The sequence below is a fragment of the Oryzias latipes genome, chromosome 1 (assembly GCF_002234675.1).
Source record: "Oryzias latipes chromosome 1, ASM223467v1".
Lineage (NCBI taxonomy): Eukaryota > Metazoa > Chordata > Actinopteri > Beloniformes > Adrianichthyidae > Oryzias > Oryzias latipes.
In genome coordinates this window covers 16,398,701-16,459,810 of record NC_019859.2, presented here as the reverse complement: position 1 = coordinate 16,459,810, position 61,110 = coordinate 16,398,701, and the positions used below count along the sequence as shown (strand labels likewise).

At 40.7% G+C, this 61,110-nt stretch overlaps 3 protein-coding genes and 1 long non-coding RNA gene across 10 annotated transcripts; all 4 read right to left on the bottom strand.

Moving 5' to 3' along the window:
- Positions 1-3,011: 3,011 nt before the first annotated feature.
- Positions 3,012-14,717, bottom strand: LOC105357774 (trichohyalin-like). The gene is made up of 18 exons (XM_023953510.1): positions 14,628-14,717; positions 14,268-14,443; positions 12,867-12,966; positions 12,507-12,682; positions 11,106-11,205; positions 10,792-10,982; positions 10,109-10,212; positions 9,753-10,017; positions 8,620-8,679; positions 8,349-8,452; positions 7,903-8,257; positions 6,770-6,829; positions 6,499-6,602; positions 6,143-6,407; positions 5,010-5,069; positions 4,739-4,842; positions 4,428-4,647; positions 3,012-3,983 (listed from the first exon to the last, which is right to left on the bottom strand). Exons 1-18 carry the CDS (start codon positions 14,715-14,717, stop codon positions 3,971-3,973), a joined length of 2,547 nt encoding a protein of 848 aa, XP_023809278.1. The 3' UTR covers positions 3,012-3,970.
- Positions 14,718-15,278: 561 nt separating this feature from the next.
- Positions 15,279-23,334, bottom strand: LOC110013705 (trichohyalin-like). Its single transcript, XM_023953487.1, has 15 exons — positions 23,159-23,334; positions 22,787-23,066; positions 21,653-21,712; positions 21,382-21,485; positions 21,026-21,290; positions 19,893-19,952; positions 19,622-19,725; positions 19,191-19,530; positions 18,508-18,611; positions 18,152-18,416; positions 17,469-17,572; positions 17,113-17,377; positions 15,979-16,038; positions 15,708-15,811; positions 15,279-15,616 (listed from the first exon to the last, which is right to left on the bottom strand). The coding sequence occupies exons 1-15, from the start codon at positions 23,250-23,252 to the stop codon at positions 15,279-15,281; spliced, it is 2,547 nt and encodes an 848-aa protein (XP_023809255.1). The 5' UTR covers positions 23,253-23,334.
- Positions 23,321-31,507, bottom strand: LOC111948490 (inner centromere protein-like). 7 transcript variants are annotated; one of them, XM_023961914.1, is made up of 12 exons: positions 30,475-31,507; positions 30,204-30,307; positions 29,848-30,112; positions 28,443-28,773; positions 28,071-28,350; positions 26,937-26,996; positions 26,666-26,769; positions 26,295-26,574; positions 25,161-25,220; positions 24,890-24,993; positions 24,564-24,798; positions 23,321-23,489 (listed from the first exon to the last, which is right to left on the bottom strand). In XM_023961914.1, the coding sequence occupies exons 4-12, from the start codon at positions 28,534-28,536 to the stop codon at positions 23,387-23,389; spliced, it is 1,320 nt and encodes a 439-aa protein (XP_023817682.1). In that variant the 5' UTR covers positions 28,537-28,773; positions 29,848-30,112; positions 30,204-30,307; positions 30,475-31,507; the 3' UTR covers positions 23,321-23,386. The 7 variants fall into 7 exon arrangements, with proteins under 7 accessions (XP_023817682.1, XP_023817643.1, XP_023817757.1 ...); XM_023961875.1 differs by having other exon boundaries at positions 30,208-30,307; XM_023962084.1 differs by having other exon boundaries at positions 23,405-23,489; positions 24,894-24,993; positions 30,208-30,307.
- Positions 31,508-44,575: 13,068 nt separating this feature from the next.
- LOC111948954 lies at positions 44,576-54,643 on the bottom strand. Its single transcript, XR_002874939.1, has 3 exons — positions 54,583-54,643; positions 54,384-54,427; positions 44,576-44,619 (listed from the first exon to the last, which is right to left on the bottom strand). It is a non-coding gene; the product is annotated as an uncharacterized LOC111948954 (long non-coding RNA).
- Positions 54,644-61,110: the final 6,467 nt, after the last annotated feature.

The window sequence follows — 61,110 nt, the reverse complement described above, 5'->3', positions numbered from 1 at the left end:
GAAAAGCGGATAAATAGCAGTTGAAGAATTTATTAGTACCATGTACAGCATTTGTTTATTTCCAAGAATTACAAAACCAAGTAGGATAACTGCAAGTTGTGCAACATTAATTGATAATATATTCTCCAATGACATTGAAAATAAAACAGTTAATGGGTTGCTAATTAATGAAATCAGTGACCATCTTCCAGTTTTCACAGTATATGATAGTAGTTATGTCAACCACAGGTTGCATTTCTCAGTGGGATACAGACGAATTAAAACAGAAACCTCCATCAATGCACTTAAAGCTGAGTTAGTTGAGCAAAATTGGGATGTGATTTATCAAAACGAAACTGTTGATGAGGCTTATGAGTATTTTATGCGGATATTTGGTTTGATGTATGATAAACATTGTCCAGTTAAAAAGTTCAAGGAAAATATTAAGTATTTCCATTGTCCATGGATTACAAAAGGATTGCAGAATGCATGTAAGAAAAAGAATACTCTTTATAAAAACTACTTAAAAAAGAGAACAAAAGAGGCAGAAATTAAATATAAAAAATACAAAAATAAGTTAACGCAGATCATAAGAACATGCAAGAAGGAATATTATGGAAAGCTTTTAAAGGAAAACAAAAGTAATGTAAAAAAACATGGGCCATACTTAATACTATTTTAAGAAGGGGTAACAAGGAAGACACCTATCCAAAGTACTTCATTAGTAAGGGTAAAGAAATAGGTCAAAGGGAAGAGATTGCTAAAAGATTTAATGATTTTTTTTGTAAACGTGGGACCTGAAATAGAAAAGCAAATCCCGGATCCAGGAACGTTTGGAAAGGATGTGCAAATGTTAATTGACAGAAATCCCAGTTCAATGGTTCTTAACCCAGTAACTGAAAATGAAATATTAAAGACAGTGAGAGGAATAAAGCTAAACTGGTTCTGGACCATAAATCACTCCACATGTTATACTGTACATTGAGGTTTGGGGATACAACTATAAAACAACGTTTCATTCACTTTCAATACTTCAAAAGAGAGCAATTCGAATTATACACAAAGTCAATCACCTTGAGCACACAAATAAATTATTCATAGAATCAAAATTACTCAAATTTTACGATCTAGTAGAGTATTGTACCGCTCAAATAATATTCAAGGCCGAAAACAATTTATTACAGACGAATGACCAAAGGTTATTTATTAAAAGAGAGGAAAAATACAATTTTAGGGAAAAAGATAAATTTGTCGTACATAAAGCACGTACAAATAAAAAGAGATTCTGTGATTCAATTTGTGCAGTGAAGTTGTGGAACAGAACCAGTAAATGCTTGAAACAATGTTCAAACATAAAAATTTTAAATATAGATACAGAAATAAGATCATGGATAAATATGTACAAATACAAAAAATACAGAATGTCAGCATTTATAAATCTGGATACTTTGACATTATTTTTTGTTATTCATTTGCATGTTGTTTACAAATGAAAATTACATGAATATATGTACATATTCACTTGGGTAGGGGACTGGACTTTGATGGTGGGAGTACTGGGTTTAGTTGGGAAAGTAAGGATTTAAGGTAAAGGGGGTGAGAGTTTATAGGATTTTTCTTCTTCTCACTCCCTTTTGGACTTGTGTTTATATGATTTTGTCTTGTTTTGTTTTACATAATTTACTTGTCTTTTTTTGTTCTTTTTTATAAAATTTGTCCCGTTTTTGTCTTATTTTGTTATTTTACACTAGTCCAAAATAAAAAAGACTACTACTTATATATATATATATATACATATATAAGCACATATATATATATATATATATATATATATATATATATATATATATATATATATATATATATATATATATATAATATATATATATATATATATATATATATATATATGCACAAACATATATTTATATATATATACATATATATTGCTAATCGGTTGAGGACTTTTACAGGGTTACAAATTCATAAGAGCTACAGTTCTTTCAAAGCATTTATTGTAGGTAACAGGGGAATCTTCATCCTCTGCTTTTATTTATTTATTTATTTTTTTGCAATGAGGCTGCCGTTGACAGTAACTCACAACAGTCAAATCTTTTTGATTTTCTCTTAAGTAGGACATTGGCAGCTGCCATACTCTCTAAGCTAAGCTCTGAATGCAAATCAATATCGTAAGTATTGTGAACATAAACCAAGAACCTTATGGTTGTTGGCAGAAGCAGCTGCAACCAACAGCATTCTTCTCCCTGAAATCACAAAAAAAAAATCACATCCTTAAATTATTTCAGCATTTAAATTTGTTATCACATAAATATTCCATTTTATTGTTCATCCATCCATCCATTTTCTATTCCGTTTTTCCTTTTCGGGGTCACGGGGCGCTGGAGCCTATCCCGGCCACTTGTGGGCAAAGGCAGGGGACACCCTGGACAGGTGGCCAGTCTGTCGCAGGGTAGAATGTCCACAATGACACACCCATTCACTCTCACACTCACAACACTCACACCTAATTAGTAACCTAATTAAACAATTTGTAAATGTAATTAATTAGTAAACTAATTAACAATTTGCTTCTAAGTCAAATTTTATTTATTCATTTTAGAATTACACATAAACCTTAATGACACTAAGAAGTCAGTATTCAACTTTAATGTGCATTATTCACAGAATATTGTTTTATAATAAAACAGCATTAAAAGAATAAAGAAAAATTTAGTCTAATCTAATTGTCTGGCAGTTTACACACATATATATATATATATATATATATATATATATATATATATATATATTATATATATATATATATATATATATATATATATATATATATATATATATATATATATATATATATATATGTTGGATAAACATACCATTTTTTAATTCAAAACCATTTTGTGGGTCTGGAATTTAAAAGTAAATCACAAAAATCACTAAATCATTAAATCATTAAAACTATATACATATATGTACATATGTGTATATCCATATATATACATATATACATACATATATATCAGCATTGTGTTCAAAACAGATATAGCTAAACAAGCACGTTACCTAAAGAAAAGCGGATAAATAACAGTTGAAGAATTTATTATTACCATGTTCAAGGAAAATATTAAGTATTTCCATTGTCCATGGATTACAAAAGGATAGCAGAATGCATGTAAGAAAAGAATACTCTTTATAAAAACTACTTAAAAAAGAGAACAAAAGAGACAGAAATTAAATACAAAAAATACAAAAATAAGTTAATGCAGATCATAAGAACATGCAAGAAGGAATATTATGGACAGCTTTTAGAGGAAAACAAAAGTAATGTAAAAAGAACATGGGCCATACCTAATACTATTCTAAGAAGGGGTAACAAGGAAGACTCCTATCCAAAGTACTTCATTAGTAAGGGTAAAGAAACTGGGAACACTCAATCCAGCTAACCAGCAATGGCCTCAGAGACTTCTGCCATAGTGATGGGTTTCCCTAGAACTTCAGCATCCTCGTCAGTGACACGTGGAAAGTTAAATGTATCGGGCGCAAGATCTGGGGATTGTGGACACTCAGATGCATAAAGAGGCCAGTAGAACTTTGCAAATACCGTTGCCAAGGGCCCAATACCCCCTACCAGGGATGTCCCTTACGGACAGTTGGTTGGTGATTTTGTGTTGTGTAAAAGATTTTTAAAATTTTCTTCAAAATTTACCTAATGGAGAAAAAAATATGAAATGCAAAATGAAAAAAAGAAAAAAACACATCAGCAACACTCTTTGTTCTCTTCTCTATTCATTGTACTATAGTATATAAACATATAGGCGGGCCTTTGCACAAGATAAAATTTTATTGAAGTCATATCAAACAAAAATGACTTAGAACATTTTTCTTTAACCACCCCCCCAAATCCGTCACAGGGGGCCATAAATCCTGATTAGGCGGGCCTTTGCTCTTGGCGATCTGACGAGCGCCAGAAGCCTCACCAGGAGAACCTGACAACAGAATACATTTGACTTCACTAGGAAAAACTGCAAACAATCTGTGTATAAAATTGTTTTAAGAAAATGACGTGAAATTTTAAACTTTGTGCCTATACTAAGCATTTACATAAGTCAGTGTGCTAGATGGAAAACAAACAGTTTAATGATGATTACTCTAAAAAGGCTAAATTGCAAGTGTCTTTTTTATTTGAAATCAATTTTAAAAGAGTGTTTGTAACTATAAATTGTACTTTGAAAAAATATATATTGTGGAGAAATGCGGTGTGTCGAATGTGGAAAGGATGCACTGATGAAAAGCATTTTAATTGAGAAACACTCAAAAAGTATTGAAACTTAATACAGTATACTGAGTATGTTATAACGAATGCATCGTTCTTAAAATGTACTTTGGTTAAAGAGAAACGTCATGTTTTGGAGCAAAGACTTATAACTCACTCTATTTGCCGCAGCCTGCCTCCGGACGTCCCTGGCTCGATTCGTGGCACTTTGCTATTGGAGTGGTGGTCTCTGCGCTGCTGGTCTTTGCGCCGCCGGTCTTTGAGCCGCTGGTCTTTGCGCCGCCAGTCCTTGAGCCACCGGTCCTTGAGCCACCGGCCTCTGCCCCACCGGCCCCTCCGCCACCGGCCTCTCTCACAATTTCTTTCACTTTGGTGTTCTGCATTGTTTTGTTAATTAAAAACAGACATTTTTTTTTCTAATTGTATTTGAATGTAACAAAAAGAAAACAGTAAATCTATATTTTGTACCTACTGCGTTTTCTTTGACTTGCTCAGCTTTCTTCAGCACCCCTTTCTTTGCTTCCTCGTATTGCCGCTGTTCAGCTAAAGACTTGTTGAGCATTGGCTGAAAACTATCAAACAAAAATGACTTAGAACATTTTTCTTTAACCACGCCCCCCAAATCCGTTCACAGGGGGCCATAAATCCGGATTAGGCGGGCCTTTGCTCTCGGCGATCTGACGAGCGCCAGAAGCCTCACCAGGAGTAAGTAAAATAAGTAAAAATGTTCATGACCAACCTTTTTCTTTCTTCCTCTCTTGGCTTTTGAAACATCTGTTGATTCTTTCTGAGATGATCCCTGAAAATGGAGATGATTAAATTGTCTTCTTACAGTCTGCTTTGCAGCTAACCCCGCTGCATTTATAACTGGCCACCTGGATCAGGTGAGCTCAGTCAGGCAGAAACTGGGAACACTCAATCCAGCTAACCAGCAATGGCCTCAGAGACTTCTGCCATAGTGATGGGTTTCCCTAGAACTTCAGCATCCTCGTCAGCGACACGTGGAAAGTTAATTGTATCGGGCGCAAGATCTGGGGATTGTGGACACTCAGATGCATAAAGAGGCCAGTAGAACTTTGCAAATACCGTTGCCAAGGGCCCAATACCCCCTACCAGGGATGTCCCTAACGGACAGTTGGTTGGTGATTTTGTGTTGTGTAAAAGATTTTTAAAATTTTCTTCAAAATTTACCTAATGGAGAAAAAAATATGAAATGCAAAATGAAAAAAAGAAAAAAACACATCAGCAACACTCTTTGTTCTCTTCTCTATTCATTGTACTATAGTATATAAACTAATTTAAAGATAACATTTTATTGAAGTCATATCAAACAAAAATGACTTAGAACATTTTTCTTTAACCACCCCCCAAATCCGTCACAGGGGGCCATAAATCCTGATTAGGCGGGCCTTTGCTCTTGGCGATCTGACGAGCGCCAGAAGCCTCACCAGGAGAACCTGACAACAGAATACATTTGACTTCACTAGGAAAAACTGCAAACAATCTGTGTATAAAATTGTTTTAAGAAAATGACGTGAAATTTTAAACTTTGTGCCTATACTAAGCATTTACAGTTTAATGATGATTACTCTAAAAAGGCTAAATTGCAAGTGTCTGTTTTTATTTGAAATCAATTTTAAAAGAGTGTTTGTAACTATAAATTGTACTTTGAAAAAATATATATTGTGGAGAAATGCGGTGTGTCGAATGTGGAAAGGATGCACTGATGAAAAGCATTTTAATTGAGAAACACTCAAAAAGTATTGAAACTTAATACAGTATACTGAGTATGTTATAACGAATGCATCGTTCTTAAAATGTACTTTGGTTAAAGAGAAACGTCATGTTTTGGAGCAAAGACTTATAACTCACTCTATTTGCCGCAGCCTGCCTCCGGTCGTCCCTGGCTCGATTCGTGGCACTTTGCGATTGGAGTGGTGGTCTCTGCGCTGCTGGTCTTTGCGCCGCTGGTCTTTGCGCCGCTGGTCTTTGCGCTGCCGGCCTTTGAGCCACCGGTCCTTGAGCCGCTGGTCTTTGCGCCGCCAGTCCTTGAGCCACCGGTCCTTGAGCCACCGGCCTCTGCCCCACCGGCCCCTCCGCCACCGGCCTCTCTCACAATTTCTTTCACTTTGGTGTTCTGCATTGTTTTGTTAATTAAAAACAGACATTTTTTTTTCTAATTGTATTTGAATGTAACAAAAAGAAAACAGTAAATCTATATTTTGTACCTACTGCGTTTTCTTTGACTTGCTCAGCTTTCTTCAGCACCCCTTTCTTTGCTTCCTCGTATTGCCGCTGTTCAGCTAAAGACTTGTTGAGCATTGGCTGAAAACTATCAAACAAAAATGACTTAGAACATTTTTCTTTAACCACGCCCCCCAAATCCGTTCACAGGGGGCCATAAATCCGGATTAGGCGGGCCTTTGCTCTCGGCGATCTGACGAGCGCCAGAAGCCTCACCAGGAGTAAGTAAAATAAGTAAAAATGTTCATGACCAACCTTTTTCTTTCTTCCTCTCTTGGCTTTTGAAACATCTGTTGATTCTTTCTGAGATGATCCCTGAAAATGGAGATGATTAAATTGTCTTCTTACAGTCTGCTTTGCAGCTAACCCCGCTGCATTTATAACTGGCCACCTGGATCAGGTGAGCTCAGTCAGGCAGAAACTGGGAACACTCAATCCAGCTAACCAGCAATGGCCTCAGAGACTTCTGCCATAGTGATGGGTTTCCCTAGAACTTCAGCATCCTCGTCAGCGACACGTGGAAAGTTAATTGTATCGGGCGCAAGATCTGGGGATTGTGGACACTCAGATGCATAAAGAGGCCAGTAGAACTTTGCAAATACCGTTGCCAAGGGCCCAATACCCCCTACCAGGGATGTCCCTAACGGACAGTTGGTTGGTGATTTTGTGTTGTGTAAAAGATTTTTAAAATTTTCTTCAAAATTTACCTAATGGAGAAAAAATATGAAATGCAAAATGAAAAAAAGAAAAAAACACATCAGCAACACTCTTTGTTCTCTTCTCTATTCATTGTACTATAGTATATAAACTAATTTAAAGATAACATTTTATTGAAGTCATATCAAACAAAAATGACTTAGAACATTTTTCTTTAACCACCCCCCCAAATCCGTCACAGGGGGCCATAAATCCTGATTAGGCGGGCCTTTGCTCTTGGCGATCTGACGAGCGCCAGAAGCCTCACCAGGAGAACCTGACAACAGAATACATTTGACTTCACTAGGAAAAACTGCAAACAATCTGTGTATAAAATTGTTTTAAGAAAATGACGTGAAATTTTAAACTTTGTGCCTATACTAAGCATTTACAGTTTAATGATGATTACTCTAAAAAGGCTAAATTGCAAGTGTCTGTTTTTATTTGAAATCAATTTTAAAAGAGTGTTTGTAACTATAAATTGTACTTTGAAAAAATATATATTGTGGAGAAATGCGGTGTGTCGAATGTGGAAAGGATGCACTGATGAAAAGCATTTTAATTGAGAAACACTCAAAAAGTATTGAAACTTAATACAGTATACTGAGTATGTTATAACGAATGCATCGTTCTTAAAATGTACTTTGGTTAAAGAGAAACGTCATGTTTTGGAGCAAAGACTTATAACTCACTCTATTTGCCGCAGCCTGCCTCCGGTCGTCCCTGGCTCGATTCGTGGCACTTTGCGATTGGAGTGGTGGTCTCTGCGTTGCTGGTCTTTGCGCCGCTGGTCTTTGCGCCGCTGGTCTTTGCGCCGCTGGTCTTTGCGCTGCCGCCCTTTGAGCCGCCGGTCTTTGCGCCGCTGGTCTTTGCGCCGCTGGTCTTTGCGCCGCTGGTCTTTGCGCTGCCGGCCTTTGAACCACCGGTCCTTGAGCCGCTGGTCTTTGCGCCGCCAGTCCTTGAGCCACCGGTCCTTGAGCCACCGGCCTCTGCCCCACCGGCCCCTCCGCCACCGGCCTCTCTCACAATTTCTTTCACTTTGGTGTTCTGCATTGTTTTGTTAATTAAAAACAGACATTTTTTTTTCTAATTGTATTTGAATGTAACAAAAAGAAAACAGTAAATCTATATTTTGTACCTACTGCGTTTTCTTTGACTTGCTCAGCTTTCTTCAGCACCCCTTTCTTTGCTTCCTCGTATTGCCGCTGTTCAGCTAAAGACTTGTATAGCATTGGCTGAAAACTATCAAACAAAAATGACTTAGAACATTTTTCTTTAACCACGCCCCCCAAATCCGTTCACAGGGGGCCATAAATCCGGATTAGGCGGGCCTTTGCTCTCGGCGATCTGACGAGCGCCAGAAGCCTCACCAGGAGTAAGTAAAATAAGTAAAAATGTTCATGACCAACCTTTTTCTTTCTTCCTCTCTTGGCTTTTGAAACATCTGTTGATTCTTTCTGAGATGATCCCTGAAAATGGAGATGATTAAATTGTCTTCTTACAGTCTGCTTTGCAGCTAACCCCGCTGCATTTATAACTGGCCACCTGGATCAGGTGAGCTCAGTCAGGCAGAAACTGGGAACACTCAATCCAGCTAACCAGCAATGGCCTCAGAGACTTCTGCCATAGTGATGGGTTTCCCTAGAACTTCAGCATCCTCGTCAGCGACACGTGGAAAATTTATTGTATCGGGCGCAAGATCTGGGGATTGTGGACACTCAGATGCATAAAGAGGCCAGTAGAACTTTGCAAATACCGTTGCCAAGGGCCCAATACCCCCTACCAGGGATGTCCCTAACGGACAGTTGGTTGGTGATTTTGTGTTGTGTAAAAGATTTTTAAAATTTTCTTCAAAATTTACCTAATGGAGAAAAAAATATGAAATGCAAAATGAAAAAAAGAAAAAAACACATCAGCAACACTCTTTGTTCTCTTCTCTATTCATTGTACTATAGTATATAAACTAATTTAAAGATAACATTTTATTGAAGTCATATCAAACAAAAATGACTTAGAACATTTTTCTTTAACCACCCCCCAAATCCGTCACAGGGGGCCATAAATCCTGATTAGGCGGGCCTTTGCTCTTGGCGATCTGACGAGCGCCAGAAGCCTCACCAGGAAAACCTGACAACAGAATACATTTGACTTCACTAGGAAAAACTGCAAACAATCTGTGTATAAAATTGTTTTAAGAAAATGACGTGAAATTTTAAACTTTGTGCCTATACTAAGCATTTACAGTTTAATGATGATTACTCTAAAATGGCTAAATTGCAAGTGTCTGTTTTTATTTGAAATCAATTTTAAAAGAGTGTTTGTAACTATAAATTGTACTTTGAAAAAATATATATTGTGGAGAAATGCGGTGTGTCGAATGTGGAAAGGATGCACTGATGAAAAGCATTTTAATTGAGAAACACTCAAAAAGTATTGAAACTTAATACAGTATACTGAGTATGTTATAACGAATGCATCGTTCTTAAAATGTACTTTGGTTAAAGAGAAACGTCATGTTTTGGAGCAAAGACTTATAACTCACTCTATTTGCCGCAGCCTGCCTCCGGTCGTCCCTGGCTCGATTCGTGGCACTTTGCGATTGGAGTGGTGGTCTCTGCGCTGCTGGTCTTTGCGCCGCTGGTCTTTGCGCCGCTGGTCTTTGTGCTGCCGGCCTTTGAGCCGCCGGTCTTTGAGCCGCTGGTCTTTGCGCCGCCAGTCCTTGAGCAACCGGTCCTTGAGCCACCGGCCTCTGCCCCACCGGCCCCTCCGCCACCGGCCTCTCTCACAATTTCTTTCACTTTGGTGTTCTGCATTGTTTTGTTAATTAAAAACAGACATTTTTTTTTCTAATTGTATTTGAATGTAACAAAAAGAAAACAGTAAATCTATATTTTGTACCTACTGCGTTTTCTTTGACTTGCTCAGCTTTCTTCAGCGCCCCTTTCTTTGCTTCCTCGTATTGCCGCTGTTCAGCTAAAGACTTGTTGAGCATTGGCTGAAAACTATCAAACAAAAATGACTTAGAAAATTTTTCTTTAACCACCCCCCCAAATCCGTCACAGGGGGCCATAAATCCTGATTAGGCGGGCCTTTGCTCTTGGCGATCTGACGAGCGCCAGAAGCCTCACCAGGAGAACCTGACAACAGAATACATTTGACTTCACTAGGAAAAACTGCAAACAATCTGTGTATAAAATTGTTTTAAGAAAATGACGTGAAATTTTAAACTTTGTGCCTATACTAAGCATTTACATAAGTCAGTGTGCTAGATGGAAAACAAACAGTTTAATGATGATTACTCTAAAAAGGCTAAATTGCAAGTGTCTTTTTTATTTGAAATCAATTTTAAAAGAGTGTTTGTAACTATAAATTGTACTTTGAAAAAATATATATTGTGGAGAAATGCGGTGTGTCGAATGTGGAAAGGATGCACTGATGAAAAGCATTTTAATTGAGAAACACTCAAAAAGTATTGAAACTTAATACAGTATACTGAGTATGTTATAACGAATGCATCGTTCTTAAAATGTACTTTGGTTAAAGAGAAACGTCATGTTTTGGAGCAAAGACTTATAACTCACTCTATTTGCCGCAGCCTGCCTCCGGACGTCCCTGGCTCGATTCGTGGCACTTTGCTATTGGAGTGGTGGTCTCTGCGCTGCTGGTCTTTGCGCCGCCGGTCTTTGAGCCGCTGGTCTTTGCGCCGCCAGTCCTTGAGCCACCGGTCCTTGAGCCACCGGCCTCTGCCCACCGGCCCCTCCGCCACCGGCCTCTCTCACAATTTCTTTCACTTTGGTGTTCTGCATTGTTTTGTTAATTAAAAACAGACATTTTTTTTTCTAATTGTATTTGAATGTAACAAAAAGAAAACAGTAAATCTATATTTTGTACCTACTGCGTTTTCTTTGACTTGCTCAGCTTTCTTCAGCACCCCTTTCTTTGCTTCCTCGTATTGCCGCTGTTCAGCTAAAGACTTGTTGAGCATTGGCTGAAAACTATCAAACAAAAATGACTTAGAACATTTTTCTTTAACCACGCCCCCCAAATCCGTTCACAGGGGGCCATAAATCCGGATTAGGCGGGCCTTTGCTCTCGGCGATCTGACGAGCGCCAGAAGCCTCACCAGGAGTAAGTAAAATAAGTAAAAATGTTCATGACCAACCTTTTTCTTTCTTCCTCTCTTGGCTTTTGAAACATCTGTTGATTCTTTCTGAGATGATCCCTGAAAATGGAGATGATTAAATTGTCTTCTTACAGTCTGCTTTGCAGCTAACCCCGCTGCATTTATAACTGGCCACCTGGATCAGGTGAGCTCAGTCAGGCAGAAACTGGGAACACTCAATCCAGCTAACCAGCAATGGCCTCAGAGACTTCTGCCATAGTGATGGGTTTCCCTAGAACTTCAGCATCCTCGTCAGCGACACGTGGAAAGTTAATTGTATCGGGCGCAAGATCTGGGGATTGTGGACACTCAGATGCATAAAGAGGCCAGTAGAACTTTGCAAATACCGTTGCCAAGGGCCCAATACCCCCTACCAGGGATGTCCCTAACGGACAGTTGGTTGGTGATTTTGTGTTGTGTAAAAGATTTTTAAAATTTTCTTCAAAATTTACCTAATGGAGAAAAAAATATGAAATGCAAAATGAAAAAAAGAAAAAAACACATCAGCAACACTCTTTGTTCTCTTCTCTATTCATTGTACTATAGTATATAAACTAATTTAAAGATAACATTTTATTGAAGTCATATCAAACAAAAATGACTTAGAACATTTTTCTTTAACCACCCCCCCAAATCCGTCACAGGGGGCCATAAATCCTGATTAGGCGGGCCTTTGCTCTTGGCGATCTGACGAGCGCCAGAAGCCTCACCAGGAGAACCTGACAACAGAATACATTTGACTTCACTAGGAAAAACTGCAAACAATCTGTGTATAAAATTGTTTTAAGAAAATGACGTGAAATTTTAAACTTTGTGCCTATACTAAGCATTTACAGTTTAATGATGATTACTCTAAAAAGGCTAAATTGCAAGTGTCTGTTTTTATTTGAAATCAATTTTAAAAGAGTGTTTGTAACTATAAATTGTACTTTGAAAAAATATATATTGTGGAGAAATGCGGTGTGTCGAATGTGGAAAGGATGCACTGATGAAAAGCATTTTAATTGAGAAACACTCAAAAAGTATTGAAACTTAATACAGTATACTGAGTATGTTATAACGAATGCATCGTTCTTAAAATGTACTTTGGTTAAAGAGAAACGTCATGTTTTGGAGCAAAGACTTATAACTCACTCTATTTGCCGCAGCCTGCCTCCGGTCGTCCCTGGCTCGATTCGTGGCACTTTGCGATTGGAGTGGTGGTCTCTGCGCTGCTGGTCTTTGCGCCGCTGGTCTTTGCGCCGCTGGTCTTTGCGCTGCCGGCCTTTGAGCCACCGGTCCTTGAGCCGCTGGTCTTTGCGCCGCCAGTCCTTGAGCCACCGGTCCTTGAGCCACCGGCCTCTGCCCCACCGGCCCCTCCGCCACCGGCCTCTCTCACAATTTCTTTCACTTTGGTGTTCTGCATTGTTTTGTTAATTAAAAACAGACATTTTTTTTTCTAATTGTATTTGAATGTAACAAAAAGAAAACAGTAAATCTATATTTTGTACCTACTGCGTTTTCTTTGACTTGCTCAGCTTTCTTCAGCACCCCTTTCTTTGCTTCCTCGTATTGCCGCTGTTCAGCTAAAGACTTGTTGAGCATTGGCTGAAAACTATCAAACAAAAATGACTTAGAACATTTTTCTTTAACCACGCCCCCCAAATCCGTTCACAGGGGGCCATAAATCCGGATTAGGCGGGCCTTTGCTCTCGGCGATCTGACGAGCGCCAGAAGCCTCACCAGGAGTAAGTAAAATAAGTAAAAATGTTCATGACCAACCTTTTTCTTTCTTCCTCTCTTGGCTTTTGAAACATCTGTTGATTCTTTCTGAGATGATCCCTGAAAATGGAGATGATTAAATTGTCTTCTTACAGTCTGCTTTGCAGCTAACCCCGCTGCATTTATAACTGGCCACCTGGATCAGGTGAGCTCAGTCAGGCAGAAACTGGGAACACTCAATCCAGCTAACCAGCAATGGCCTCAGAGACTTCTGCCATAGTGATGGGTTTCCCTAGAACTTCAGCATCCTCGTCAGCGACACGTGGAAAGTTAATTGTATCGGGCGCAAGATCTGGGGATTGTGGACACTCAGATGCATAAAGAGGCCAGTAGAACTTTGCAAATACCGTTGCCAAGGGCCCAATACCCCCTACCAGGGATGTCCCTAACGGACAGTTGGTTGGTGATTTTGTGTTGTGTAAAAGATTTTTAAAATTTTCTTCAAAATTTACCTAATGGAGAAAAAAATATGAAATGCAAAATGAAAAAAAGAAAAAAACACATCAGCAACACTCTTTGTTCTCTTCTCTATTCATTGTACTATAGTATATAAACTAATTTAAAGATAACATTTTATTGAAGTCATATCAAACAAAAATGACTTAGAACATTTTTCTTTAACCACCCCCCCAAATCCGTCACAGGGGGCCATAAATCCTGATTAGGCGGGCCTTTGCTCTTGGCGATCTGACGAGCGCCAGAAGCCTCACCAGGAGAACCTGACAACAGAATACATTTGACTTCACTAGGAAAAACTGCAAACAATCTGTGTATAAAATTGTTTTAAGAAAATGACGTGAAATTTTAAACTTTGTGCCTATACTAAGCATTTACAGTTTAATGATGATTACTCTAAAAAGGCTAAATTGCAAGTGTCTGTTTTTATTTGAAATCAATTTTAAAAGAGTGTTTGTAACTATAAATTGTACTTTGAAAAAATATATATTGTGGAGAAATGCGGTGTGTCGAATGTGGAAAGGATGCACTGATGAAAAGCATTTTAATTGAGAAACACTCAAAAAGTATTGAAACTTAATACAGTATACTGAGTATGTTATAACGAATGCATCGTTCTTAAAATGTACTTTGGTTAAAGAGAAACGTCATGTTTTGGAGCAAAGACTTATAACTCACTCTATTTGCCGCAGCCTGCCTCCGGTCGTCCCTGGCTCGATTCGTGGCACTTTGCGATTGGAGTGGTGGTCTCTGCGCTGCTGGTCTTTGCGCCGCTGGTCTTTGCGCCGCTGGTCTTTGTGCTGCCGGCCTTTGAGCCGCCGGTCTTTGAGCCGCTGGTCTTTGCGCCGCCAGTCCTTGAGCCACCGGTCCTTGAGCCACCGGCCTCTGCCCCACCGGCCCCTCCGCCACCGGCCTCTCTCACAATTTCTTTCACTTTGGTGTTCTGCATTGTTTTGTTAATTAAAAACAGACATTTTTTTTTCTAATTGTATTTGAATGTAACAAAAAGAAAACAGTAAATCTATATTTTGTACCTACTGCGTTTTCTTTGACTTGCTCAGCTTTCTTCAGCGCCCCTTTCTTTGCTTCCTCGTATTGCCGCTGTTCAGCTAAAGACTTGTTGAGCATTGGCTGAAAACTATCAAACAAAAATGACTTAGAAAATTTTTCTTTAACCACCCCCCCAAATCCGTCACAGGGGGCCATAAATCCTGATTAGGCGGGCCTTTGCTCTTGGCGATCTGACGAGCGCCAGAAGCCTCACCAGGAGAACCTGACAACAGAATACATTTGACTTCACTAGGAAAAACTGCAAACAATCTGTGTATGAAATTGTTTTAAGAAAATGACGTGAAATTTTAAACTTTGTGCCTATACTAAGCATTTACAGTTTAATGATGATTACTGTAAAAAGGCTAAATTGCAAGTGTCTGTTTTTATTTGAAATCAATTTTAAAAGAGTGTTTGTAACTATAAATTGTACTTTGAAAAAATATATATTGTGGAGAAATGCGGTGTGTCGAATGTGGAAAGGATGCACTGATGAAAAGCATTTTAATTGAGAAACACTCAAAAAGTATTGAAACTTAATACAGTATACTGAGTATGTTATAACGAATGCATCGTTCTTAAAATGTACTTTGGTTAAAGAGAAACGTCATGTTTTGGAGCAAAGACTTATAACTCACTCTATTTGCCGCAGCCTGCCTCCGGTCGTCCCTGGCTCGATTCGTGGCACTTTGCGATTGGAGTGGTGGTCTCTGCGTTGCTGGTCTTTGCGCCGCTGGTCTTTGCGCCGCTGGTCTTTGCGCTGCCGCCTTTGAGCCGCCGGTCTTTGCGCCGCTGGTCTTTGCGCCGCTGGTCTTTGCGCCGCTGGTCTTTGCGCTGCCGGCCTTTGAACCACCGGTCCTTGAGCCGCTGGTCTTTGCGCCGCCAGTCCTTGAGCCACCGGTCCTTGAGCCACCGGCCTCTGCCCCACCGGCCCCTCCGCCACCGGCCTCTCTCACAATTTCTTTCACTTTGGTGTTCTGCATTGTTTTGTTAATTAAAAACAGACATTTTTTTTTCTAATTGTATTTGAATGTAACAAAAAGAAAACAGTAAATCTATATTTTGTACCTACTGCGTTTTCTTTGACTTTCTCAGCTTTCTTCAGCACCCCTTTCTTTGCTTCCTCGTATTGCCGCTGTTCAGCTAAAGACTTGTTGAGCATTGGCTGAAAACTATCAAACAAAAATGACTTAGAACATTTTTCTTTAACCACGCCCCCCAAATCCGTTCACAGGGGGCCATAAATCCGGATTAGGCGGGCCTTTGCTCTCGGCGATCTGACGAGCGCCAGAAGCCTCACCAGGAGTAAGTAAAATAAGTAAAAATGTTCATGACCAACCTTTTTCTTTCTTCCTCTCTTGGCTTTTGAAACATCTGTTGATTCTTTCTGAGATGATCCCTGAAAATGGAGATGATTAAATTGTCTTCTTACAGTCTGCTTTGCAGCTAACCCCGCTGCATTTATAACTGGCCACCTGGATCAGGTGAGCTCAGTCAGGCAGAAACTGGGAACACTCAATCCAGCTAACCAGCAATGGCCTCAGAGACTTCTGCCATAGTGATGGGTTTCCCTAGAACTTCAGCATCCTCGTCAGCGACACGTGGAAAATTTATTGTATCGGGCGCAAGATCTGGGGATTGTGGACACTCAGATGCATAAAGAGGCCAGTAGAACTTTGCAAATACCGTTGCCAAGGGCCCAATACCCCCTACCAGGGATGTCCCTAACGGACAGTTGGTTGGTGATTTTGTGTTGTGTAAAAGATTTTTAAAATTTTCTTCAAAATTTACCTAATGGAGAAAAAAATATGAAATGCAAAATGAAAAAAAGAAAAAAACACATCAGCAACACTCTTTGTTCTCTTCTCTATTCATTGTACTATAGTATATAAACTAATTTAAAGATAACATTTTATTGAAGTCATATCAAACAAAAATGACTTAGAACATTTTTCTTTAACCACCCCCCCAAATCCGTCACAGGGGGCCATAAATCCTGATTAGGCGGGCCTTTGCTCTTGGCGATCTGACGAGCGCCAGAAGCCTCACCAGGAAAACCTGACAACAGAATACATTTGACTTCACTAGGAAAAACTGCAAACAATCTGTGTATAAAATTGTTTTAAGAAAATGACGTGAAATTTTAAACTTTGTGCCTATACTAAGCATTTACAGTTTAATGATGATTACTCTAAAAAGGCTAAATTGCAAGTGTCTGTTTTTATTTGAAATCAATTTTAAAAGAGTGTTTGTAACTATAAATTGTACTTTGAAAAAATATATATTGTGGAGAAATGCGGTGTGTCGAATGTGGAAAGGATGCACTGATGAAAAGCATTTTAATTGAGAAACACTCAAAAAGTATTGAAACTTAATACAGTATACTGAGTATGTTATAACGAATGCATCGTTCTTAAAATGTACTTTGGTTAAAGAGAAACGTCATGTTTTGGAGCAAAGACTTATAACTCACTCTATTTGCCGCAGCCTGCCTCCGGTCGTCCCTGGCTCGATTCGTGGCACTTTGCGATTGGAGTGGTGGTCTCTGCGCTGCTGGTCTTTGCGCCGCTGGTCTTTGCGCCGCTGGTCTTTGTGCTGCCGGCCTTTGAGCCGCCGGTCTTTGAGCCGCTGGTCTTTGCGCCGCCAGTCCTTGAGCAACCGGTCCTTGAGCCACCGGCCTCTGCCCCACCGGCCCCTCCGCCACCGGCCTCTCTCACAATTTCTTTCACTTTGGTGTTCTGCATTGTTTTGTTAATTAAAAACAGACATTTTTTTTTCTAATTGTATTTGAATGTAACAAAAAGAAAACAGTAAATCTATATTTTGTACCTACTGCGTTTTCTTTGACTTGCTCAGCTTTCTTCAGCGCCCCTTTCTTTGCTTCCTCGTATTGCCGCTGTTCAGCTAAAGACTTGTTGAGCATTGGCTGAAAACTATCAAACAAAAATGACTTAGAAAATTTTTCTTTAACCACCCCCCCAAATCCGTCACAGGGGGCCATAAATCCTGATTAGGCGGGCCTTTGCTCTTGGCGATCTGACGAGCGCCAGAAGCCTCACCAGGAGAACCTGACAACAGAATACATTTGACTTCACTAGGAAAAACTGCAAACAATCTGTGTATAAAATTGTTTTAAGAAAATGACGTGAAATTTTAAACTTTGTGCCTATACTAAGCATTTACATAAGTCAGTGTGCTAGATGGAAAACAAACAGTTTAATGATGATTACTCTAAAAAGGCTAAATTGCAAGTGTCTTTTTTATTTGAAATCAATTTTAAAAGAGTGTTTGTAACTATAAATTGTACTTTGAAAAAATATATATTGTGGAGAAATGCGGTGTGTCGAATGTGGAAAGGATGCACTGATGAAAAGCATTTTAATTGAGAAACACTCAAAAAGTATTGAAACTTAATACAGTATACTGAGTATGTTATAACGAATGCATCGTTCTTAAAATGTACTTTGGTTAAAGAGAAACGTCATGTTTTGGAGCAAAGACTTATAACTCACTCTATTTGCCGCAGCCTGCCTCCGGTCGTCCCTGGCTCGATTCGTGGCACTTTGCGATTGGAGTGGTGGTCTCTGCGCTGCTGGTCTTTGCGCCGCTGGTCTTTGCGCCGCTGGTCTTTGTGCTGCCGGCCTTTGAGCCGCCGGTCTTTGAGCCGCTGGTCTTTGCGCCGCCAGTCCTTGAGCAACCGGTCCTTGAGCCACCGGCCTCTGCCCCACCGGCCCCTCCGCCACCGGCCTCTCTCACAATTTCTTTCACTTTGGTGTTCTGCATTGTTTTGTTAATTAAAAACAGACATTTTTTTTTCTAATTGTATTTGAATGTAACAAAAAGAAAACAGTAAATCTATATTTTGTACCTACTGCGTTTTCTTTGACTTGCTCAGCTTTCTTCAGCGCCCCTTTCTTTGCTTCCTCGTATTGCCGCTGTTCAGCTAAAGACTTGTTGAGCATTGGCTGAAAACTATCAAACAAAAATGACTTAGAAAATTTTTCTTTAACCACCCCCCCAAATCCGTCACAGGGGGCCATAAATCCTGATTAGGCGGGCCTTTGCTCTTGGCGATCTGACGAGCGCCAGAAGCCTCACCAGGAGAACCTGACAACAGAATACATTTGACTTCACTAGGAAAAACTGCAAACAATCTGTGTATGAAATTGTTTTAAGAAAATGACGTGAAATTTTAAACTTTGTGCCTATACTAAGCATTTACATAAGTCAGTGTGCTAGATGGAAAACAAACAGTTTAATGATGATTACTCTAAAAAGGCTAAATTGCAAGTGTCTTTTTTATTTGAAATCAATTTTAAAAGAGTGTTTGTAACTATAAATTGTACTTTGAAAAAATATATATTGTGGAGAAATGCGGTGTGTCGAATGTGGAAAGGATGCACTGATGAAAAGCATTTTAATTGAGAAACACTCAAAAAGTATTGAAACTTAATACAGTATACTGAGTATGTTATAACGAATGCATCGTTCTTAAAATGTACTTTGGTTAAAGAGAAACGTCATGTTTTGGAGCAAAGACTTATAACTCACTCTATTTGCCGCAGCCTGCCTCCGGTCGTCCCTGGCTCGATTCGTGGCACTTTGCGATTGGAGTGGTGGTCTCTGCGTTGCTGGTCTTTGCGCCGCTGGTCTTTGCGCCGCTGGTCTTTGCGCTGCCGCCCTTTGAGCCGCCGGTCTTTGCGCCGCTGGTCTTTGCGCCGCTGGTCTTTGCGCCGCTGGTCTTTGCGCTGCCGGCCTTTGAACCACCGGTCCTTGAGCCGCTGGTCTTTGCGCCGCCAGTCCTTGAGCCACCGGTCCTTGAGCCACCGGCCTCTGCCCCACCGGCCCCTCCGCCACCGGCCTCTCTCACAATTTCTTTCACTTTGGTGTTCTGCATTGTTTTGTTAATTAAAAACAGACATTTTTTTTTCTAATTGTATTTGAATGTAACAAAAAGAAAACAGTAAATCTATATTTTGTACCTACTGCGTTTTCTTTGACTTGCTCAGCTTTCTTCAGCACCCCTTTCTTTGCTTCCTCGTATTGCCGCTGTTCAGCTAAAGACTTGTTGAGCATTGGCTGAAAACTATCAAACAAAAATGACTTAGAACATTTTTCTTTAACCACGCCCCCCAAATCCGTTCACAGGGGGCCATAAATCCGGATTAGGCGGGCCTTTGCTCTCGGCGATCTGACGAGCGCCAGAAGCCTCACCAGGAGTAAGTAAAATAAGTAAAAATGTTCATGACCAACCTTTTTCTTTCTTCCTCTCTTGGCTTTTGAAACATCTGTTGATTCTTTCTGAGATGATCCCTGAAAATGGAGATGATTAAATTGTCTTCTTACAGTCTGCTTTGCAGCTAACCCCGCTGCATTTATAACTGGCCACCTGGATCAGGTGAGCTCAGTCAGGCAGAAACTGGGAACACTCAATCCAGCTAACCAGCAATGGCCTCAGAGACTTCTGCCATAGTGATGGGTTTCCCTAGAACTTCAGCATCCTCGTCAGCGACACGTGGAAAGTTTATTGTATCGGGCGCAAGACCTGGGGATTGTGGACACTCAGATGCATAAAGAGGCCAGTAGAACTTTGCAAATACCGTTGCCAAGGGCCCAATACCCCCTACCAGGGATGTCCCTAACGGACAGTTGGTTGGTGATTTTGTGTTGTGTAAAAGATTTTTAAAATTTTCTTCAAAATTTACCTAATGGAGAAAAAAATATGAAATGCAAAATGAAAAAAAGAAAAAAACACATCAGCAACACTCTTTGTTCTCTTCTCTATTCATTGTACTATAGTATATAAACTAATTTAAAGATAACATTTTATTGAAGTCATATCAAACAAAAATGACTTAGAACATTTTTCTTTAACCACCCAACCAAATCCGTCACAGGGGGCCATAAATCCTGATTAGGCGGGCCTTTGCTCTTGGCGATCTGACGAGCGCCAGAAGCCTCACCAGGAAAACCTGACAACAGAATACATTTGACTTCACTAGGAAAAACTGCAAACAATCTGTGTATAAAATTGTTTTAAGAAAATGACGTGAAATTTTAAACTTTGTGCCTATACTAAGCATTTACAGTTTAATGATGATTACTCTAAAAAGGCTAAATTGCAAGTGTCTTTTTTATTTGAAATCAATTTTAAAAGAGTGTTTGTAACTATAAATTGTACTTTGAAAAAATATATATTGTGGAGAAATGCGGTGTGTCGAATGTGGAAAGGATGCACTGATGAAAAGCATTTTAATTGAGAAACACTCAAAAAGTATTGAAACTTAATACAGTATACTGAGTATGTTATAACGAATGCATCGTTCTTAAAATGTACTTTGGTTAAAGAGAAACGTCATGTTTTGGAGCAAAGACTTATAACTCACTCTATTTGCCGCAGCCTGCCTCCGGTCGTCCCTGGCTCGATTCGTGGCACTTTGCGATTGGAGTGGTGGTCTCTGCGTTGCTGGTCTTTGCGCCGCTGGTCTTTGCGCCGCTGGTCTTTGCGCTGCCGGCCTTTGAACCACCGGTCCTTGAGCCGCTGGTCTTTGCGCCGCCAGTCCTTGAGCCACCGGTCCTTGAGCCACCGGCCTCTGCCCCACCGGCCCCTCCGCCACCGGCCTCTCTCACAATTTCTTTCACTTTGGTGTTCTGCATTGTTTTGTTAATTAAAAACAGACATTTTTTTTTCTAATTGTATTTGAATGTAACAAAAAGAAAACAGTAAATCTATATTTTGTACCTACTGCGTTTTCTTTGACTTGCTCAGCTTTCTTCAGCGCCCCTTTCTTTGCTTCCTCGTATTGCCGCTGTTCAGCTAAAGACTTGTTGAGCATTGGCTGAAAACTATCAAACAAAAATGACTTAGAACATTTTTCTTTAACCACGCCCCCCAAATCCGTTCACAGGGGGCCATAAATCCGGATTAGGCGGGCCTTTGCTCTCGGCGATCTGACGAGCGCCAGAAGCCTCACCAGGAGTAAGTAAAATAAGTAAAAATGTTCATGACCAACCTTTTTCTTTCTTCCTCTCTTGGCTTTTGAAACATCTGTTGATTCTTTCTGAGATGATCCCTGAAAATGGAGATGATTAAATTGTCTTCTTACAGTCTGCTTTGCAGCTAACCCCGCTGCATTTATAACTGGCCACCTGGATCAGGTGAGCTCAGTCAGGCAGAAACTGGGAACACTCAATCCAGCTAACCAGCAATGGCCTCAGAGACTTCTGCCATAGTGATGGGTTTCCCTAGAACTTCAGCATCCTCGTCAGCGACACGTGGAAAGTTAATTGTATCGGGCGCAAGATCTGGGGATTGTGGACACTCAGATGCATAAAGAGGCCAGTAGAACTTTGCAAATACCGTTGCCAAGGGCCCAATACCCCCTACCAGGGATGTCCCTTACGGACAGTTGGTTGGTGATTTTGTGTTGTGTAAAAGATTTTTAAAATTTTCTTCAAAATTTACCTAATGGAGAAAAAAATATGAAATGCAAAATGAAAAAAAGAAAAAAACACATCAGCAACACTCTTTGTTCTCTTCTCTATTCATTGTACTATAGTATGTAAACTAATTTAAAGATAACATTTTATTGAAGTCATATCAAACAAAAATGACTTAGAACATTTTTCTTTAACCACCCCCCCAAATCTGTCACAGGGGGCCATAAATCCTGATTAGGCGGGCCTTTGCTCTTGGCGATCTGACGAGCACCAGAAGCCTCACCAGGAGAACCTGACAACAGAATACATTTGACTTCACTAGGAAAAACTGCAAACAATCTGTGTATAAAATTGTTTTAAGAAAATGACGTGAAATTTTAAACTTTGTGCCTATACTAAGCATTTACAGTTTAATGATGATTACTCTAAAAAGGCTAAATTGCAAGTGTCTGTTTTTATTTGAAATCAATTTTAAAAGAGTGTTTGTAACTATAAATTGTACTTTGAAAAAATATATATTGTGGAGAAATGCGGTGTGTCGAATGTGGAAAGGATGCACTGATGAAAAGCATTTTAATTGAGAAACACTCAAAAAGTATTGAAACTTAATACAGTATACTGAGTATGTTATAACGAATGCATCGTTCTTAAAATGTACTTTGGTTAAAGAGAAACGTCATGTTTTGGAGCAAAGACTTATAACTCACTCTATTTGCCGCAGCCTGCCTCCGGTCGTCCCTGGCTCGATTCGTGGCACTTTGCGATTGGAGTGGTGGTCTTTGCGCCGCTGGTCTTTGCGCTGCTGGTCTTTGCGCCGCTGGTCTTTGCGCCGCTGGTCTTTGCGCTGCCGGCCTTTGAGCCGCCGGTCTTTGAGCCGCTGGTCTTTGCGCCGCCAGTCCTTGAGCCACCGGTCCTTGAGCCACCGGCCTCTGCCCCACCGGCCCCTCCGCCACCGGCCTCTCTCACAATTTCTTTCACTTTGGTGTTCTGCATTGTTTTGTTAATTAAAAACAGACATTTTTTTGTTCTAATTGTATTTGAATGTAACAAAAAGAAAACAGTAAATCTATATTTTGTACCTACTGCGTTTTCTTTGACTTGCTCAGCTTTCTTCAGCGCCCCTTTCTTTGCTTCCTCGTATTGCCGCTGTTCAGCTAAAGACTTGTTGAGCATTGGCTAAAAACTATCAAACAAAAATGACTTAGAATATTTTTCTTTAACCACGCCCCCCAAATCCGTTCACAGGGGGCCATAAATCCGGATTTGGCGGGCCTTTGCTCTCGGCGATCTGACGAGCGCCAGAAGCCTCACCAGGAGTAAGTAAAATAAGTAAAAATGTTCATGACCAACCTTTTTCTTTCTTCCTCTCTTGGCTTTTGAAACATCTGTTGATTCTTTCTGAGATGATCCCTGAAAATGGAGATGATTAAATTGTCTTCTTACAGTCTGCTTTGCAGCTAACCCCGCTGCATTTATAACTGGCCACCTGGATCAGGTGAGCTCAGTCAGGCAGAAACTGGGAACACTCAATCCAGCTAACCAGCAATGGCCTCAGAGACTTCTGCCATAGTGATGGGTTTCCCTAGAACTTCAGCATCCTCGTCAGCGACACGTGGAAAGTTAATTGTATCGGGCGCAAGATCTGGGGATTGTGGACACTCAGATGCATAAAGAGGCCAGTAGAACTTTGCAAATACCGTTGCCAAGGGCCCAATACCCCCTACCAGGGATGTCCCTAACGGACAGTTGGTTGGTGATTTTGTGTTGTGTAAAAGATTTTTAAAATTTTCTTCAAAATTTACCTAATGGAGAAAAAAATATGAAATGCAAAAGGAAAAAAAGAAAAAAACACATCAGAAACACTCTTTGTTCTCTTCTCTATTCATTGTACTATAGTATATAAACTAATTTAAAGATAACATTTTATTGAAGTCATATCAAACAAAAATGACTTAGAACATTTTTCTTTAACCACCCCCCCAAATCCGTCACAGGGGGCCATAAATCCTGATTAGGCGGGCCTTTGCTCTTGGCGATCTGACGAGCACCAGAAGCCTCACCAGGAAAACCTGACAACAGAATACATTTGACTTCACTAGGAAAAACTGCAAACAATCTGTGTATAAAATTGTTTTAAGAAAATGACGTGAAATTTTAAACTTTGTGCCTATACTAAGCATTTACAGTTTATTGATGATTACTCTAAAAAGGCTAAATTGCAAGTGTCTGTTTTTATTTGAAATCAATTTTAAAAGAGTGTTTGTAACTATAAATTGTACTTTGAAAAAATATATATTGTGGAGAAATGCGGTGTGTCGAATGTGGAAAGGATGCACTGATGAAAAGCATTTTAATTGAGAAACACTCAAAAAGTATTGAAACTTAATACAGTATACTGAGTATGTTATAACGAATGCATCGTTCTTAAAATGTACTTTGGTTAAAGAGAAACGTCATGTTTTGGAGCAAAGACTTATAACTCACTCTATTTGCCGCAGCCTGCCTCCGGTCGTCCCTGGCTCGATTCGTGGCACTTTGCGATTGGAGTGGTGGTCTCTGCGCTGCTGGTCTTTGCGCCGCTGGTCTTTGCGCCGCTGGTCTTTGCGCTGCCGGCCTTTGAGCCGCCGGTCTTTGAGCCACCGGTCCTTGAGCCACCGGCCTCTGCCCCACCGGCCCCTCCGCCACCGGCCTCTCTCACAATTTCTTTCACTTTGGTGTTCTGCATTGTTTTGTTAATTAAAAACAGACATTTTTTTTTCTAATTGTATTTGAATGTAACAAAAAGAAAACAGTAAATCTATATTTTGTACCTACTGCGTTTTCTTTGACTTGCTCAGCTTTCTTCAGCGCCCCTTTCTTTGCTTCCTCGTATTGCCGCTGTTCAGCTAAAGACTTGTTGAGCATTGGCTGAAAACTATCAAACAAAAATGACTTAGAACATTTTTCTTTAACCACGCCCCCCAAATCCTTTCACAGGGGGCCATAAATCCGGATTAGGCGGGCCTTTGCTCTCGGCGATCTGACGAGCGCCAGAAGCCTCACCAGGAGTAAGTAAAATAAGTAAAAATGTTCATGACCAACCTTTTTCTTTCTTCCTCTCTTGGCTTTTGAAACATCTGTTGATTCTTTCTGAGATGATCCCTGAAAATGGAGATGATTAAATTGTCTTCTTACAGTCTGCTTTGCAGCTAACCCCGCTGCATTTATAACTGGCCACCTGGATCAGGTGAGCTCAGTCAGGCAGAAACTGGGAACACTCAATCCAGCTAACCAGCAATGGCCTCAGAGACTTCTGCCATAGTGATGGGTTTCCCTAGAACTTCAGCATCCTCGTCAGCGACACGTGGAAAGTTAATTGTATCGGGCGCAAGATCTGGGGATTGTGGACACTCAGATGCATAAAGAGGCCAGTAGAACTTTGCAAATACCGTTGCCAAGGGCCCAATACCCCCTACCAGGGATGTCCCTTACGGACAGTTGGTTGGTGATTTTGTGTTGTGTAAAAGATTTTTAAAATTTTCTTCAAAATTTACCTAATGGAGAAAAAAATATGAAATGCAAAATGAAAAAAAGAAAAAAACACATCAGCAACACTCTTTGTTCTCTTCTCTATTCATTGTACTATAGTATGTAAACTAATTTAAAGATAACATTTTATTGAAGTCATATCAAACAAAAATGACTTAGAACATTTTTCTTTAACCACCCCCCCAAATCTGTCACAGGGGGCCATAAATCCTGATTAGGCGGGCCTTTGCTCTTGGCGATCTGACGAGCACCAGAAGCCTCACCAGGAGAACCTGACAACAGAATACATTTGACTTCACTAGGAAAAACTGCAAACAATCTGTGTATAAAATTGTTTTAAGAAAATGACGTGAAATTTTAAACTTTGTGCCTATACTAAGCATTTACAGTTTAATGATGATTACTCTAAAAAGGCTAAATTGCAAGTGTCTGTTTTTATTTGAAATCAATTTTAAAAGAGTGTTTGTAACTATAAATTGTACTTTGAAAAAATATATATTGTGGAGAAATGCGGTGTGTCGAATGTGGAAAGGATGCACTGATGAAAAGCATTTTAATTGAGAAACACTCAAAAAGTATTGAAACTTAATACAGTATACTGAGTATGTTATAACGAATGCATCGTTCTTAAAATGTACTTTGGTTAAAGAGAAACGTCATGTTTTGGAGCAAAGACTTATAACTCACTCTATTTGCCGCAGCCTGCCTCCGGTCGTCCCTGGCTCGATTCGTGGCACTTTGCGATTGGAGTGGTGGTCTTTGCGCCGCTGGTCTTTGCGCTGCTGGTCTTTGCGCCGCTGGTCTTTGCGCCGCTGGTCTTTGCGCTGCCGGCCTTTGAACCACCGGTCCTTGAGCCGCTGGTCTTTGCGCCGCCAGTCCTTGAGCCACCGGTCCTTGAGCCACCGGCCTCTGCCCCACCGGCCCCTCCGCCACCGGCCTCTCTCACAATTTCTTTCACTTTGGTGTTCTGCATTGTTTTGTTAATTAAAAACAGACATTTTTTTTTCTAATTGTATTTGAATGTAACAAAAAGAAAACAGTAAATCTATATTTTGTACCTACTGCGTTTTCTTTGACTTGCTCAGCTTTCTTCAGCGCCCCTTTCTTTGCTTCCTCGTATTGCCGCTGTTCAGCTAAAGACTTGTTGAGCATTGGCTGAAAACTATCAAACAAAAATGACTTAGAACATTTTTCTTTAACCACGCCCCCCAAATCCGTTCACAGGGGGCCATAAATCCGGACTAGGCGGGCCTTTGCTCTCGGCGATCTGACGAGCGCCAGAAGCCTCACCAGGAGTAAGTAAAATAAGTAAAAATGTTCATGACCAACCTTTTTCTTTCTTCCTCTCTTGGCTTTTGAAACATCTGTTGATTCTTTCTGAGATGATCCCTGAAAATGGAGATGATTAAATTGTCTTCTTACAGTCTGCTTTGCAGCTAACCCCGCTGCATTTATAACTGGCCACCTGGATCAGGTGAGCTCAGTCAGGCAGAAACTGGGAACACTCAATCCAGCTAACCAGCAATGGCCTCAGAGACTTCTGCCATAGTGATGGGTTTCCCTAGAACTTCAGCATCCTCGTCAGCGACACGTGGAAAGTTAATTGTATCGGGCGCAAGATCTGGGGATTGTGGACACTCAGATGCATAAAGAGGCCAGTAGAACTTTGCAAATACCGTTGCCAAGGGCCCAATACCCCCTACCAGGGATGTCCCTTACGGACAGTTGGTTGGTGATTTTGTGTTGTGTAAAAGATTTTTAAAATTTTCTTCAAAATTTACCTAATGGAGAAAAAAATATGAAATGCAAAATGAAAAAAAGAAAAAAACACATCAGCAACACTCTTTGTTCTCTTCTCTATTCATTGTACTATAGTATGTAAACTAATTTAAAGATAACATTTTATTGAAGTCATATCAAACAAAAATGACTTAGAACATTTTTCTTTAACCACCCCCCCAAATCTGTCACAGGGGGCCATAAATCCTGATTAGGCGGGCCTTTGCTCTTGGCGATCTGACGAGCACCAGAAGCCTCACCAGGAGAACCTGACAACAGAATACATTTGACTTCACTAGGAAAAACTGCAAACAATCTGTGTATAAAATTGTTTTAAGAAAATGACGTGAAATTTTAAACTTTGTGCCTATACTAAGCATTTACAGTTTAATGATGATTACTCTAAAAAGGCTAAATTGCAAGTGTCTGTTTTTATTTGAAATCAATTTTAAAAGAGTGTTTGTAACTATAAATTGTACTTTGAAAAAATATATATTGTGGAGAAATGCGGTGTGTCGAATGTGGAAAGGATGCACTGATGAAAAGCATTTTAAATGAGAAACACTCAAAAAGTATTGAAACTTAATACAGTATACTGAGTATGTTATAACGAATGCATCGTTCTTAAAATGTACTTTGGTTAAAGAGAAACGTCATGTTTTGGAGCAAAGACTTATAACTCACTCTATTTGCCGCAGCCTGCCTCCGGTCGTCCCTGGCTCGATTCGTGGCACTTTGCGATTGGAGTGGTGGTCTTTGCGCCGCTGGTCTTTGCGCTGCTGGTCTTTGCGCCGCTGGTCTTTGCGCCGCTGGTCTTTGCGCTGCCGGCCTTTGAGCCGCCGGTCTTTGAGCCGCTGGTCTTTGCGCCGCCAGTCCTTGAGCCACCGGTCCTTGAGCCACCGGCCTCTGCCCCACCGGCCCCTCCGCCACCGGCCTCTCTCACAATTTCTTTCACTTTGGTGTTCTGCATTGTTTTGTTAATTAAAAACAGACATTTTTTTGTTCTAATTGTATTTGAATGTAACAAAAAGAAAACAGTAAATCTATATTTTGTACCTACTGCGTTTTCTTTGACTTGCTCAGCTTTCTTCAGCGCCCCTTTCTTTGCTTCCTCGTATTGCCGCTGTTCAGCTAAAGACTTGTTGAGCATTGGCTAAAAACTATCAAACAAAAATGACTTAGAATATTTTTCTTTAACCACGCCCCCCAAATCCGTTCACAGGGGGCCATAAATCCGGATTAGGCGGGCCTTTGCTCTCGGCGATCTGACGAGCGCCAGAAGCCTCACCAGGAGTAAGTAAAATAAGTAAAAATGTTCATGACCAACCTTTTTCTTTCTTCCTCTCTTGGCTTTTGAAACATCTGTTGATTCTTTCTGAGATGATCCCTGAAAATGGAGATGATTAAATTGTCTTCTTACAGTCTGCTTTGCAGCTAACCCCGCTGCATTTATAACTGGCCACCTGGATCAGGTGAGCTCAGTCAGGCAGAAACTGGGAACACTCAATCCAGCTAACCAGCAATGGCCTCAGAGACTTCTGCCATAGTGATGGGTTTCAGTAGAACTTCAGCATCCTCGTCAGCGACACGTGGAAAGTTAATTGTATCGGGCGCAAGATCTGGGGATTGTGGACACTCAGATGCATAAAGAGGCCAGTAGAACTTTGCAAATACCGTTGCCAAGGGCCCAATACCCCCTACCAGGGATGTCCCTTAGGGACAGTTGGTTGGTGATTTTGTGTTGTGTAAAAGATTTTTAAAGTTTTCTTCAAAATTTACCTAATGGAGAAAAAAATATGAAATGCAAAAGGAAAAAAAGAAAAAAACACATCAGAAACACTCTTTGTTCTCTTCTCTATTCATTGTACTATAGTATATAAACTAATTTAAAGATAACATTTTATTGAAGTCATATCAAACAAAAATGACTTAGAACATTTTTCTTTAACCACCCCCCCAAATCCGTCACAGGGGGCCATAAATCCTGATTAGGCGGGCCTTTGCTCTTGGCGATCTGACGAGCGCCAGAAGCCTCACCAGGAGAACCTGACAACAGAATACATTTGACTTCACTAGGAAAAACTGCAAACAATCTGTGTATAAAATTGTTTTAAGAAAATGACGTGAAATTTTAAACTTTGTGCCTATACTAAGCATTTACAGTTTAATGATGATTACTCTAAAAAGGCTAAATTGCAAGTGTCTGTTTTTATTTGAAATCAATTTTAAAAGAGTGTTTGTAACTATAAATTGTACTTTGAAAAAATATATATTGTGGAGAAATGCGGTGTGTCGAATGTGGAAAGGATGCACTGATGAAAAGCATTTTAATTGAGAAACACTCAAAAAGTATTGAAACTTAATACAGTATACTGAGTATGTTATAACGAATGCATCGTTCTTAAAATGTACTTTGGTTAAAGAGAAACGTCATGTTTTGGAGCAAAGACTTATAACTCACTCTATTTGCCGCAGCCTGCCTCCGGTCGTCCCTGGCTCGATTCGTGGCACTTTGCGATTGGAGTGGTGGTCTCTGCGCTGCTGGTCTTTGCGCCGCTGGTCTTTGCGCCGCTGGTCTTTGCGCTGCCGGCCTTTGAGCCGCCGGTCTTTGAGCCGCTGGTCTTTGCGCCGCCAGTCCTTGAGCCACCGGTCCTTGAGCCACCGGCCTCTGCCCCACCGGCCCCTCCGCCACCGGCCTCTCTCACAATTTCTTTCACTTTGGTGTTCTGCATTGTTTTGTTAATTAAAAACAGACATTTTTTTTTCTAATTGTATTTGAATGTAACAAAAAGAAAACAGTAAATCTATATTTTGTACCTACTGCGTTTTCTTTGACTTGCTCAGCTTTCTTCAGCGCCCCTTTCTTTGCTTCCTCGTATTGCCGCTGTTCAGCTAAAGACTTGTTGAGCATTGGCTGAAAACTATCAAACAAAAATGACTTAGAACATTTTTCTTTAACCACGCCCCCCAAATCCTTTCACAGGGGGCCATAAATCCGGATTAGGCGGGCCTTTGCTCTCGGCGATCTGACGAGCGCCAGAAGCCTCACCAGGAGTAAGTAAAATAAGTAAAAATGTTCATGACCAACCTTTTTCTTTCTTCCTCTCTTGGCTTTTGAAACATCTGTTGATTCTTTCTGAGATGATCCCTGAAAATGGAGATGATTAAATTGTCTTCTTACAGTCTGCTTTGCAGCTAACCCCGCTGCATTTATAACTGGCCACCTGGATCAGGTGAGCTCAGTCAGGCAGAAACTGGGAACACTCAATCCAGCTAACCAGCAATGGCCTCAGAGACTTCTGCCATAGTGATGGGTTTCCCTAGAACTTCAGCATCCTCGTCAGCGACACGTGGAAAGTTAATTGTATCGGGCGCAAGATCTGGGGATTGTGGACACTCAGATGCATAAAGAGGCCAGTAGAACTTTGCAAATACCGTTGCCAAGGGCCCAATACCCCCTACCAGGGATGTCCCTTACGGAAAGTTGGTTGGTGATTTTGTGTTGTGTAAAAGATTTTTAAAATTTTCTTCAAAATTTACCTAATGGAGAAAAAAATATGAAATGCAAAATGAAAAAAAGAAAAAAACACATCAGCAACACTCTTTGTTCTCTTCTCTATTCATTGTACTATAGTATATAAACTAATTTAAAGATAACATTTTATTGAAGTCATATCAAACAAAAATGACTTAGAACATTTTTCTTTAACCACCCCCCCAAATCCGTCACAGGGGGCCATAAATCCTGATTAGGCGGGCCTTTGCTCTTGGCGATCTGACGAGCACCAGAAGCCTCACCAGGAGAACCTGACAACAGAATACATTTGACTTCACTAGGAAAAACTGCAAACAATCTGTGTATAAAATTGTTTTAAGAAAATGACGTGAAATTTTAAACTTTGTGCCTATACTAAGCATTTACATAAGTCAGTGTGCTAGATGGAAAACAAACAGTTTAATGATGATTACTCTAAAAAGGCTAAATTGCAAGTGTCTGTTTTTATTTGAAATCAATTTTAAAAGAGTGTTTGTAACTATAAATTGTACTTTGAAAAAATATATATTGTGGAGAAATGCGGTGTGTCGAATGTGGAAAGGATGCACTGATGAAAAGCATTTTAATTGAGAAACATTCAAAAAGTATTGAAACTTAATACAGTATACTGAGTATGTTATAACGAATGCATCGTTCTTAAAATGTACTTTGGTTAAAGAGAGGTGCGTTGCACCTCAAGTTGAGGTGCAACGCAAGGCACGTTTACCGCTGCCTGTTAAAGGCAGATTTCCCTTTTTTTAGCGCGTGCAGGTTCCTCTTCTGTCCCTTCATTGGCCCGTTTTCCTTGTAGAAGCAACTTTCTAAAGAAGTTTATGTTTTGCTCTTTTTGGTTGTTTGGGTTTAATTTTAGCGGATTGGGTGTATCACGTGATGTTTGGTGTCGCGACTTTGACGTGCGTTAAGTGTGACGGATGTAACAGAGAGAATCCGGTCAATTTTTAAAATAAAACGTTTTTTCGAAAAAAACAATAAAATGAAAATTATTTTTTCTTTCTGTGCGTCCCGGTGCCACAATTTCCAGCCGCCCGGTGCCAAGTGTCCCGCGGCCCGGTGCCGGTCCGCGGCCCGGTGGGTGGGGACCACTGCTTTACGAGATAGGTAAATGTATGCGAATTGAAAGTCATTTACCTAAAAGCCTATGGAACTATGCTGTTCAAACAGCAGCCGTAGTGCGAAACAGATGCTTTAATAAGCGAACAGGATAGACCCCTTTCCAAATACTAACAGGAAGAAAGCCAGACCTGTCAAAAGTGCAAAAATTTTGATCTGTATGTTATACATACAAACAGGACAGAAGAAAGCTTGATTCAAAGTGTGAGCAAGGTTTTTTTCTTGGTTACGACAAAAACAGCCTGTTTGGTCTATAATCCTGAGACAGAAAAGGTCCAGAAACATCGCCTTGTCAAATTTGTGAGCAAGATGAGAGCTTAGAGACAAACACAGACAGGTGAAGTTGAACTAAATGATTATGGTAGAGTAAACTTACCTATTCCTGACAGTAACACATACATCATCGACAGAGACATTAAGGCAGTTCAGTAGCAAGCGGTGAAAGACAAAGAATCTCAAAGTGACACATCTGATGAGCATGATCAAAGAGAGCAGGTGTAACAGATGATTCATGTGTCAGTGAAAGATATCCAACGAGGGAGAGAAGAAAACCCAGTCACATGAAGGATTTTGTAACTGAGATTCATAGTAACATTGATTATTGTTACAGAGCAGTGTGTGGTATCCCACAAACATTCAAAGAAGCTGTGGAGTCAGATAATGCAAAACACTGGATTAAAGCCATGGATGCAGAAATTCAGTCATTAGCCGCGTTTACATGGGCAAAAGTAATCGGAAAGAACGCCTGATTGGAAAGAACTCATTTGGATCAAAATTTCTTTCCGATCAAGATAGGTGGGTTATACCGATCGTTTATCCGATCGTAGAGCATGTAACCGTTCATTGCGATCGTGTGTCACTACTGCTCTTGTTTACATCATGCATAGATGGTGTTTCGCTAAGAGAAAGCTTTGGAGCTCATACGGGACCGACCAGCTGCTTTGCAGAGGCCCCGTGAAAAGCGCCACTCCACTCTCGGCCTGCTGGCTTTTCGCCTCTCTTTCACCCCTCATGAAGGAGATACAGGGAAGGAGCGCCTCGTGTCCCCCGACGCTCACTCGGTCCACTGGCACCCGAGTGAGCAGAGCAGCTGGATTAATAATTTTGTGTCTGAGGGGGGAGGATGCTTTGTTACGTGTGCGTTTTGTTGTTTTGTTCTGTGTGGGAGAAGTCAGACTGCAAGCCGTCCCGCCGCTCTGGGTTAGCGGCTGCAGGACTCAGGAGGAACCGCCAGCACACACGGCTTTGGGGCGATGTGTGTGAACTTTTCAGAGGAGAAATAAATGTCGCTCAGTCCTTAGAATCTGTTCAAACAATCACATGGATTTGTGTTTCCAGTTGTGTTCCGACAAAATAAAGACCGATGTTATTCCCACACATTTACATGCAGCCAAGATGCAGATTGCTGCGTTTCTCGCACGGTCCTGGATTTTGTGTCCATCAAGGCTAATGATGTTAGCCCGTGTTAGCCTGTCCTAAGCCTTCTTCCAGCTCAGTTTCTTCCACTAAAAAGCGCTGACCACACGGATTAAATAAAACGATGAGCGAACAGGCGCTTCATACTATTCATGACATTAATAAAAGCACGTTTGGAAGATCATCTCGTATTTTACCGAGCTGCTGCACATGCTGTCTGTCTGTGGCAGGGGTTTGTTTACAATGGGACCTATTTCCTCATCCGGGAGTTTTTACACTACTGCGCATGCCCAGATGATTCATTCCAACCGAAAGTGTGAGCCATGGGAAGGTTTGTTCTAATCGGAAAAAGGTTTTCTGTGCCCATGTGCACGGGTGAATTTTAACCCAACCATTAATCCGATCAAGATATTCTGCACATGTAACCGCGGCTATTGAGAGAGAACGACACCTTTACTCTCACTAGTCTGCCACAGGGCAAGAAAACAGTGGGGGGTAAATGGGTCTACTCTGTAAAAAGTGACAGTGATGGTAATGACAAGTACAAAGCCAGATTTGTGGCTAAGGGCTACAGCCAGGAGAAAGGCAGGGCTCCAGACTGCGAGCAATTGGTCGCATTTTGCGACCAAAATTTGAGAGTGTGCGACTGAATTTTACATCCAGTCGCACATGCGCGACCAGTAAATTTGCTTCCCCCACCCTTCGTATTTTTTATACATTAAACGTGGAAGGGGCACGTCAATGATCAATGAAATAATTAATGAGACGCAAGCGCACACGGACGCAGGCAGACACACACACTCGCGCACATACTCATGAAACGCGAGCACGTACACTCTCGCGTGATGCCTGTGTGCGAGGCGGCCACTGCGTGTGAGAAGAATAGGGACAGCCACTGTGAGTGGCTAAAATGCGTGTAGGGGGAGGGGCCTAGAGATAATCGAGTGCGCGTAAACATCTGTGGGAAGGAAACGGAGAGACAAATATCAAAACCTGATATGTGCGTCTGAGCTATGAGCAAGCGAACTATTGATTCGTTCTTCCCACCTGCGGCTAGTGTACCAGTGCCAGAGTGTACAGCAGGGGTCTCAAACTCGCGGCCCACAGGCTATTTGCGGCCCCCAAGATGATATTTTGCGGTCCCCGCCTTAATATGAAGGTTTAATGTTACTGCAGCCCGCCAGTTTTAATGAATGACACTTTTTCATTGTCGTGCGCGAAGCTGACCAACCAATCACAGTGGGGTAAATGACTCTTGGGGGCGGGACAATGACAGGGCTTGAAAGCAGGAAACCTGACAGCTCCCTCCCCGGACCACATTAAGGAGTTCCTTACTTTCCTTTAGAACGTATTTATTCGCTCGTAATTTTCTAAATACATGCAGTCCGTGCTGAACTTTTCTCTGGGCCGCACAGACCCGGAGGAAGGTTTAGGTTTTGGTTACGGTTACGGCGGCGCATAAAACGGTCCTGCGCGGTTGTTACGGCAGCACACCGTCCCGCGGGAGTCGGGTCAGCTGAGGAGAATAAATGTCCCACACCTACATGCGTGACAGCTAACGGGGCTTGATTTTTAAACACGTGCAAGCAACAACAAAATTAGTTTTAGACACACTGAAAATACGTGGGGAAAATGCAACGATAGACGCGTTTGAGATGAACCAGCGGCTCACCTAGATCGTTGGGGAGACCGGGGGGGGGGGGGGGCTGTGAGATGAAAGCGAATCTGCAGCAAGACTGAAGGAGGACAGGAAATTGGAATTTCTCCCCCTTAGTATGATCTGTGTTATTATATATTTTATGATTATTTTAATGTTTTGTGATGTATGTAGCCTTTTTTTTAATGAATTGGTGTTTTAAATTATTTTAATTAATCACTCCACTACAAAAACCATCAGGACACATGTCCCATAATGCATTGTTTTGTAGTCTGTAGGGCAGCTTTCAGTCAGTTCAGTTTCCAGCTGTGTCCGGGTAGGTTTGCCCCTTGCCCCACCCCTTTCTCGATTGACAGTTGATGTTGGAGCAAAAACAAAAATATATGTCACACACCAGGTGATCTGTGCAGCGTTGAGTTCACCTGGGTGATCTCAAACACGCTTATTGTGCATCTTGGCTGCACCTATTTGGTGTCACAAAGATAAATTTGTACTGTCATGACAGTGATGCTTTTGTTTTGTTGCATCTTCAAAAGTGCAGAATAAAATGTGACACTGAATTTGAAACAGCACATTGTAATTTCTGCATCTATTATTAAAGTATTTATTAGTAATACAGTGGAAATTAGTAGATTTGGTTAGAATGTTGATTTACGGTATGCGCCCCTAAATTTTCTGGTTGCGCCCCTAAAATTTTCAGTTAGGGGCCACTGTGCTCCTAGTGAAAAAAGTTAGTCTGGAGCCCTGAAAGGGATAGATTACGGTGAAATTTTTTCACCAACAGCTACTTGACAAGCATAAGAGTTTTGCTACAAAAAGCAGCTTAAGAGAACTTGTTACTTCATCAGATGGATGTAACAACAGCTTACTTACATGCTCCCATAGATTATGAGATCTACAATGACCAGCCAGAAGGTTATGAAGAGGGGAAACATTTGGTCTGTAAGCTACAAAAATCTCTTTACAGCTTGAAACAGTCTGGTCGAAACTGGAACAGAATTCTGTATGACTATTTGACTGAAAAGGATTTTGCACAAAACCCAGCCGACTACTGTGTTTACACGAAAGAAACAACCAGTGGTAAAACAATGATAATCATATGGGTTGATGACATCATAATTGCAGCAAGCAATGAAAATGTCATGAAAAATGTGAAATAGATGCGTTCAGCCAAGTTAAGGATGAAGGATTTGGGCAGACTTAAGCATTTTCTCTGAATTGATTTTGTTCAGTCTGATGGATGTGTGAAAATGTCACAAGAGAAATATGTCAACAAGATACTGACACGGTTCAGTATGCAAAACTGCAAGACCAGGGAAACTCCGTGTGACCAGAAACTATGCTACACAGAAGGTGCTGTTAAGATGAAGGATGTGAAGATGTACAGAGAGGCTGTGGGTAGCCTAATATATCTTACAACATGTACGTGTCCAGACCTTTGTTTTGTGGTGAGCAGGTTATCACAATATTTGCATGAACCAACAGAGGAACAATGGGTTACAGTGAAACATGTTTTCAGATATTTCAAGGGAACTACAAGCAAGGAGCTGTGTTTTTAGGAGAAACAACACTGAAGGGTTGGGCATAGTAGCTTATAGGGATGCTGACTGGGCAGGTGACACTGCAGACAGGTGGAGCACTACAGGTTACTGTGTAAGTTTGAGTAAAAACAGTTCTTTAGTTTCATGGAAAACTAAGAAACAGCCTAAAGTAGCGCTTTCTACTTGTAAGGCAGAATACATGGCTCTAGCCTCTACGATGCAGGAATGCAGATATCTAGAGCAGTTATTAAAAGGCATTGATGACTACAAATACACACAGACATTAGTGTATGAAGACAACCAGGGAACAATCGCTTTAGCTAAAAACCCATTGAACCGGCAGCGATGCAAACATGTGGACATCAAGTATCATTTTGTGAGATTGATTGTAAATGAAGGGAAAATGTGTCTATTATACTGCACTACTGACAAGATGGTTGCTGATATTATGACCAAACCTGCTTCTAAGCTAAAACTGAGGACGTTTACAAACAGTATGTTTGGTGTTTAAAGGAATGGGAAGATCGACAACTGTACTGTAGTTTACGGTATTATTATTTTTTTGTTTAACTGTATGCAACCTGAGTACAAGTGGGGGTGTTGAGAAATCTTTTATTTATTTACTCAAGTTGTGAATTTTTTTTTATATACCTTTATGAAAAAGTATTTCATCCCCGCCGCTAGGAGGTGCAAGTTTTTGTTTTGTAGAGTTTGAGAGGAGACAAGACAACGTGTTGTTGTATGGACATGCAGTTCCTGTGAGCAGTTCAAAATAAAAATCTTAAGTGAAATGTTGAAATGACTCCGTAAACTTCTTCCCTCGAGTTCAACGCAGTGGTGCTGCAATAATCCAACATAGAGTAATTGTCACGGTGCCTGTCAGTAAACCTCCCCCTCACACAGCTCTCCTGCTCTAATATTTGGAACCAGCTGACCTTCATCTCCTCATCACCCTGCCAGTCTTCATAAGGGAGCTTCTCACCAGTATCCAGCGCCAGTCCGTTATACTCACTCCGGTGGTTATGCCTGGCGTTTTAGTCTTTGCTCTAGTTACCAAGTTCATATTACTTACCTTGTCTTGTACTCACTTTCAGGTTTCATCCATTGGTCATGCTGGTTCCTCGCTCCACGCAGATTACGCCGTCCTCGGCGTTTACGCCTCGCTTCAAGTGGTCCCGCTGTCCTCAGCGGCCACGCCTCGCTCCCTCTAGTTCCACGGTCCGACGCGTCTCCTTTCTCTGGCTCCGCTGTCCTCAGCTATACCAGCTCAAAGGATTTCTGGATCACTCCACGAAGGAACTGACTATCACATTCTAATAATAACTTTATTTTACTCTAGTAAAATAAACCATTGTCAAGCACTTCCTTGTAGCAAGTTACTTCCGGGTATCAGCATCTGGGTCTGCTACGTCTACGACGTCATGACAGAACGGACTGGCCAATATCCAGACCCAGCTGACCCGGAAGAACTCCGCTTTGCCGTTTACCAACACGGACTATTTTTGGAACTCCTGTATAGGACCATCTCTCGCGTCACCACCGTTCAAGAAGATCTGCTGTGCAGGCTGAACAGCATTTCCCAAGCCCTGGTTGAGCTAACCAGTCAGCAGCCGGCTAATGCTACTCCTCACCCCCCACCTTCCGGAGCTGGGAGTTCTAATCAGACCACCACCTCAGAAACTCAAGAAAACTTTCTATTACAAACTGAACCATTCCAAGGTGACGTTAACTCATGCGGAGGGTTCCTCTTACAATGCCAATTAATTTTTCATCAGGCCCAGTGGTATTACTAAGCTGACCACTGTAAAATTACGCTTATTGTCAATTCCCTCAGGGGTAAAGCCCTTCAATGGGCCCAGGGTTATTTGACTGCTAACCCTGTTTTCAAATTTCCTTCGAATGCTTCATTGGGGAGTTTCGACTGGTTTTTGACCAACCCCGCAAAACAGAAGAAGCTACTCGCCGCCTTCTGGGATTATGTCAACACACCCGATCCGTAAGTGAACACTTAATTGACTTTCGCATCCTAGTGGTGGAGGCTGGATGGCCGGACGTCGCCCTCAAAGGGGTTTTCTATCAGTCACTGAATGATCGGATCAAAGACCATCTATGTTCACAGCTGGAGGCTAGAACGTTCGAGGAACTCGTCACTGCAGCCCTACGTTCTGACGTGCGGCTCCGTGAACGCCAGGTAGAAAGATCACGAACAGAAAAAAGAGCTGTTTCTAACTTTTTCAACCACTACTCTAAGGAACCGATGCAGATCGGACATTCCAGGCTCACTCCGGAGGAGCGACGTAAATGCAAGGAAGAAGGTACTTGCTTCTATTGTGGACAATCAGGTCATCATGTGCAACAATGCAATCTGCGTTTAAACTCCAGAAGCCCCCCGCTAGAGGACAGGCCACGGGAGGGTCTTCCTACTACTATCCAGGAAAAGAGTTTCCTTTATGTTCCTGTCAAACTATGTCACCAGTCTATAACTCATTCATGTCAAGCCCTTATTGACTCCAGAGCCGAACAGAGCTTTATTGACAGTTTTTTGGTTGCAAAACTCAGTCTCCCCACAGAACTGCTGGACCACCTTGTCAAAGCTGCTGGCCTGGGCGGTCAATTACTCACCCGCATCACTCATCGTACCAAGCCTCTGCAACTGATCACTTCCGGTAACCACCACGAAATCATTCAATTTTACGTTACACAAACTCTTCAGTCCCCTGTCATTCTAGGTTTCCCTTGGCTCCGCAATCACAATCCCCAGTTCGATTGGGCTAATCACCACATAACCAACTGGAGCACTCTGCCTAGCTAACTGTCTTTGCTCCGCCATTCCATCACTTTCACCCGATCTCAATCCTGTTCCTGAAGAGATTGACCTTTCCAAGGTACCCCCCTGTTATCATGATCTCAAGAACGTTTTCATCAAAAATAGGGCTGGTGCCTTGCCTCCCCACAGGCCTTATGATTGCTCAATTGAGTTACTTAAAGGAGCTGCTCTCCCCAAGGGACGTTTATTTAATATGTCCGGTCCTGCAAGGACCTCTATGGAAACATTTATTCATGAGTCCCTCGCATCAGGTCACATCCTCTTCTCCTGTTGCTGTTGGTTTTTTCTTCGTTCAGAAGAAAGATAAGACCCTACGTCCTTGTATCGACTATAGATAACTTAACCAGATCACGGTTAAAAACAAATACGCTCTGCCACTCATCAATTCTGCTTTAGACTCCGTTCAAGAGGCGTGCATATTTTCGAAATTAGATCTCCGCAACGCGTATGTGAGAGGGGGGACGAATGGAAGACTGCCTTTAACACCCCCTTAGGGCATTTTGAATATCTGGTGATGCCCATGGGGCTCACCAATGCCCCTGCAGTTTTTCAAAATTTGGTTAATGACGTCCTCCGAGATTTCCTCAATAGGCTTGTTTTTGTTTACTTAGACGACATCCTCATTTACTCTCCTAATCAAGAGATCCACACTCTCCACGTTCGTCAGGTCCTCGAACGCCTTCTCGAAAACCAACTTTTTGTTAAAGCCGAGAAGTGAGAGTTTCATGTATCCTCTGTCTCCTTCCTTGGTTTTATAATAGAGGCTGGCAACATCCACCCCGACCCAGCCAAGGTTTCCGCTGTGTCCAACTGGGAACCTCCCAATTCACGCAAACAGCTTCAACGTTTTTCAGGGTTCGCTAATTTTTACCAGCGTTTCATTCGCAATTACAGTACTCTCGCCACCCCTCTCACTCAGCTTACGTCCATCAACAAGCCCTTTCATTGGGGTCCTGAGGCTCAAGCCGCATTCGACCAACTGAAGCGTATGTTCATCTCCGCTCCCATCCTCATACAACCGGACCCGCAACGCCAAATCATTGTTGAGGTCGACGCTTCCGACACGGGGGTCGGAGCCGTTTTATCCCAGTGTGAGGAGTTTTCGGGGAAACTCAAGCCGTGCGCCTACTTCTCCCGCAAACTGTCCACTGCGGAACAGAATTATGACGTGGGCAACCGCGAGCTTCTTGCTATCAAATTCGCTTTATAGGAGTGGCGCCACTGGCTTGAGGGAGCTGATCAACCCTTTGTAGTATGGACAGACCATAAAAATCTTGCGTATCTCCGTTCCACCAACCGTCTCAACTCTTGTCAGGCCCGTTGGTGTCTCTTTTTTGATCGGTTTACTTTTACTATCACGTACAGACCCGGTAGCAGAAACGTTAAGCCCGACGCTCTTTCCCGCCTTTATAGTCCCCATGACCAGAAGGAGGTCACTCACATAATTCCTCCCTCCTGTATAATTGGTAACCTCACTTGGGATGTCAAGACGCGGGTCTTGCAAGCCTAAAATGAGGAGCCGTATCATCCTCCTCTTTCGGCCAACGCACTCTTTGTGCCCACCTCTCTCCGCTCTGAAGTCCTGGTGTGGGGGCACACTTCCCGCATATCATGCCATGGGGGCACCCATAAAACTTTGAATCTCATCAAACGCAGGTTTTTCTGGCCCAATATGGAACAGGACGTCTGGGATTTTGTTGCCGCCTGTGCTATCTGTGCTAGGTCCAAGTCCTCCAATTCACCTCCAGCCGGACTCCTCCATCCTCTGCCCATCGCTGAACGCCCCTGGTTCCACGTATCCATGGACTTTGTTACTGGGTTACCCCCATCCGAAGGTAACACAGTCATATTGACTATTGTTGACCGTTTCTCCAAGGCAGCTCAATTCATCCCCCTGGCCAAGCTCACCACGGCCGCTGAAATGGCAGACATCCTGGTCCACCAAGTCTTCCGACATCATGGGATACCTAAAGACATAGTCTCCAACAGGGGCCCGCAGTTTGTATCTCAGGTCTGGAGGTCCTTTTGCTCTGCCCTGGGTGCAACCGTCAGTCTCACCTCAGGTTATCACCCCCAGTCGAACGGCCAAGGCCCTTTCATAGGCCCTTACATCATTGAGAGGGTCATCAATCTGACCTGTGTTAGGCTACGGCTCCCGGGTGCATTAAAGATCCATCCCTCCTTCCACGTTTCCCAAATCAAGCCCTTCCAGGAAAGCCCCTTATGCCCGCCGTCCGCTTCCCCACCACGCGCCCGGCTCAACGACGGCGCCCCTGCATTTACTGTCAGTCGGGTTCTGGATGTTCGCCACCGGGGCTGCGGTCACCAGTACCTGGTGGACTGGGAGGGTTACGGTCCAGAGGATGGCTCTTGGATCTCCCGCTCCATGATTCTGGACCGTTCCCTCCTGGACGATTTCTTCAGAGCTCACCCAGATTGTCGTCCTGGACCGCCTGGAGGCGGTCGTTGAGGGGGGGGTACTGTCACGGTGCCTGTCAGTACACCTCCCCCTCACACAGCTCTCCTGCTCTAATATTTGGAACCAGCTGACCTTCATCTCCTCATCACCCTGCCAGCCTTCATAAGGGAGCTTCTCACCAGTATCCAGCGCCAGTCCGTTATACTCACTCCGGTGGTTATGCCTGGCCTTTTAGTCTTTGCTCTAGTTACCAAGTTCATGTTACTTACCTTGTCTTGTACTCACCTTCAGGTTTCATCCATTGGTCACGCTGGTTCCTTTCGTTTACGCCTCGCTTCAAGCTGGTCCCGCTGTCCTCAGCGCCCACGCCTCGCTCCCTCTGGTTCCACGGTCCGACGCGTCCTCGCGTCTCCTCTCTCTGGCTCCGCTGTCCTCAGCTATACCAGCTCAAAGGATTTCTGGATCACTCCACGAAGGAACTGACTATCACATTCTAATAATAACTTTATTTTACTCTAGTAAAATAAACCATTGTCAAGCACTTCCTTGTAGCGAGTTACTTCCGGGTTTCAGCATCTGGGTCTGCTACGTCTACGACGTCATGACAGTAATATGACATTTAGTTAGATAAATACATAAATTTGAGTTGTATAAACAATTATTGAGTTTTATAGACATAAGATATTAGGTTGAATAAATTTAACTCAAATATTTGTTACCAATAGAAGTAATTTATTTAAGTTGGCAAAATTGGATAAGTTATACAGTGATCCCTCGCTATAACGCGGTTTACTTTTCACGGTTTCACTACTTCACGGATTTGCATTGTGTTCTGCATTCTGATTGGCTAAAAAGTCACTCCCCTTCTTCTCTACCTGTGCGTCAATAACGTTCCAGTTTAATATGTACACGTACGTAAATCAGCTTGCCAAATTTACATTTCGTATGTGCAAATTCTCTTGCAATTTCGATTTTCTCTAAAACCCATAAAAAAAAGAGCGACAACAACTGCCAATCACTATGTTCTTCTCCCGATCAAACAAAGCTGCACTGCGGGCTTCAAAAGAAGAAAACACTGCAGAGTGGAGTCAGGATGCAGCGGCTTAGTCTGAAGAGCAGTGAAATACACCTGAGTCACTTTTTGTCCCACTGTACTGAAACAAATGCTTGAGCCTGTAAAATGGTTTGTTCTTTCTTTTCAATGTATAACAGAGTAGAATAGAATAAAATAGAATAGAATAGAATGGCTTTATTGTCATTGTGCATAGTACAATGAGATTTAAGCATCACCATCAGTGCAAGAACAGTAAGGGAGGGAAAGGTAGTAAATAAAACACCGTAATATAATAAAATCAAAAAGCAAACAAACAGTATATACAAGTGTGCAATATAAGCTGTAAACTGTATTGAAGAGTGCCGAGATAATTGTGCAAAAATTGCGTATGAAAAAACTGTGCGTAGACATGTCAAAGTGCAGAGGTGGCAATGAGGTAGATAGTTGGAGTAAACAGGAATGTTTTATGCGTCACAAGGAAAATGGAAATAAGATCAGAAACTTAAGTGTTTACTTTCTCTGTTTTTCTACAACAAGCAGAAACTCTTTCTTTTGATGATGCAGCCGTATTACTTTTTTGATGGACGTATAATAATCTTCATACGGCGTCATTAAAACCTCACACTCCGTCTCACCGAAGTATAGCGCTTTCTTTTTTCACCACGCGTTTCCATGGTGACACCAGAAATCGGCGATCTATTGAGAATGTCTTTATGTACACGCTGTGCACGTGCATTAACCCAGGGTTACCAAGTCGGGCGTAATTACGCTAACTCATATCCGGTCTTTTGGAACTGACATACCCAGGGTAAGCAAGTTCAGGCGGATTTCAGCCAGAGTTCAGGCTTAAAGTCAGGCTAGTTTAAACATGCTTCCTGGAATACATCCCTGGTCGTCCAATGATCAAAGGGTCGGCGGTTTGATCCCCACTCCCTCACTAAAACGGTACTACCCATAAGTCATGCCTTCGGAAGTAACTTTTTGTTGTGGGGGAAAACGCTATTTTGATTATTCATACTGACAATCTACATTTACCACTTGGTTTATGTTTATGATTCCAAGGTTTTTCTTTTAGAAATGCTATTTTTTTATCTGTCATTGAAATTGTAAAGAAAATATGTCTGTATAATTAATAAATGGAGGAAGCTAAAAAGGCAAATGACGACCTGGAAGAACAGTGTGTTTTTTTTTACCTCAAATATACATTCATCCATTTAGGTTGCACAATACAGCTCCATGCATTACATTTTTGCTCTTATTTCATTATACTAAATACCAAAAATGATTTACTATCAAGTATGTAGTATTATAACTTGAGGTATGATCATTTGCAATTGCCATAGCTGTGACAATCCAACACAAAAACCTGATATCTGGTTATATGACAATTTTCTTTGTATGTTTTTTATTGTAAACTTTTGTTTAGAATTTTACAACAAATGTGTCCTACCTATATGGTATATCATACATGTTGAGCAATAAAAAATGTAGATCACACCCTTTCATTTTAACATTTTTATTAACAACAATTAGAAAGCAGTAACACAAACAACAATAATAATTTAAAAGGTCAACCTGATCAACAGAGGTGCCTTGGGGGTTTATTCTTTGGTGTTCCTTTTTTCCACCCACTGTGGAGACCATGTTTTCCCACTGCAATAAATGCAAAAAATACATAAATCAATGAATACATAAAAACAGTTAATGACAACATTACAATAAAAGACAACAAGCTCCAGTGAACTCCAGTTTGTACTTTATGCTACCATAAGAGAACCCAAACAAGCTACGGAAAGCCCTACAGAGAGATACCCCCAGGAGATCCCGAGAGGGGGGGGAGGATGAGATCTCCATCCGGATGGACCTAAGGTTAAGAACTCATGCAAACGGACAAACGACAAACGTGATATGTATTTGCGGAAAGCTGTGCAAGAATCACCGTGGCCTAAAAATCCATCAGGCCAGAATGAAATGCTTGGAGCGGGAAAGTGAGGTGCAACGCACAGGTCTTGAACCTGGTGAGACGCAGGAGGAGCCCGGCCAGGAGGCAACCCACAGAGCCCAGTCCCTCCACGTACCAAAGCCTCCCAACCCCAGCAGAGTAGTTCCGCAGCAGCGGATTAAGTGGCCCCCAGCCAGTAAACGGAGTGAGTGGCGCCAGTTTGATGAGGATGTGTCCAACATCATCCAAGCCACAGCCAAAGGAGATGCTGAGAGCCGACTCCAAACGATGACTGCCATCATAGTTAGCTATGCTTCAGAAAGATTTGGCCACATAGAGAAAGGACAGACCAAGTTTACCCCCTACACCAGGAACTGCAGGGCTACTAAGATACATCACCTGCGTCAGGAGCTGCGTACCCTCAAGAAAAACCACAAGAAAGCTACTGAGGAGGAAAAACAATCATTATCAGAGCTGAAAAACATCCTGTGAATCAGCTGACGAGCCTACGCAGAGCTGAGTGGTACCGGAGACGGGGTAGAGAGAGAGCCAGGAAGCGTGCAGCCTTCATCACCAATCCCTACGGCTTCACAAGGAAACTGCTTGGGGACAAGCGCAGTGGTCAGCTTGAGTGCTCAATAGAGGAAGTGAACCAATTCCTCCAGGACACAGTGAGTGATCCCCTGAGAGAGCAAGAACTGGAGCCCAACAAAGCTATAATTAAGCCAGCCCCACCTACAATTGAGTTCAATCTGAAGGAGCCAAGCCTGAAGGAGGTTGAGGAGATCATCAAGGCAGCTCGCTCAGCATCTACCCCAGGCCCCAGTGGTGTACCTTATGTAGTATATAAATGCTGTCCACAACTTCTCAGACACCTATGGAAGATCCTAAGGGTGATTTGGCGGAGAGGAAGAGTTCCTGACCAGTGGAGGTGGGCTGAGGGAGTGTGGATCCCCAAAGAGGAGAACTCGAAAAACATCAACCAGTTTCGAACCATTTCGTTGCTGAGTGTTGAAGGGAAGGTGTTTTTCAGCATCGTTTCACGCAGACTGACAGAGTTCCTCCTCAAAAATAACTACATCGACCCTTCGGTGCAGAAGGGGGGGATTCCTGGAGCACCCGGCTGCTCTGGAGCACACTGGTGTAGTTACACAACTCATCAGAGAGGCACATGAGAACAAAGATGACCTAGTTGTTTTGTGGTTCGACCTGCCCAACGCCTATGGATCAATTCCACACAAGCTGGTTGAGCTCGCCTTACACCTCCATCATGTTCCCAGTAAGATCAAGGACCTGATCGTGGATTATTACAATAATTTCAGGATGCGGGTCACTTCTGGTTCAGGAAAATCTGACTGGCATCGCATTGGGAAAGGAATAATCACAGGCTGTACCATCTTTGTTATCCTTTTCGCTCTTGCCATGAACATGGTGGTTAAGGCAGCTGAGGTGGAATGCAGAGGGCCCCTAACCAAGACAGGTGTACGACAGCCCCCTATAAGAGCCTATATGGATGACCTTACCATCACAACGTCATCGGTCCCAGGGAGCAGGTGGATCTTAAAAGGACTGGAGAGACTCATCACCTGGGCAAGGATGAGTTTTAAGCCTTCAAAGTCAAGGTCCATGGTGCTGAAGAGGGGGAAAGTGGTTGACAAGTTCGTTTTCCATCTCAGGGACGGTCATCCCAACCATCACAGAACAATGGTTGCCATCTGCTGCCATCCAGAAGTCCAACAAAGAACTTGGAGTATGGCTTACTAAGGTAGACAAGTCTGGTCTGCTGGGCAGATATAAAGCTAGGATCTATCAGCATTCCATCCTGTCTAGAGTCTTGTGGCCCTTGCTGGTATATGCAGTCCCAATGACAACAGTAGAGTCCCTAGAAAAGAAGATCAGTGGCTTTCTTCGGAGGTGGCTGGGCCTTCCACGGTGTCTTACCAGCTCGGCGTTGTATGGGACAAGTAATGTCCTGCAATTGCCCTTCAGTGGCCTCACCGAAGAATTGATGGTGGTACGCACCAGGGAAGTCCTACATTATAGAGACTCCAGAGATGGCAAGGTGTCAGCAGCGGGCATTGAAGTGAGGACAGGAAGAAAATGGAAGGCTGGAAAAGCAGTGGAGGAGGCAGAGTCACGTCTGAGACAAAAGGCACTGGTGGGCACCGTGGCAACCGGCAGAGCGGGCTTGGGCTACCTCCCAAAGACTGTGGTCAGCCAGGCCCATGGCAAGGAAAGACACCGTCTACTCCAGGAAGGGCTTTCCCAGAAGGGCTTTATTTTCTCACATTCCCAAACAATATGTGTCTGATTTGAGTCCTCATCCATGCAAGTTCTCCAGCAGAGTTGTTGAGTTTTAATTAGTTTGCCCTTGATTTGTGGTGTTATAAAATATCTTATTTGGTTTTTCCAGGCAAATTCTCGCCATTTCAGTGACTGCGTAGTGGTTTGGTGAACTTTCCACATATCATCCCACATCTCCTCTGAGATTTTTTCTCTCAAATCTTTTTCCCATTTTGCTTTGACATATAGAGTTGACCCAATTTTTGAATCCATAAGGTGCTCATATAGAACTGATATAATCTTGGGAATATTTTCACTGTATGCCTGTATAAATGTTTTAATTATTGGGTGTATTTTGTGTTGCTGTTTTGATTTGCTTTTCATAGTAGTCTCGCATTTGCATATATCTGAATAGGTCCTGATTTATTAGACCATATGTGTCCTTAAGTTCCTGAAATTCTCTCATTTCACCTTTCTTTATCATTGTGCACATGGCCGTAATACCCTTTTCAGCCCATTGTTTAAATCTGTGGTCAAATTGTGCAGGTCTAAATTTGTCGTCATATGCTGTCCATTTCAGCAATCTGATTTCTTTACCTAATTTTAATTGTTTTATAACATAATACCAGTTCTCAAGAGTAAATAATGTTATTGGATTTAGATCTAAATGCTCTTTAGCAGTGGCTGGGACCCCGTTTTCCCCCATACATGTTTGAATTGGGAATCTGGGTGTGAAAAGTTCTATATCTTTCCATCGGGCAACATACTCTGTATTATACCAGTATACTAAACGATGTATTTGGGCAGCTCTAAAGTATTCTTTTAGATTAGGTAAGGCTCTTCCCCCCTTTATAATGGGTAGTTGTAAAGTGTGGTATCGTATTCTTGGTCGTTTTCCTTCCCATATTAATCTTGATGTAAGTTTATCCCATTTTTGGAATTGGGATTGTGGGATCTCTACTGGTAAAGCTAGAAAGAGGTAAAGGAGGCGTGGTAGTATATTCATTTTTATAACATTAATTCTTTCACTTAATCCTAGTGTGTATGTGGACCATCTTTCTATGTCTTTTCTGATATTGATATTTATACGTTCATAGTTATTCTGATATAGTTTTCCTGGGTCTTTAGGTATATTCACCCCCAAGTACTCAATTGATTTGGCATCCCATTTTATCTTCCATTTCTTTAAACCTTGATTTGTAACGCAATTGAACATGAGTGTCTGAGTTTTATTTATGTTTATTTTGTATCCTGAGCTTTGACCAAATCTATCAAAAATCTTCATCAAATTACCAAATGATTTGACTGGATCTGATAAATAGATCATAATGTCATCCGCGAACAGGCCTATAATATGTTCCTGTCCACCGATGTCTAATCCTGTTATCCTTGTGTCCTGCCTCACCATTTGGGCTAATGGTTCGATATAAAGGGCAAAGAGTACAGGGCTAAGGCAACAGCCCTGTCTAGTCCCCCTTCCGAGACTGAATCTATTTGTGAGGGACCCGTTCATTTTGATTATACCTGTTGGTTTGTAGTAGAGAGCACTGATACACTTAATTGACTTTTCATTGAACCCAAATTTCTCCAATGTTAAATATAGAAATTCCCAATTGACTCTATCAAATGCCTTTTCGGCATCTAAACTTATTAAGGCAGCTGATAATTTTTTTTTATGTATACAGTTTATGATGTGAAGTGTTCTCCTTATATTATCGTGTGTTTGTCTACCTTTGACGAATCCGGTTTGGTCCTCATCTATTAAGTTTGATATAAATGATTGGAGTCTATTTGAAATTATAGAGGTTTATATTTTATAGTCAACATTTAATATAGAAATTGGTCTGTAGTTTTGACAATGTTCCTTATCCTTTAATGGCTTAGGAAGTACTGTAATGACTGCCTCCTTCCAGGAGGGTGGAGTTTGTCCACTTGATAAAATCCAATTGAAAGTGGAGTGAAGCAGTGGAATAATTATTTCTTCGAATTCTTTATACCATTCTGATGGAAAGCCATCACTCCCAGTTGCCTTGTTTGATTTCAGCTTGCCAATTGCTTCTTTAATTTCTTCCGTGGAAATTTCTGCTGTCATGAGATCATTTTGTTTCGTTCCTATTGAAGGTAGGTCTAATGAGTCTAGTAAGGTTTGCATCTCCTCTTGTTTTGCAGTCATTGGCTCAGTGTATAAATCCTCATAATAGTCCCTGAATATATTCTCAATTTCTTCTGGATTACATTTTAATTGATTTGTTTTAGGGTCTCGAATTTTATTAATGTTTAGTTCTACTTGTCTTTCCCGTATTCGTCGAGCCAACAGCCTTGTGGCTTTGGGGCCTGAGTCGTAATAGTTCTGTTGTAAGTATCTTATTCTTGTTTCGGTCTCATTTTGAAGTTTGTCATTAATCTTCTTTTTTGTTTCACTGATTAGCTGTCTTGTTGTTTGGTTTGCGTTGTCTTTAAAGGCTTGTTCCATTTCTTTTAGGTCTGAGGTAAGTGTCTCATATTGTTTTACTCTTTCTTTTTTCATCTGACTTCCAATTGCAATAAATCTCCCTCGTATCACAGCTTTTAGTGCATCCCATATAATAGCTGGATTTGATTCCCCATTATTGTTTAATTCAAGATAATTTTGTATATCTTTTTTAATTTGTTTGGTCACTGTTTTATTGTTTAAAATTCCTGCGTTCAGCCTCCATAGAGTATTTCTTTGCCTGCCCTTAAGTCTAATTTTTAAATAAATGGCATTGTGGTCTGATACATCGGCTACTCCAATGTAACAGCCCATTATTGTGCTCATGTGCTCTTTCTGCATGAAGAAATAATCAATCCTGGAATAGACAGAATGAGTTTCCGAGTAGTGGCTGTATTCTTTTTGTAGAGGATGGAGATCTCTCCACACATCAATAAATCCTATTGATTTCCACATATTTTTTTTTACAAATTTTGAGGTTGGTTTCTTATTTCTATTCTTACTGGTTGTGTCTAGGTTATAGTCCATAATCACATTTAAATCCCCTCCACAGATACATATACCTTCAGCTTCAATTGCAATAGTGTCAAACAAAAGTTTGAAAAATTCTTTAGTACTTTCTGGTGGAGCATAGACATTTACCAGCGCTATTGTTGCCTGGTCAATTACTCCTTTAATTATAATAAATCGCCCTTCTTTATCTTTAACCTCCCTTTTACATGTAAACTGAACCGTGTTTGCTATCAATATTGCTACTCCTCGTTTACGTGGATTGGTGTGTGAGCTATAGAAAGCGTTTTTGAACCCAAACCTTTTCAATTTTTCGTGTTCTGCACTTGTCAAATGGGTCTCTTGCAGGAAGTTTATATGCTTTTTTTCTTTAGTTTAGTCATAATTCTGGCCCTTTTAACTGGGTTTCCCAAACCATTTACATTTAGAGACAGGAGTTGGTATTCATTTCTTTTAGTATCCATAAATGGTTATAGAGTCTTTTACAAAATAATATTCGTTCTGCAGGTTTCTAGATGTACCTTCTTCAACCAATAACTGGAACAAAAGTTTAGAACACATTTTAACTAAATACATGAACAGATGCTTCCATGAAGGAAAGTCGACACTAATAGTAGTATTAAGTCGGCTCCCTTCTTGTTTTAAGGGGTAGGACCTCACAAAGAGAGAGGGCCCCTTGCTAGTGATGAGATTCATCCCGTACCGGAAAAATTTACCCATCCTAGTTCGCACAACAAATTCACATTCCCACGTAACCAACATTTGTCGGGTTTAATACCCATCAAGGCAAAGCATATTAACAAGTCATATTCTAATTTAGATTTCAACTATAATTATTCACTCAAAAGTTGTTTTTTTTTTTTCGTTTCTTTTTTTTTATTACTCATCCTTCGTTTGTGTTCTTGTGCTGAAATTCCTGGAGCTGTGCGCGTGCTCATCTGGCCGCTTGTCCTGATCTCTCTTTCCTGCTCTGTTTCCACGTAGCGACTCCAGTTGACAATAGTTTCTCCGCCTGAGCAAACTCCTTGGTGAGTCCCCCCGGGTCTTCCACCTCGTATCCTCTCTTCCTCAGATCGTTGGTCGCGTCATCGGCATCCGCGTATGTTACAACTCCGCCCGGCCAGTGCACGCGCATTTGGTTAAAGGGAGTTTGGAAGCGGATTCCTTCTCTCTTTAAAACCTTTTTGATGTTTATGTATGCTTTGCGTTGTTCCAGAATGCTCTCCGCGTAGTCATGATCGAAAAAGATCCTTTTCTCTCCGTACATGACGATCTTTTTGTCCCATGCTTTTTTGAGTATCAAGTCTTTTACGGTGAATTGTTGAAAGCATATTACAATAGACCGTGGAGGATGACTTGCCTTTGGCTTTGGAGCTAACGCTCGATGCGCTCTCTGAATCTGGAGATCCATGTTTAGTGAAAACTCCTCTTTGAGCCATTTGTCAATAAAAGCAGTCATCGAGTTTTCTGTCGCCTCCGCCTCCTCTTTGATTCCATAGATGCGCAAGTTATTTCGCCTTGATCTCGATTCCAGGTCATCCAACTTTTCTTTCATCTTTTTGTGATCTTTCATTAAATCACACAGCACACTATTTGCATCACGGCTCCACACTTCCATCTCCTCTGTCCGCGCCGCAGCTGCGTTTATCTTCTCTTGTTGTTCGTTCATCTCCGTTGATATTTTGGACAGCTTCTGATTGATGTCCTCCCTGAATTTGGATAATTTGTCGCTCATTTGAGCTGTGATGTCTTCTTTGAATGTTTTCAAGTCAATTCAATTCAATTCAATTCAATTTTATTTGTATAGCCCAAAATCACAACAACAGTCGTCTCGATGGGCTTCGAAGTAAAACATGAAATCAAAAGGATCACGAATACAAAGAGTTCAATAGAAAAATACTAAAATGAACTAACAAACTGACTAAGCTATACTGGCATCCCTGCCCTTAGACCCCCCTTCGCGGTAAGGAAAAACTCCCAAAAAAAACGGATTCCGGAAAAAACGAAGAAACCTCAGGGGTGCCCACATGAAGGAGGGATCCTCCCCCAGGACGGACAGGCGATTTACCAGAACTCTTAGAGAAGAATTAACTTATCTAAATCTACAACTACATATATAAAAGTCCAGCAGACGAGCTTCATCCAGCCGTGGTTGTGGGGACAGTCAAAGGCGCGAGTCGAGCCGGAGACAGGAACCACAGCCAGGTGTAGGAGCAGGAGCAGAGCAGAGCAGAGCAGAGGCGAGGTACTCGGTCAGGCACAGAGCAGAGACGAGCCAGAGATGAGCCAGAGGCAGGATCCACAGCCAGGTGTAGGAGCAGTAGTAGAGACGAGCCAGAGACGAGGTACACGGTCAGGAACAGGAGCACGGATGAAACAACTGGAGTCTGGAAGCACTCCCACTCCCCAGGAGGGGAGAGGAAAAGAGGGACAATACATGAATCGCACTGCACCAAACAGAGGCATGGAGAACTAAATGATAAATTATGATCAAGAATAGAGGAGAGGAAGGGTAGAAGTAAAAAAGGAAAGAGGACAGAACCCCAGTGCACCATAGTTACCCCAGCTTCAACTTCTAGCAGCCTTTTAAAAGAAATAGTTATTATTAAGTTTAATTTAAACAAACTAACATTAAGTTAAATAATCACTGAATCCTAACTAGTCTGACAATAAGCCTGTCCAAGCAGGAATGTTTTCAGTCTAGCTTTGAATGTAGAAACTGAGTCGGCCTCTCTTACATGAGCTGGGAGTTTATTCCATAAGACAGGGGCTTGGTGGCTAAACGCTCTACCTCCAACCGTACTTTTACTAATTCTAGGAACCACAAGCAGTCCTGCATTTTGCGAGCGAAGTGTTCTGATTGGTTGGTAAGGGACTATGAGGTCCTTAATATAGGACGGGGCCATTCCATGTAAGGCCTTATAGGTTAACAGGAGGATCTTGAACTTAATTCTAGAATCAACTGGGAGCCAATGGAGCGAAACTAACACAGGAGTGATGTGATCTCTTCTGCTGGTTCCAGCTAACAATCTAGCAGCTGCGTTCTGAACAAGCTGGAGACTTCTTAAGGAACTCTTAGGACACGCTGCTAACAAGGAGTTACAGTAATCCAGCCTCGACGTAACAAATGCATGGATGAGTTTTTCAGCATCACTCTTAGAAAGTGTATTTCTGATCTTAGCAATATTCCTCAGGTGAAAATAGGCAGTTCTACACGCCTGAGATATGTGAGCCTTAAATGATAAATCCTGGTCAAGTAAAACCCCAAGGTTTCTAACTGTGGAATTGGGGGCTATACTTATACCATCCAGGGAGACTATCTGAGCAGACAGAGCATCTCTGAGGTTTTTAGGACCAAGTATAATGACCTCAGTTTTTTCTGGGTTCAAGAGGAGGTAATTAATTGTCATCCAGGTCTTGATGTCACTGATGCAGGCGTTCAGTTTCTCTATCTGGTCATTCTGGTCAGGCTTCATGGATAAATACAACTGCGTATCGTCGGCATAACAATGAAGCCTTCATTTCGCTATGCAAACTCTGGATTTGTTTGCTAATGCTGTTTAAGCTGCTCTGAAAGTTAGCCATGTCAGCTTCTGGTGCTAGCATGCCTTTCTTCTCGATGTATTTGTCTTCTTTGCCTTGTGTGTTTGGGTTCTTCTTCTTTTTTGAAAGACCCCCGCTCATATTCTTGCTTTCTACTCCTTGTACTGTCATGTTCCTCAAGTTTTTTGGCGGAGTTTCTTCTTATTTTGGAGTTGGTTAGTGGGAGCCGTCTTTTCACGTGTCCATGTGCTGCAACGGTCACCCGGAAGTCCCCCATTTTTTATTACATTTACTTACATGTATAAATTATATCCGGCCCTTTGAGCACAGCCACTATGCTGATGTGGCCTCTGTGAAAATGAGTTTGGCACCTCTGGTCTAGAGTCTCGTCTCATGTCTCTGGTTCAGTGTTTGTCTTTTAATCATATAAGAACTATTGTCAAATTGAATCCAACTGTATCAAAATCTAAAAGGATATGATTTCCCATGCATTGATTTTATCATGCTGTATTATTTGTAACTTAATCTCTACATGTTTAAATAGGAAATCACATGAATGTTTTCAGGTGGTCCAGAGCACTGCCACAAGGCTAATAACTACACTGGCTCCACATCATGCACAGCCTCCTCTTATACATCTATAAATTAACAAAAAAAAATTATACATACCACATGGAACATGGCTCCCATTCAACAAACTCCATTAATTTCCCCTGATAAAAGTACATTTAAAAAAACATTTTTTTAAACATAGGCGATTATATTATTACACTTAAGAATTGTGATGCGGTAAATTGTATTTCATACATTCATATGAAAGGCAGATGAAAAGTACACATTTCTACTTGAGATAAGAAATAAAAATAACCTTCTGCTTTTTTGTCTTCAAGACCTACTTCACTGGGTAAAACTGATCTTCTCCCCCATGGCTGCACTCTGAAAATATAAAAAGCAGAATATAAAGATTTCAAAGAAAGTAAACAGTAGGAAAATGTTTAGGAAAACAGTTTTTGGTCAACACTTACCCTAACAAGATAGTGACTTTAATGTACAATTTATTAGTAATTGCATAATTTGCATTGGGCAACTGTAATCGGCAATTTTAATCTTCTAATTTTTTGTTCTTTATTCCAACGACTACATAGAATAAACTCCAGTAACTAAATGAGGAAACTGCTGGTGGCAACCTAGACTAAAAGAGCATGATGGCCTGTGTGTGATTGATCTAATTAACTTAAAATAATGTTGTTTTTTAAGGGAAAGCATAGTTTTCCACAGTATGTACATGGTTACAAGCCAGGACTTAGCTCTTTTGCTTGCTCATTTGTATGATGAATTTCCAAATGAAACTTCATGTTGTCTGTGGTTTTGCAAAAGCAAACACTAAATGCTGTAATGTATTTTATACTTGGACACATAGTCTGTGACAACTAAATTATAAAAATAATTTTTTTTAAAGCTGTATAGATTCAAATAGCTATAACTATAACTACAAAATACTATCTCAGTTCACTGTCTTCTTATTGTCTTCTTATTTTGAAGCAGTAATGAAGTCTGGCCAGCTGATTTTCATTGAGACAAATGCTTCTCAAACACTAAACTATTTTTTGAAACAGTTGAATTTAGAGCTTTGGGAAGCTTTGTTTTCTCCATCACTAATTAGAAGCACTTCTAGCATGCACAGCTTCACCATTTAGTTGTTGTTATAAGCTACTACACAGTATTTGTATATGTTCAAAAAAACAAAGAAATGGCCAGATCACAACAGTTTTTGTTAGGTCATTTATACCTGTTGCTGAAAATTTAGTCAAAACCTGTCAATCACTTTTTGAGTGATTTTGCAAACATTTAACACAACATGCCAACAAATCTTAATGAAAACCTGACCTTCTTTGCAAAAGTAGATATTGAATGTCATATTTATTTTTTCATGAACAAGTTACATGTAAAATTAATGTCAATTAAACATATGATATTAATATAGATTTGACAGTCAAACTATCAAAAAGTTAAATTAATCTGCTGCAACATAACTGAAAGTATATTTTATATATATATATATATATATATATATATATATATATATATATATATATATATACATACAATATATACAATTTTCTTTTACTAGTCTATCTTTTTGTTATTACTGTTTGTCAATTTTTTGCTGCTAGCATTGTATGTATCCTTGTGAGGAACACATAACTCTGTTAAGTCCACATAAAGGTAACCTGAATTTTACATAGTTGACTAAAGTCATTAAGCATGTCGTTTAGAAGATACAATAACATTGTGTATGTTTGTCTCTGAAGCTGTTGATAGCAAATAAAAGATAACCCATTTACCTCCAGATGAATCTTTCTTGTTATCTCTTTTTTCCTTTTTCTTTGCTGGAACACCTGTTAGAAATAAAAAACATTTTCTGTAAATTATATTGTTGATGTCAATTAATATTATGCAAACATTTAAGCCTGCAGTTCTTCCAGTGTGATTTAAATAAACAAAAAGAATGCTCTTTTGACACTATTTCAACATCTTACAATATTTTGTGGTTTTAACATGTATTTCAGAAGACTATGACACCATATTATTAAAATGTTATGAATCTGCATACTGGTTGAAGGCTGGATGGATGATGCAGTTGAAGGTTGAATGGCTGGTGAGGCTGAAGGCTGGATGGATGATGCAGTTGAAGGTTGAATGGCTGGTGAGGCTGAAGGCTGGATGGATGATGCAGTTGAAGGTTGAATGGCTGGTGAGGCTGAAGGCTGGATGGATGATGCAGTTGAAGGTCGAATGGCTGGTGAGGCTGAAGGCTGGATGACTGGACCAGAGGGCATTTGAAGGCTTGTCCAACCTCAATGGGGAAAATAATTGTATTCATATAATTATTTTGTCTTGAAATACATTTGCTAAATTTAAACATATCACAATTTTACAACTTGTTTTACTTTTTTAGATCAGATATACATTTATTCCAACACATTGGATAGATATAATGTACTACAATTCCCTCTACAGAATAAAATAATACCGGTACTATAAAAACTAAAGTTAATCAAATCAAAAGTGACAAATAAAGCAGCACAATAACCGTGAAAAATATATCACTATATACTCCAAGTATTTTAGATTAGTCAAACATTATTATTTTTTCTACCTCTAGAAATAATGACAAATTTGAATGCACTAATCTTAGGAACAAACTGGGCTGAAATTAAAATCATTTTCAGACAGAAATACTTACCATTGATCATTAGCTCAAATAGGTCTTTCATGCGGTCCAGACACTGTCCAGCTTGATCGGTTAATTGCCACCTGGGGTGAATGACATGTGTATGCCACGTGGATGTTTTCTTTCCAGGTCTGGCAATAAACACAACGGCTTTGTGTCCCAAAGTATTCAACTTTTCAACCTAAAAAAATTGTTACATCATCAGCAATTGGATTGGATTCCGGTTCCGGGTTACACAGCAGGACGCGTGGCGTGCCTCTCTGCGAATACAACTATCTTCAAATTACTTAAAAAGTTGATTTTCTCCAAAAAAGAGAGCTGACCATGCCCCCGAAGAAAACCCAGGAATACGAAGACCTCAAAAAGACTCTTGACATTTTTCAAGAAACGCTGAAAAGTTTTATGGAACAAGTGTCCGCTAAGCTAACGCCACTTTACGAAATGATGGAAGAGTTCCGAAGATTTCTGGCTCAAAACGAGCAGCGAGAAAACCGGGTCGAGATTCTTAAGAAAAGACTGGACGATGTGGAACAGCAAGTAAGGATGAATAATGTCATTCTCACTGGAGTACCAATCAAGCCTCGAGCGAAACTGACAGCAGGAGCAAGCACTGCTAATGCTAGCGCTAGCGTAGCTAGCAGTGCTAATACGGAGATCGGTGCAGAGTCTCTGGAGCAGCAAATACATTCATTTCTCACATCTAAAGGGATTTCCCTGGATCTCAATACCATCGAGACCTGCCACCTGCTCCCCAGGAGAAAGGAGACGGATAAACCAGCGATCCTCATCAGGTTTGTGAATCACAAACACAAGCTAGCTTTGATGACCCAAAGGAAACACCTGAAAGGTTCGGCTGCTTATCTGAACTACCATCTGACCAGAAGGAATGCTGAAATCTCAAAACATGCACGGCTTCTCAGGAAGCGTAAGCAGATCGAGAACACTTGGGTTAAAGGCTGCAGGATTTACGTCAAACCGCTCGGTCCAGAGGACCGGTCCAAGGTTCAGGTTGTTAACACCATGGAAGACTTTGAAAAGTGCTTGATTACGGTCGTCTGAAACAACATGGAGTAATAAACCAAATAGCCAAATAATTTCAAGAAATATGACACCTGGATTCCTCACTTTCTCTGTATGTCTGACGTCACCTGAATAACAGCAGAGTTCTGACCTGCTGACAACTTGACCTCAACTTTCACCGCAGCTGATATCAGCTGAAGAAGGATATGGACCTGAATCTAATGTCTGCAGACATAACATCGAAGAGAACTATTAACTGTTTTGAACCCAGAAGAACGGCTGTTATCAGTAAAAGAAGAAATACCAACCTTGGACAATCGACAGTTTATAGACCCTTTTTATTTTCCCTTACAGCATTACTTTATTATAAAAAATAAAAAATTTAAAAAGTAAAACAAATGATTATTCACTTATTGAAAATTGTTAAATTGATTTACTTTTAATGATATTACTTCATTTGCTCCAAAAATTAATAATTGATTCAAAAATCTTTCCTAATGTAGCATAATTTTGCACATGTTTTTAACTTTTGATACTTGATGAAATTTTGCTATGAAAATTCCAGAAACAGTGTTGTGTCTGCTTTACTGATATAATATTATGTTTTAAACATATGAATGACTTTTATAAGTAACATAATCTGCATATATTTCAGATGACTGATCTGCATTTGCCATGTTGATTTCTAAAATGGTTATTTTTGACGTAATACTTAAGTAATTCATCTGCATGTGCTTTATCGATATCTTATGATTTTTAATTCTGTCTGATAAAACCTAGGAACCGGATATTGATAAATCATGTAATAAAATGGTTATAGTATAACGGGGTGGGATTATATAAGTTCGCTTCCTTCCACTCCCTTTCAAGCAATATTTATTAATATGTCTAATTATCCTTAGTTTGATTAGTTACTGTATGAATGTATAAATGATGACTATATTGTTTTTGTGTATTATTTCTACTTAATTGCTTGAAATAAACCATTTCAAATCAAATTAAAAATCAGTAATAACTAAAATTATGAAATACAATTGCAGATATAAAACACGTACCAAAACCGATGCCTCATCCAAAACATGTGTGGTGGTTTTGTTTTTCTTGTGTTTTTGCAACCAAGTCTCCTTCTTGGATTGAAACTTCTCCAGTTTTTTGGCAAGCCTTTGCCTCATTGGCTGGATTTTTTGGCATACTTTACATGTCTTAGTTGCCACACCAATCACAGCTTTGCAGCTGACACAAAGTTTTGTTGTAGATCCTCGTGGCATCTTGACCTGTGAATATATATAAAATATATATAGAAAATATGTTTTGAAAAAAATTAACACTGAAATTGAATTTAAAAAACCCCACTTAAGTTCAATAGTATATACTATACATTTGATTGACTAGTCAAACAAACTTACATTTGTGTTCTGGAGTCAAACAACTGGATTTGCATTAATTTCCAGCATAAAAAAACATATAAACAAATAAACTTAATGACATGCTGTTTCTATCTAAGGTGTTGAAATTGGGGCACAGCAGAAATTCCATTTAATTATTTGTTTGTAACCTATTAATTTCCTGGGTGTTTGCTTTTAATAACATAAACCTACAGACGACCTATTCTTAACTTTAGTACTTCATCTTTTATTCAAAATATTCAGTTCATGCATTGTAGAATACACTTCTTCATATAAAATTTGATATGACAATAGAAAAAATAAAGTCATTGTTAAATGTGGTCAAGTTAAACTTTATTTAGTACCCCTGTTAAATGGAAAATTAACATGAAGTCTTTTAAGTCAAAATAAACTGCAATTGCTTCACTCTTTTACTATATTTAAATAATAAACAGAAATAGAAATTATCTTCAGATATACATTGACTTTATTTTGTATGTTCCACAATTAGTCAAAATGAAAGATGTTCTATATAATTATTCACTTAAAATGTAAAACTCAACAGAAGGTGTTTAGATAAATTGTAGTGTCCACTTTAAAATTCACAACTAGCTGTAAGTTTAAACAACCAAGCACATGTTTGTGGTTATTGACAATTATATTTTTCACAACTACGTACTACAAAGATCCCAAAAGTACATAGCATTTACATACAGCAGAAACCAGATATTGTGTGGTGGCAGTAATGTCAATCAGCAATCAATGGGCAATTACTTTGTAGTAATTATCAGTTATGACATATATTACCAAAATGGTGCTAATCGTTCCAGCATTTCAAAAACATTACTACTCCGAAACCGGAAAAACAATTTCTCATTACATTCTTCTCTTTATGTTAGAACTAGTTGTTGTGTATTACCCTGCTGCCTACGTCTTTGTTTAGGTTCTTACCAACAAAGAAGCACCCTTGCGATCGATATATGAGGTAGTTTCATTAGCTGGCACAGACCGACCCGCGTGCTGCCAGAACCCGGGCCAGATTAGCTAATGTCATTCAACAGTATGACTCCGTTTAGAGATGTATTTATTTTATAAACTAAAATTCTAAATTACAAAAGTAATAACCGTCATTAAAGTTAACTGTCACTAAAAATATTGTTCGTGGGGGGGAAAAAGTTAGTTCTGCTTGACTTGTCATGCGTGGGTTAGCTGAAATATTAGCTAAGAGGTAAAGCTTGCATGACCAGAAAAAATTATAGATTATTGGTATTTATTTTAAAGTTCAAATACTTGTTTAGATTTCCTGATGTATGTTCATTTCTTACTGTTTGTAGTCTTGCATCAGCTTCTTGGCAAGCCAGTCCTTTAACTACTCACGCGCACAGTCATTGCCGCCCCTCCCCCTCTTCAAAGCAAGCGCACAAGAACAAAGCATAGGCCCCTTTTTATACTTTCATTTGATATAGAATTAAACTTTAGCTTTGAAAACTTTCAGAGCCTGTCACATTAAAATATATAATTTATGAATTTCATACATTGTTTACCTATTAATTTCTACCTGCGGAAAAAAAATCATTTAAATATATTGGAATGGATATGCATATGGATATGCACATGTGCATCAATGGATATCAAGGGGTTAAACGTTTTCGGTATGATCAAAAGTTTATGTGGATGTGAGAGATGAGGTCTTGAGATCAATTCAAATTGCATTTTGCCATTTACTCCCAAAAAATAATGTACGTTTGTTCAGCTC

Excerpts from the sequence above, each read along its gene's own strand:
- LOC105357774 (XM_023953510.1), bottom strand. The coding sequence starts at position 14,717 with ATGCTCAACAAGTCTTTAGCTGAACAGCGGCAATACGAGGAAGCAAAG. Across the intron at positions 11,206-12,506 it reads GGCAGGCTGCGGCAAATAGA|TTTTCAGCCAATGCTCAACA; the intron begins GTGAGTTATAAG and ends TTTGTTTGATAG. Across the intron at positions 10,213-10,791 it reads GGCAGGCTGCGGCAAATAGA|TTTTCAGCCAATGCTCAACA; the intron begins GTGAGTTATAAG and ends TTTGTTTGATAG.
- LOC110013705 (XM_023953487.1), bottom strand. The coding sequence starts at position 23,252 with ATGCTCAACAAGTCTTTAGCTGAACAGCGGCAATACGAGGAAGCAAAG. Across the intron at positions 17,378-17,468 it reads AGTCAAAGAAAACGCAGTAG|AACACCAAAGTGAAAGAAAT; the intron begins GTACAAAATATA and ends AAAACAATGCAG. Across the intron at positions 16,039-17,112 it reads GGCAGGCTGCGGCAAATAGA|GGATCATCTCAGAAAGAATC; the intron begins GTGAGTTATAAG and ends CTCCATTTTCAG.
- LOC111948490 (XM_023961914.1), bottom strand. The coding sequence starts at position 28,536 with ATGCTCAACAAGTCTTTAGCTGAACAGCGGCAATACGAGGAAGCAAAG. Across the intron at positions 28,351-28,442 it reads AGTCAAAGAAAACGCAGTAG|AACACCAAAGTGAAAGAAAT; the intron begins GTACAAAATATA and ends AAAACAATGCAG. Across the intron at positions 26,575-26,665 it reads AGTCAAAGAAAACGCAGTAG|AACACCAAAGTGAAAGAAAT; the intron begins GTACAAAATATA and ends AAAACAATGCAG.